General features: G+C 35.8%; 5 protein-coding genes across 7 annotated transcripts in view; all 5 read right to left on the bottom strand.

The window, feature by feature from the left end:
• The window catches only part of LOC143439027 (olfactory receptor 8G50-like), a 2,511-nt gene extending 1,851 nt beyond the window's left edge, over nt 1-660 (bottom strand). Inside the window, exon 1 of the mRNA XM_076924748.1 lies at nt 172-660. Coding sequence (XP_076780863.1) covers nt 172-183 — 12 coding nt within the window. The 5' untranslated portion in view covers nt 184-660. The remainder of the gene's footprint in view (nt 1-171) is intronic.
• Nucleotides 661-16,207: 15,547 nt separating this feature from the next.
• Nucleotides 16,208-24,239, bottom strand: LOC143439026 (olfactory receptor 8G50-like). The gene is made up of 4 exons (XM_076924747.1): nt 24,056-24,239; nt 20,496-20,583; nt 19,973-20,076; nt 16,208-17,617 (listed from the first exon to the last, which is right to left on the bottom strand). The coding sequence occupies exon 4, from the start codon at nt 17,600-17,602 to the stop codon at nt 16,667-16,669; it is 936 nt and encodes a 311-aa protein (XP_076780862.1). The 5' UTR covers nt 17,603-17,617; nt 19,973-20,076; nt 20,496-20,583; nt 24,056-24,239; the 3' UTR covers nt 16,208-16,666.
• Nucleotides 24,240-32,490: 8,251 nt separating this feature from the next.
• Nucleotides 32,491-38,361, bottom strand: LOC143438843 (olfactory receptor 8G50-like). The gene is made up of 2 exons (XM_076924523.1): nt 38,237-38,361; nt 32,491-34,483 (listed from the first exon to the last, which is right to left on the bottom strand). Exon 2 carries the CDS (start codon nt 34,465-34,467, stop codon nt 33,535-33,537), a length of 933 nt encoding a protein of 310 aa, XP_076780638.1. The 5' UTR covers nt 34,468-34,483; nt 38,237-38,361; the 3' UTR covers nt 32,491-33,534.
• Nucleotides 38,362-49,524: 11,163 nt separating this feature from the next.
• Nucleotides 49,525-55,250, bottom strand: LOC143439025 (olfactory receptor 8G50). 2 transcript variants are annotated; one of them, XM_076924745.1, is made up of 3 exons: nt 55,146-55,250; nt 53,804-53,900; nt 49,525-52,525 (listed from the first exon to the last, which is right to left on the bottom strand). In XM_076924745.1, exon 3 carries the CDS (start codon nt 52,508-52,510, stop codon nt 51,572-51,574), a length of 939 nt encoding a protein of 312 aa, XP_076780860.1. In that variant the 5' UTR covers nt 52,511-52,525; nt 53,804-53,900; nt 55,146-55,250; the 3' UTR covers nt 49,525-51,571. The 2 variants fall into 2 exon arrangements, with proteins under 2 accessions (XP_076780860.1, XP_076780859.1); XM_076924744.1 differs by having other exon boundaries at nt 54,924-55,208.
• A 6,209-nt stretch (nt 55,251-61,459) lies between these two features.
• LOC143438842 (olfactory receptor 8G50-like) lies at nt 61,460-70,216 on the bottom strand. Of its 2 annotated transcripts, XM_076924522.1 has the most exons (4): nt 70,026-70,216; nt 69,206-69,494; nt 68,864-68,969; nt 61,460-62,675 (listed from the first exon to the last, which is right to left on the bottom strand). In XM_076924522.1, exons 3-4 carry the CDS (start codon nt 68,864-68,866, stop codon nt 61,731-61,733), a joined length of 948 nt encoding a protein of 315 aa, XP_076780637.1. In that variant the 5' UTR covers nt 68,867-68,969; nt 69,206-69,494; nt 70,026-70,216; the 3' UTR covers nt 61,460-61,730. The 2 variants fall into 2 exon arrangements, with proteins under 2 accessions (XP_076780637.1, XP_076780636.1); XM_076924521.1 differs by lacking the exon at nt 69,206-69,494.
• Nucleotides 70,217-72,089: the final 1,873 nt, after the last annotated feature.

Here is a 72,089-nt window from a genome sequence, read left to right as displayed (position 1 = left end):
CATCCAAAACTGTTTCTATACTTAATTGTGACAATCTAAAACCTTTCTCCATAAGGTAATGAACAGTGTGAACTGTACTTTAATCAACATAACACAACCTTAAGTTAAGGCAATCAGATTAAGACTTGAAATCAAAGGGGATCTGGATTGGAAAGTAGATAATAAAAATACCTTCACATTCATGTGGATTAATTATTTATACATAAAATTCTAAGAAATCCTTAAGAAAATAGCATGGTGATTTACTTAAAAGGCCATCATAGACTGAGAGGAAAGCTCATTAAAAAACTCAGAAGTCATAAAACTTCACTTGAAGTTTCCTGAAAGAGGTTAAAAAATTAGGAATAAATTAAAGAAATATAAAACATTGCACTTGAAATTATCAACAGTGTTGGAAAAAATAAATCATCACATCCATGGTAAAACATCCCATCTTAATGAACCACGAGGATCAGCCTTGTGAAAGGCAATACTTTCCAAACTGCTGTCAAAGTTCAGTGTCATGCCAATGAACATCCCAGATACATCCATTGCCGATATTAATGCACCAATCATATAATATTCACAGAAATGTAATGTGGCTGGGAAGGATCAGAACCAACCTGATGGAGAAGAATAATATTGGAAGTTTCAAGTTTCCCCATTTGAAAACTTACTAACCATAAGAGTATTCTCATAGTACAGGTATGCCATGAAATATAAGCAAATTATCAATCTTTAAAAAAAAAAAAACCCTACATCTATATGTTGTTGAAGTTACGCATTTCATAAAAATTCAATAGAGGAAGAATATTTTTTCAATCAAAGGACAAATAAATAAAGTTACATCATAAAGTAAATTTCTACTTTTTAATGAGACATGGATGCTATCATTAAATATAATAGCTAAATATAACAACATTTGGAAAACTACAACAGTATATCTTAGTGCACGTGGAGTTTTGATAGTTTCCTGGATAAATTGCTACAATCAGAGGTTATGACCAAAAAGAGAATTAATTGGGCATAATTAAAATTAAAAATAATTGTGCCTTAAAGGACACCATAGATATATGAAAAATATCACACTCAAAGGGAAACACATCTCAGTATTGTATATTAGGTAGAACTATCAATAGAATTAAAAAAAACATTTATATCTTATTGTTTAAGAAAACAAAAAACCCAGTAAAAAAATAGCCAGATAATTTGAATAATGACCCTCTTATTTGAGCTAGATAAATCCCCAACAAACACCTGAAAATTTACAAACCATCATTAATTATTACCAACACTTAAAAGAAAGTGAAATAAAATTTCACATTGATTGGAGAGGTTACTATAAAATGGGAACTGCTGGGAAAGGTGCAAGCATATTACTCATATTACTGGTGAGGTTTTAAAATAGTACAAACTTTTTGAGAGAACAATTGGAGCTCACTTAAAAAGGTAAAGCATTCGGTTTTCACAAGTCCAAGGAATTTCAATACTTAAGACACATTTGTAAGAAGAGCAAATACACTGACACAAAAATCATACACAAGACTTTGGAGTAGCACCGCTGGCAACATGCATTGATGGATGGAAGGGTATTACTGTCCTGTAATTGTTTTCTTCTAACATTCCAGCTGGCTATCTCCTGTACCAAAAAAGCATTCCCACTGTGGAACAATTCTGTACATTTCTAGAAAAGCTTAAGCATATTTAGAGATTGGTATTGTTAACTTAAAGTCAAACTCAGAAATGGTAGTATAGTAATTTATATAAAATGTATTTTATGTATTTTAGCAAATCTCCTAGTTTTTTTTTGTATTAAAGATAAGGATGGCTACCCAAACAGGAGCTGAATAAGGAAAACAATAATAGACATGTTAAGTGGACAGAGGAAAGCTGTGAGACTTCAACTCCACACAAAGAACCATGGCAGGCAACTAAGAAATGCTGAAAGTGGGAGAAATAATTTTCCTCAGAGAAGAGCACACCAATCATTATAATGATATAATTATAAATTATATAATATAAAATTGTATTAGTATAACATAAATATGTAGTGAGCCGCTGTTTCAGTGGCTATACATGTGCATTTTCCAAGATGGCGCTGGCCTCATGTTTCTCCAGCAGTAAACAATTATTCTGCGCAGCTGCTAGGCAGAAAGAGCGCCAAGTCACTGGCCTATCCCGAGGCGTAATATTGGGTGGTGAGCGAACAGCCATTCAGAAGTGAATACGTCACTCTAGGGTGTATTTAAACGAGCCTCTTCCGGTTTCTTCTGTCTTTCCGCTTTATCGTGTAGAGTAATAAAAGGTCCTCGTCGCAGTACACCCGATTACCGCCTCCCTGTCTTTATTCGCGGGCGAAAAGGGATTTTGGGGGCGCTCGTTACAAAATATATTATTACTTATAAAATTATAAACATATAAATAGATATATTTTATTAAAATCATTATAAATAAAAGAATGTTTTAAACGGTAGTGAACTTCATGTTCATATAGTTCTCTATTTCCTGAAACACATGTGTTTGAAATGTATTCCTTACAGAAGGGCACACCCAACAACAAAGGGTCAACCCTGAAAGTATAGATACAAGTAACATTACAGAGAGTAGTCAGGTTGTATTTAGGAGTATATATGAAGATAATATAGCAATCAATGAGAAAAGAAGCCATGAATTTGAGAGAAAGCAGTGAGGAATTTATTGGAGGCCTTGGAGGGAGGAAAGGCAAGGGAAGGGGATACAATTATATTATAGTGTCAGGAAAGAAAAGAATTAAAAGAAAGGATAATGTTTATCCATATATACTTTGACTCCAAGAATTAATATATTAAAAATTTATCCATCAATAAAAATTTACTGAAATATGAGAACTTTAAAGGATAATACTAATAGGTCCATCGATTAGTATAGCCATGTAAGTGAGATCACTATCTGTTCTAGTTTGCTTTACTGGTTCAGCTCATGTTTTTTAGGTCATAGTCCACCACTGAGGAAAGTTGGAGCTGCAACTGAAGCAGGAAATGAAGAAAAACAATAGAAGGATGCAGTTTAATGGCTTGTGTACTGTAAATGTTTAACTAGCTTTCTTATAGAACCAGGGCTACTGCCCAGAGAAGGTCCTGTCCTAGGTGGGCTGGGTCTTCACCCACTTATCATCTAGCAAACAATCTCTCATAGACCTTGCTTTAGGTCACGTTTTTCAACGTCCATTTTCCAACTCAATTGAATTTCCTCCTTCACAGATGACTCTAGAATGTGTTAAATTGATAATATGCATTAACTAGACTCTTTATCCTGTATAAACTGAACACATAAATCCATCACTATTATCCCAGCTTTTCCATTCTTTGTCCTCAAAGTCTCAAGTTAATTATCAGAATACCAAATAATATATAAATTTTAAATTCTCCAAGTCCTTAAAAAATTTAACACCTTAAAATCCAAGGTCTCTTTAACAGTTCAAAGTATCTTAACTATAGGCTCCTGAAATTTCCAAAACTAAGCGATTTCTTATTTTAAAGGTGGAAAACTTAAGCAAACCGATACTTCATGAATATAAATCCTCTGGTTCAGTGTTCAGCATCTGGAACCCACTTATACTTTCAGGGCAACAAAAGCTTTGGTCATCTCAGCTCTCCAGCTGTGCATCCACAGAAAATAGAGCTTTAAAAGGAAAATCAGTCCAGGAATTCAAGAAGGAACTTAAAGGAGACCTCTAAATGAGCTATTACAGAATTATCCTTTTTAAAACTCAGTCTATATATTTTAAAATTATTTCTTTTTTGAGATCATATATAATATATATCATGACAATATCTCACAATATGTATATCTCATAATAATCATGAGATTATCCCAAAGGTCTTTACATTCTGATGTTAAGAGATTTCAGGAGAAATGAAAGTTAGGACCTCACCTTTGTTCTATATGGAGACTTCCATCCAAGTACACATAAATTCTAGTCAAGTACTCCTTAAACAAAATATATCTTTATGTTGTTGGAGTGAGTAATGTAAAATAAAATCTTCTGACTCATTTTTACTTTTGAAATCAGAACAGAAACTTTATGTTCTGAGCATTTTATATTACTATTATAAATCCAATATCATGACTCCCCTCAAGTCTTCCAAAGGCACTTACAAGACTAATATCATTTTTACCAAGACTTTTAAAATATAAGAGTCGTCATAACCATGTATAGAGGGAAACTCCTCTAGGATTTTTTCCACTGGGATGAGATGCTCACAGGAAAAAGTGATTAATATTTCTGGTATCGTGCTTTGGTTGATATTTCATTTTGCTTCCCCTGAGCATAATTCTTTGTGTTTGGAAATAATAACAATTATTGCATTTGAAGCCAGATATTGAATTCTCATGTCATGATTATAAGATGACTTCATGACAACTTCCCATCTGAAAATAATCCCTGAAATATGTGAGGCCGTTGTCACTGCTTGCCCTCTGCCCCTGTTTAATTAATTTCTGTGAAATATATAATTTGTAATCATTATAAAATTATATTATTTCAAGGGTATATTATTATACCCTTGTTATATTATTTCAAGGGTAATATGAATTTCATAGAAAAGAATTCCATAGAAAACAAAATATTGTTAACTTTAGTAAAGTTGACAATAAATATTGTTTGCAGAAATATAAACAAAATAAATAGTGCAGCTGCTTTGTTTAATATATTTTTGATGAAAATTTTCTATAAAGTATAGGGGGGGAATTCTGTGAGTACTGTAGCAAGAAGAAGAAATGAAACAGTTAATATGTAGGAAATGGATGATGGTGACTCCTTACTTTTTTATTTTCTTTTTTTTTTAAACATGGAAGTTATAGACCAGCAATGTAACATTGTAAAATAGCCCATCTGGTACTAATCCAGACTAGAAAGCATTATATTTATGGCTATTTTAAGATTTCAATAAACAAAATTTGTGAATTATAGTTAATTAATACATATAATTACACATGTATTTCTTTATTGAATGAATATAAACACATGACAACTATTTTAGTGTGTTCAGTGAATACTCAATGACACCAAAGTAGCAATGAGAAAATATAGCTTCTGTGGGTATACTGTGTTTTAAATACCATTGTTCAATAAAAATATCCATAGCTGATAGTAGAAATGGTTCATATTATTTCTGGAAGGAAACTTAGAAGATATTTAAAACATTTTTAGTGCCTGGAATCAGCAGAGGGTTAAATTTCTGTGAGTACATGAAAAAGACACAAACATGACTGAAGAGGATTTCCAATCCCCACATCTGAAACTAATTAAACAAAAAATAATTGCAGCAGGTTACAGTCAAATATATATGAAAATAGAAATCAATGTCTCTGAGTTTACAGTTATTTAAATATGTGATCAAACAAATTAATAGAGTTAATGCACAAATTTATAATACACAATTCTGAATTGAGTTCTTTCAGATAAAGGGAGTATAATCTCTTCTTCCTTAAATGTGGGTTGCATTCAATGACTTTTGATATGTTGTCATGACAACTGCACCTTCCTACTACATGCTTTGGTGGCCTTCCCATAAAAGAAATAAATCAAACATACGTCTTCACTCAAAACTCATGGGTAAATACAACCACCTGATCTACAGTGATATTCTACAAAATGACAGTTACTATTCTTAACTGTCCACATCCTCACAGCTAGAAAGGCAGTTTTAGAATTGTGAGGTCTAGAGGTGACTGAGATGTCATTAAAACTGTCATCAATTTGAGACCTTAAAAGGAATTCTTAAGAAGAGAAAGAAGACATCAAGTAAAATGTTAAGATAATGTAAAAAAGCATTGAGTTTAGATAACAGTGATGTGCCAATCTCACTATTTCATTATAAGTGAACTATTGTGGTGCTCACTGGAGAGAAGTCAGAACACAAAGGTTATAGGCATCTCTGTAATAATTGTGCAAAGACTTCTGTGTGTGTAAAAGTATTTTGAAATTAAAACAGTATCAAAAATTTTTATTTTGATCTCAACAAAGAAATCAACAAACAAACAAACAAACAAACAAACCATAGCAGCAGTGAAAAGGGGAAAGAAAGCAGGAGGGGGGACAAGGACATGCCTTTGCATTTCAGACTCTGGTGCTTTATATGAACTTTTGTTTCATGGCTTCTATCTCCTGTTTGTGACTGCATCAGAACAGCACTTGAAACTCTCCAGCACTTCTCAAGTATGACACATAATTAAATGCTGATTAATCAACAATGCCAGCTCAGTGGATGAGGGTGAGAGGAGCTTGTTATTCAAAGAATAGCTATCAGGCAATTTAACAAAACTTATTTTATTTAAATTGGTTAGAACCTGGACCAGTACAGCCCAAGTTCAGGCAATTACACTTATTAAGTCAAAGTATCCTTAATAAGTCAATTAAACAAACAAAGCATTGTGAATAAATACAAATAAACACCCAGTCTATGTGAGCATGTTGGGAAGGAGAATAAAGAGATCAAGTGAGTCCATCTTTGAGGTCCAAACATGAAGGTTAGGTTTCAATGTAAGGCAGGAGGTATGCCTGACTCAGTAGTCCTAATGTATGCTGGGTTACATTTTACTCCGAATGGAAAGGTTCATTTTGGAGGGAAGTTCACTGGGTTTCAGGAAATATGCAATAAGTCACAGGACACTACACATAATTATAATATTTCAAATGTCCCTCCACCCCCAAGGTTATGTAATTTAAACAGAACTGTCATAAAGTGAGATTCATTCTTATAATGCTATATGCTATGCAGGTACTCTAGGGAGCTCACAGAATGTAAGTTTTATGTTATTGCCAATTACTCTAGGCTTTGTAGAGATACAGCGCCATTTGAGTCATTCATGTTCCTATAAGTAACATTTCTTTCAGATTTCTGTAAGCAAATCCAAGAGAGTTTATTAAGCCAGATTTTGCTTGAATGTATTCTTTGGTCTCTATTTGGAGAGTCTGGTCACTTAGCACAAGGGAAATTCACACACACAGCACAGGAAGTGTCCAATCAGGGACCAATGGAATCAAAGATGATTTGTTACAGGGTCCCTTTAGAAATAGGTACAGAGATCTGTAGCGAGGCTCATTTGTGTGAAACAGGAATGTCTCAGAGGGCAATTGTATATTGCTCCCTTTTCCTCTATGCAGGAATTGTGTGGCTCCTCACTGTGTGAACATTGATATGCTCCCTGAGATGGGTGATAGTAGATGAAACCAAGGCCAAAAATTGTGAATGGTGTATATTAAGATAGAATCCTTGGATAGCCATTATTTGGTATTGGGTAGTCTCCCTCTTTGATGAATGGAATCTACTTACTGTATATATGGACTATTTTCCCCCAACTAGGTGACAAATTATAGAACATATTGCATCCACGAAAGTAACATGTTTGGGATGGGATCATAAGCAGACTGTATTGTTTGTCACATGATTTTTGTGGTAGGTGACTGTTGTGTCCTATACTGCTGGAACTTGTCCTGACTGGGAGTGATAAAGAAATTGTCATTGCTAGATTTGTGTCAATTTGACACAAGCTAGAATAAACTGAGAGGAGGAAACCATAATTGAGAAAATGCCTTCATAAAATCAGGCTCCAGAGAAGTTTGCAGGTCATTTTCTTAATAGACTTTGTGGGAAGACCCAGTCCATTGTGGAGGCTGCTTTTCATAGGCTGATGTAAGAGAGTCTGACACACACCAGAATTCGTAGGGTCAAAATCTCAAATAATAGAACATGCTGTTGAGGATGTGGAGAAATTTATAATAGCCAGAAACTGCAAACAACCCAGATGACTCTCAATAGAAAAACACATAAATAAAACATGGCTTAATTATACAATAAAATACTATTTCGCTATTAAAAACAAGGACATCATGAATTTTTTCAGGCAAATGGATTGAACTAGAAAATATCATCCTGATTTAAGTAATCTAGACCCCAAAGTACATGCATGGTATATACTTACATATAATGGATATTAGCTACAAATTACAGAAGACCTGTGCTACAGTCCACAGACCAGAAGAACGTAAACAGGAAGGAAGACCCTATGAGGATGTTTGAATCTCACTTAGAATGAGGAATAAGATTGTCATAGGAGGCAGATGAAGGCAGAGAACTGCTTGGGAGGGGAATGGGGATACTAGGATCAGGTGTGGGGAGAGACTGGAGAGAGCACCATTGAACCAGGAGGATGAATGGAAATCTGTAGGTATCAGCAGTAGGGTTGATGGGGATCTCTAGTATGTGCCCAAAACCAAGAAAGAGGGAGGTTCCTAGGAATCAATGGTGTTGACCTTAGTTGTAATGCAAATCAGTGGGTATATGGAACCTGGAAGTGGCCAACTCCTGTAGCCAGGCAGGAAACCAGCATTGTATTTCTTGAGAATTTTATGTTTAGTTTTAAGCCAACCCAAGTAGGGTAACTACATACAAGAAAACACAAGAAATAAGTAATTTCATATTAGCAAAATCAAATACACACACACACACACACACATACACACACACACACAGACACACATTTACGGGGGAGGAGAGAAAGAGAGAGAGAGAGAGAAAGAGAGACAGAGAGATTAATATGAACAACATAAAAAATAACAGGGATTAACAATCACAGTTCATTAATATCTCTCAACACCAATGCACTCAAATCCCTAATAATAAAAAGACACAGGCTCACAGAAAGGATGCAAAAACAATATCTTTCATTTTTACTACATATAATAAATACATGTCAGTCACAAAGTTAGACATTATCTCAGATTAAAGGGTTATAAAATTTTTTCCAAGAAAATGGGCTCAATAAATAAGCCGGAACCATTCCAATATCTAGTAAAATAGATTTTAAACCAAAAGTTGATTATGAAATATCCTTCCCCATCAATAGGATATAACCACAGTCTACAGAATGGGAAAAGGTCTTCATCAATCCTACATTTGATCAAGGATTAATATCCAAAATATATAATGAACTCAAGAAATTACACATCAAGAAAGCAAGTAACCCAATTAAAAAAATGTGGTACAGAGGTAAACAGAGCATTCTCAACAGAGGAATCTTGAATGGCCATGGAACACTTAATGAAATGTCTGCGTCCTTAGTCATCCAGAAAATGCAAATCAAAATGACTCTGCGATTCCATCTTACACCCATCAAAAGGACTAAGATAAAAATCACAAGGGACACTACATGTTGGTGAGGATGTGGATCTAGGGGAACACTCCTCCATTGCTGGGGGTGGGGAGTGCAAACTTATACCACTACTTTGGAAATAGTTTGGGGTATTTTCCAGAAAACTGGAAATAGTTCTGCCCCAGGACCCACTATACGACAGGGGCACTTGCTGAAGTATGTTCATTGCAGCTTTATGCTTTATAGGTAGAATCTGGAAACAACCTAGTTGTCTCTCAACTGAATAATGGATGAAGAAAATGTAGTATATCTACACAATGGGATACTATTCAGTTATTAAAAGTAAATGCATCATGGAATTTGTAGGCAAATGGATAGAACTTGAGAATATCATCCTTAGGGAGGTAACCCAGGCTCAGAAAGACACATATGGTGTACACTCTTTGTGGGATTTGATTTGTTCTTACATGGCAATTCTCATGTCTGCTACAGGTCCCTGCAAACAGTTGGATATTTGACTGGTCAAGAGTCAGCAGCCAGTGGCTGAGCAAAGATTAAACACAGGACTTTTAGGATTCCCAGGCAAGAAACACAGAGGCAAGAAGAGTGATTCTGCTATTAGGTAGGCATAGGGGATGGACTATGGGGGGAAAAGTGCAAGAGGGAGGGCCCACCCACATGTAAGAATCTGAGAAAGAAGCCCCAGGGGTCGCTCCCCTAATTGGCTCTGAGGTAGTAGAGACTAAATACAAATTTTGCAAGTATTAACTCAGGAATATCTGAGGGGAGTGGTTGGCTGCAAGGAAGTTTTAAAGTGCCCAGTCATTGAGCTAGTTAAGGCTATTAAATATAAAGGAGGCATGTGCGTGCCTTCTGTTCATGAATCCAGAGCTCTTGTGCAAATGTAGAGACTAGTGAGCATCTCCCACCCCAGGATCATAGAGTCAACTTTAAAATTTTCTTTGCTGCTACAATGCTCATTTATGAGTGGCATTATCCATAAAGTGCAGAATACTTAGGGTATGATCCACAGTTCAAAAGAAACTTAATAATGAGGGCACAAGGGATGATGAGTGAATTTCACATAGGAAGGAAAACAAATGCTCATAAGATGTCCATGGAGATAGGGAACTGAATGGGAGAGGGGATGAGGAGGGGCACTGTCATGGCAATGAGGTGTGGGCCCAGGGGGACAAGTAGAGAGCTCGAAGTTAGAATAGTAATTGCTGGAGGGCATCTCTCTAACTAGCTGGAGGGCTGGGATGGAGGAGGATATAGAGACTCTATGTGGGTGACCCTAGATGAGATTCCTATCAGTAGGGGATATAGAGACTAAAGCGGCCACCTCTGTAGTCAGGCGGGATTTCCAGTGGATGGAAGGGGACTTCACCCCACAAAATATTCAACCCAAAATTACTCCTGCTTACTTGATGCCCAGGAATAAATATGGGGCAGTGACTGATGGGATAGACAACCAGTGACTATCCCAACTTGAGACCCTCCCATTAGAGAGAGCCAACACATGACACTATTAATGATACTCTGCAATATTTGTCAACTGGAACCTAGCATCTCTGTCTCCTGAGAGTCTTCATCTAGCAGCTGACCAGAACAGTTGTAGAGACGATCCACAGATCTGTCAGAGCTTGGGAAATCTTGTGGAAGAATGGGAGAGAGAAATGAACAAGCCAGAGGGGTCAAGGACCCTTCTCCCCCAGGAAGACAAACAGAATCAGATAAACTGGGATCATGGGGACTCACACTTAACCACCAACAAATGAGCATGCAAGGTGGGACACATTTGTAGAAAACATGCATCTTGATCTTCTTTTGGGTTACTATTGTGGAGTGGGGACTGTCTTGAACACAGTTGCCTGCCATTTATTATATGTAGTCTTCCTCCTCTATCTAAACTGCATGATTGGGCCTCAGCAGGTGAGGATGTGTCTAGTCTTGCTGAAAGTAGATTTTCCAGGTTAGTACCTAAAGTGGATGGGGGATATCCCTTCTCTGAGAAAAATGTGGAAGGCAATAGGGGGGACATACGTAAGGGCTTGACTGGAAAGAGAGAAGGGAAGTAGAGCTGTGGCTGGGTTACAAAGTAAATAAAAATTAAATTATTATCAAAAGCACAGTATTTTGATGTAAAAAATAAAGTAAAATAAAATTATAAGATAACAAAGTAAGAAAATGATTGAGGGCTATATCCTGTGGAATTAGAAATCTTCTTTACAGCAAAGGCAACCGTAATTGCAGTAAGCAGCAGTTGAGAAAATGGAAAAATGTACTTCTGAAAGAGGATTATGGTTTAGACTATATGAAGAACTAAAAAAAAAAAAAAAAAAAAAAAAGCCACCCTCAAACCAAACAACCAAGTTAAAAATGGTCTATAGAACTGAACCAAGAGATTTCAAAATAGAAAATTAAAGTGGGGAAGAAATAGTTAACAAAACATTCTATGTCCAAAACCATCAGGAAATTTCTAATTAAAAATTACTTTTAGGTTTCATGTTACTCTAGTCACAATCACAAAATTTAGTAGAACAATTGACAGCAAGTGCCAACAAGAAAAAGTGAAAGAGGATTTTGTTACACCTGTGATGGTAGAGCAGAGTATTTCAACCACTATGTAAATCAGACTGGAGTGTCCTTAAGACGTTTGAATTTAACCACAATGTGACCCAGCTATTCCAATCCCAGGCACATGCACAATCTCTATCCTAGGAGAGACAGAACTAATTTGCTTTTGAGGAGTTGTCTCTGGTAGGTCTTCTATCATGCTCGCTTGTATAACTCTACATCGATCCATCTATAGACAGCACATAGTTAACTCAATGGGTAATGAGAACATTTTTCAAGCAGGCATAAAGTTTGGGAGAGATGATGGGGATAGACACGATGCTAGAGTATTTCAGAGGAGTAGGGGTTGAGTATGATCAAAATATATTGGAGATGCTTTAAGAGGAGACAAGAATGATTCTACAGATGCTCCTCCATCCAGGAGTACATCATTAGGGATCTGATGGGTTTTGGAGGGCTATTTAGAGGCTACAGGATAGCCTGATATGTGCAATTACCTACTGGGAGGATTAAGTAAGTTTTATGATTGCAGATTCAAAGACAAGCAATAGGATTTAATTAGGTAAGGAAAATAATAGGGATTAATTTTTTTCACAAGTTTTCATCTCTGTCTCTAATTCAGTCTTTTCTTTTGAGGATAAATAGTCTTTTTGGAAAAAATTATGAGAACGTTTAACAATTCTGACTAATACGAAACTAAACAGAAAACAATTTTTATGAGTTTTGCTTTGTACGTATGAATATTTCATGTGTATGCAATAGTAAAATAATGCACTTATAAATTTGCTGTGGTCAGTTCCATGCTGGACACATACCTACAAATATTAGAAAACACAGACACATGTAAGACATTTTGTTCTTACTTCCACCCTGCTTTAGAGAATTATGCATATGTGTGCATAGTTCCTTGCATTTGGAAATAGTATTAATTATTGCCCTTGAATCCAGATACTGAATTCTCATTGCATAATTGTAGGATGACTCCATGACAACTTCCCATCTAAAAGTAATCTCTGAAGTAAATGAATCTATTTTCACTGCTTAGGGAATTAACTGCTTAATTAACTTTTGTGAAATAATTAGTAATTTGTAATCATTATAAAAACTGTCACTTATATATTCCTATATTATTATATCAAGGTTATATGAGTTTCATGGAAAGGTCTGGAGATAAACATATTGACCTTAGTAAATTTGACAATGAGTATTGATTGCAGAAATATAGACAAAAATATTGCAGTTGCTTTATTTAATATATTTTTTGTTGAAGAATTTTCCATAGAAGTGTAGGGGGAAAATTCTGGGAATACTATAGCAAGGAGACAAAAAGAACTAATTAATATATATTGGCTGGAAAATGGTGACACCTTACTCTTTTTTCTTTCCTTTCTTTTTCTTTCTTTCTCCCTTTTTTTAAAATGTGGAAGTTACAGATCAGCAATAGAACATTTTAAGCTAACCTGTCTGGTACTAATCCAGACTAGAAAGCATTATATTTATGGTTATTTAAAGATTTCAATGAACAAAATTTGTGAATTATAGTTAATTAATACATATAATTATACATCTATCTCTTTAGGGAATTAATATAAACACATGACTACTTGTTTAGTGTGTTCATTGAATAGATTCAATGACACCAAAGTAGCAATGAGAAAAACAAGCTTCTGTGGGTATACTGTGCTTTTTAAATACTGTTATTCAATAAAAATATCCAGAGACAAAAACACAAGTGGTTAATATTATTTCTGGGGGGAAACCTAGAAGATATTTAAACATTTCTAGTGCCAGGAAACAACAGAGTGTTAAATTTCTAGGAGTATGTGAGAGGGACACAAACATCTCTGAGGAGGATTTCCAATCTCCACATCTAAAACTAATTAAACAAAAAGTAAATGCAGCAGGTTACAGTCGAATATATATGAAAATAGAAATTAATGTCTCTGAGTATACAATGATTTAAATAGGTGATTAAACAAATAAATGCCTTTAAGGCACAAATTTATAACATACAATTCTGAATTGAGGTCATTTTTTCAGATAAATGGACTATAATCTTAATGCTTCCTTTAGAGTGGGATTGCACTTGATGCCATTTGATAAGCTTTCATGGCAAATGTATCTTCCTGCTACATGCTTTGTTGGCCTTCCCATAAGAGAAAGAAATCAAACGTTCACACTCATTCAAAACATGTGGGTAAATACAACCCCCTAATCTACAGTGATATTCTACAAAATACCTAGTTACTATTCGTTTTTAAAAATTTTTATTTATGTCTTTAGTCTTTTTTTTTTCAGTTCAGACATTATCCGTCTTCTGGTCCACACTCCCAACAGTTCCCCATCTTATTCCTTCTCCCTTGTCTCAAGAGGGGAAGTATTTTTTATTGGATATTTTATTTATTTACATTTCAGTTGTAATCCCCTTTTCCCATTCCTCCTCCCACAGAAACACCCTATCCCATCCTCCCTCCTCCATTTTTCTTTTATACCATTTTAATTACATGCAAATTTTAAGGTCAGTTCTAGGTTGAGGAACTAGTAATACAATAGATACAAATAGTCAAGGAACAAGCAAGACAATAAATACAAATAGTCGAAGAACAAGCAGGTCAATACAAAGTTTTGTGATCAGTCCTATGATCTAGTGATTTCTAAGGGCTTATTGGGATGATCAAAATATCTGAGCCTACTTCCCCGTCCTAGACCAAAGTCATTTTCATGTCTGAAGCCTACTTCTTTGTTCTAGCCTAAAATTTAGATTCCTGCCTGAAATTACTTATTTGTTCTAGCCTAATGTCAGATTCCTGCCTGAAGCCCACTTCCTTGTCATATTCCTGCCAATTCTTGGCCAATGTCATATTCCTGCCAAGCAACCCCTAAGCTCTCCACCTCTCCCCCTTTTTATTTCATAAACAAGACTGAGCCTGTCTTAGTTCATTATGACTTAGTTTATTGCCTTGCTTGTTCTTTGGCTATTTGTGTTTATTATCTTGCTTATTACTTGACTTAGCATATCTATTGTATTGCAGGTTTCTTGACCTAGAACTGGCCTTAATACTTGCATGTAATTAAAATGGTTTGAAAGCAAAAAATATATAAAACTAAATTAAGAAAACAACAAACAAACAAACAAAATAACAATATCTTCCCACTAGTTCACCTCTACTGAGGATAACAAAAGGAAAACTCTAACACAAGGCAGGAAACTACACCCAGCTAAACCCACAAAAGTAATCTTCCTACAGCAAACCCAAAAGATGAGAACCACACAAACATAATTCCACCTCTTACAACAGAAATAACAGGAAGTAACAATTATTGGTCCTTAATATTTCTCAACATCAAATGATGCATCTCAATAAAAAGGCATAGACTAACAGACTGGATAGCCCTACCCAGCATTTAGCTGCATACAGGAAACACACCTCGGTGACAAAGATCTCAAAGTAAAATGCTAGAAAAATTTTCCAAGCAAATGGTTCTAAAAAAGAACTTGCAGTAGACATTCTAATATCTAATAAAGTCAACTTTTAACCAAAAGTTATCAAAAAAGATGGAGAAGGACACTCATACTTATCAAAAAAAATATTCACCAAGATGAATTCTCAGTTTTGAACATCTATGTTCCAAATGCAAGGTCACTGACATTTGCAAAAAGAAAACAAACAAACATCACAAACAAAAACATTACTGAAGGTTAACACACACATTGAACCTCACACAATAATAGAAGGCAACTTCAACACCCCTCTCTCTTGGGTGGACAGATCATAGAAACAAATAAAATGGACACCATGGAACTAACAGAAGTCATTAACCAAAAGAATTTAACAGATATTTACAGAACATTTTACCCTAAATCAAAAGAATATACCTTTTTTTTCGGCAGCACATGGTACCTTCTCCAAAATTGACCATAGTATTGACCAACAAACAAGCCTCAACAGTCACAAGAACATTGAGTTAATCTCATATATTCTATTGGATCATCATAAACTAAGGCTTGTCTTCAATAACAACAAAAACAACAGAAATCTCACATACACATGGAAGCTGAACAATGCTCTACTTAATAATAACTTGGTCAGGGGAGAAATTAAAGACTTTTTAAAATTTAATTAAAATGAAGCCACAATATACCCAAACCTATGGGACACAATGAGAGCAGTGCAAAAAGAAAAACTCATAGCTCTCAGTGCCTCCACAAAGAAATTAGAGTCACCTTAACAGTACATATGAAAGCTCTAGAACAAAAAGAAGCAAATATAGCTGAGAAGGGTAGATGGCAGGAAATAAACTCAGGACTGAAATTAACCAAGCAGAAACAAAAAGAACTATACAAAGAATCAACAAAACCAGAAGTGGGTTCTTCCAGAAGTGAAACAAGGTAGATAAGCTCTTAGCCAAACTAACTAGAGGGTACAGAGACAGTATTCATATTAACAAAATAAGAAATGAAAAGAGATACATAAATCCATAGTTATTCTGATACCTAATTCAGGATGTAAAGTGAATAAAAAAGAAAGGAAAAAAAAGAAAAAATATTTTGCATATTTCACTTTTTAATTTAATTATTATTTTTTAAGATCACAATTTCTTAAATCTGTGGAAATATATTTGTTTACAAAGGCTAATTACATAGAATATTGAGATAGCCAAGAATTCTGGCCAAGTATATATACTCTCCACTGTAGGATAAATATATTGCACATAAAAGGAACATTGTTCTACATACATAAAGCAGAATCATTCACACAAAGGCTTTTGAGAGTTTGACAATCTGACTAGTGTGATGTGTGCTATGATAAGCTGATGGGTTCTCTGAAACTCAGGCAGTTGCTGTCCTTCACATGTCCCATTGGCCAAAACTGGTCCTGCACTAATCTCACATCATGTAGTCATATTTAGCCATATAAACTGTTTGGTAGTCTGCTAAAAAAGAATTTTAGTAAAGACAAATCAATCTTGTTCACAAGAAAAACTTTCTTTCAAGGAACTTACTTAGAGCAACTTTGACATCCTTATTTCTCAGGCTGTAGATCAAGGGGTTCAGCATGGGCACCACAATGGTATAAAACACAGAGGACACTTTCCCTTGGTCCATGGAGCTGACTGATGACGGCTGCAGGTACATGAATGCTAAAGATCCAAAGAAGACAGCAACAGCTGATATGTGTGAGCTGCAGGTGCTGAAGGCTTTGGACCTGCCTGCAGTGGATTTAATCCGGAGGATGCTGGCAATGATGAAGATGTAAGAGCTTAGAATAGTCAGAGTTGGAATAAAGATGTTAAAAACACTGAAACATAAAACTACTACTTCATTAATAAAAGTATCAGAACAAGAGAGTTCCAGCAGTGGATAAAGATCACAGAAGTAATGATTTATTATATCGGCCTCACAGAAATGCACTTTCAACATGCAGACTGTGTGAGTTGTGGCACCAATCAAAGCTATACTATATACTCCAAATATCATCCAGGAACAGACTTGATAGGACATCACAGCATTGTAAAGTAAAGGATTACAGATGGCAACATAGCGGTCATATGCCATTACAGCTAACATGTGACACTCTGCAATAGCAAAAAGAAGGAAACTGTAAAGCTGAGTCATGCATTCAGGGTAAGAAATGCTGTTCTTCACTGTCACAAAGTTTGCCAGCATTTTGGGGGTAATGACAGTGGAATGGCAGAGGTCAATACATGACAAATTGCTGAGAAAAAAGTACATGGGTGTGTGAAGGTGAGAACTGAATAGTATCAGGGTGATCATGCCCAGATTCCCCACCACTGTGACCATGTAGATTCCAAGGAAGAGGAGGAAGAGGGGCAGCTGCAGCTCAGGTTTGTCTGTTAACCCAGCGAGGACAAACTCAGTCACTCCAGAAACATTTCTTTTCAACATTTTCTTCTCTGAGTTCTATGTACAAAGAGACAAAAATGAAATAACTATCTATTATTTTACCACCTAATGAAGTGTGAAACAGAATTCAAGCTTTCATTTTGGTAGGCATCGTCAATTTTTTTTTGACAGGGAATTTTGAATTTTAGACATGTAAGGCATTAGACTGCTCAACACACGGCAGCTATGGTTAGAGATAAGTTACATTTGTTCCTGAGTATGATTTTTGTTATGAGAATTTTAGTACTCAATTCATGGGCATGCAATGAGAGATAAGATATGTTCAGTGGAGTCTGCAAAGGAGTCCTCATGACTTATTTGTCCTCCCAATCACTCTACATAGAAAAATATTTTTCTATGTTACAACAAGAGCAATATTCACACTGAGACTAAAGACTTCCACAAAATTTATAGCACTTGCTATACATATAATGGTATCTTTTCCTCATAAGATAACAAACAGTGCAAGCCATATGATCAAGATTGTAGTAGAAATTTAAGTTAGGACAATCAGGTGAGAACACGAAATAAAAACGCATCTGAATTTGAAAGTAACCTATAAACGTACTTTTACATGTATATGATTTAATTTATATACATGAAATTCAAAGAAATCTTTAAGACAGTATCATTGTAATTTATTTAAAAGGCAATTATGGAAATGAGAACCAAGATCATCAAGAAAACTTATCAATCATAAAAATCCACTTGAAGTATCGTGAAAAATGTTAAAATATTTAGGATTAAATTAGGAAAACTTATGATATTGCCCTTGAAACTACCAACGTTGTTGAAAAATAAATTATTACTTACATGGAAAGATATCTTATCTTCATGAGCCCCAATATTTAACATTTGGAAAGCAGTACTTCCCCAACTGGTCTTAAAGTTCAGTATAATCCTAATGAAACCCTATGATATTTTCATTATCAATAATAATATGTTGATAATAAAATATCAATGGGAATATAGTAGGACTGGGAATAAGCAAAACCAACCTGAAGGAGAAGAATAAAATTGGAACTTTCAAGTTCCCCCATTTGAAAACTTACTTTAACATTACAATATTCTCCTAATTCAGGTATGCCATGAAATATCAGAAAATTGTCAGTCTGTAAGATTACATGAATACATTATTGTAGTTATGTGTTTCTTAACTCAGTGTAGGTAGAATGTTTTTCCATTAAATGGGAAATTGGATGAAGTTTAATGTTAAGTAGTTTATATCCAACTTTTCATATTATGAAAAAGTTAATGAAAACGTATGCTACCACTAAATATAATAGCTAAAATTAACAACATTTGAAAAAAATACAACAGTAGATTTTTAAGCCAATGAAATTGGTATAGTTTTTGGATAACATATCACAATCAGAGGTTATGGCAAAAAAAAGAGAATTAACTGAACATAAATAAATTTAAAAATAATTTGTGCCTCTAAGGAAACCATAGATAAATGAAAGTAATACATATTAAGTAATGAATTTCGGAAGATCCATTAATAGAATTAAAGAAGTTTTATATCCTAATTGCTAAGAAAACAAATAATTCAGTTACAAATAGCCAGACCACTGGATGATGATCTGTTTGACAGCCTACAGGATGAGCTACAGTGGGCAAGTGAGCTCTCTGGAGCCTGCCCACCATGCTGCTCAACTGAGATGGGTGAGCTCTGATACATCACCACCCCAGAGACTTCACTCCAATATTGCTTTCTGCTACTGATATGCTTTCCCATGCTTGCCATTGCCACACTTCTCATTTATTTGGCTTAGTTTGAGTGGACACCAAAGAGACTCTCACTGCCTATCACTTGATGTGATTACTTCCTGGATGATGGGCCATTTTTTTGGATAAGTTTCATGCACATGAGCATACGGATGAAAGTTCTTGAGATAATGCCGTCTATACTGAATTTCTGACTTAGTTTTAGGATTTTATTCTGATTTAAGTAATTTTGGGACATTAGGACAGTTGATAGAAAGTTTAAAGTTAGAATCAAGAATAGATGTGCTCCTTTCTTTTTTAAAATTTGTTTTTTAATTAAATATTTTATTTACATTTCAGACATAATGTCCTTTCCCCATACCCCCAGGAACCCCCTATTTCATCCCCCCTCTTCCTGCTTCTATATGGATTTGCCCTGACCCACCCTCCCACTCCCACCTCCCAACCCATGATTTTCCCCACAGTGGGGAGTCCAGCTTTCACTGAACCAAGGACTTTCTCACCCACCTATGCCTGACAATGTCATCCTCCCCTACATATACATCTGGGGTCATGGGTTCCTCCCTATGTGCTCCCAGGCTGGTGGTTTTGACTCTGGGAGCTCTGGTTGGTTGGTATTGTTTCTATCCCCATGAGGCCACAAACCTTTTCAGCTCCTTCAGTCTTCTGTCTCACTCCTCCATTGGGAACCCCATGATCAGCTCAATGGTTAGCTGTGAGATGTGCTCATTTCATATAGAATGACAAAACTGCTTGAGTTACAGAAAGAAGTACAGTGAGCATTCATTACAAGCATATGTGTACCATATGCTGAAAATATGTGTACCATCATTAGTCATTAGGGATATTTAAATAAAAATTAGAGTGAAAAAATTTTTTCATTGATTGGTAGGGTTATGATAAAATGATAATTACTTGTAAGGCTGCAAGAAATTTGCAGTCTCATATTATTGGTGAGGTTTTAAAATAGTAAAAATAATTTCTCGAAAACATCTGGAGAACACTACAAAATGCAAAACACACAGTAATTGAGGATCCAAGGAATTTCGTTCTTGAGACACATCTACAAGAATAGAAAACACACTGACACAAAAAGTCATACAAAAGACTCTGGAGTAGTACTGCTTACAACACACAATGATGGACGAAAGGGTCTTACTGCTCATACTTGTTTGTTTCTGACTCTCCAGCTGGCTCTCTCCTATACGGAAAAGTGCATTCCCATTCTGGACCAATTCTGTACTTTTCTGGAAAAACTTGAGAATGTTTAGAGATTGGTATTGTTAATTTAAAGTCAAACTCAGAAGTGGTAGTACTAGTTTCTATGAAATATGTTTTATTTCTTTTAGCAAATCTCCCAGTTTGGTCCCTATTAAAAGTAAGTATGGCTGTCTAAAGGTGGGTTGAATAAGGAAAACAACAGTGGACATGGTAAAGTGGACGAGGAAGGCCTGTGAGGCTTCAGGTCTACACAAAGAACCATGAGGAACAATTTAGGAATGCTGAGAGTGGGAGGAATAGCTTTCTCTAGGGAAGAACACAGCAATTGACATATAATTGTATCATAAAATGATATAAGTTTTATAATATAAAATAATAAGTATAATACATAAAAGTATTACAAGGATAAAATATAAGTATAAAATTTTAAACTTATAAATTGGTCTATTATAGTATAATCTCTAAAAATAAAATAAAAAATAATGAGATTGATGTTCATTTAGTTATTCTATGTGTCCTGAAATTCATGTGGTAAAATTTATTCTCCACTATAGAACACATCCAACACTAAACAGTCAGCCCTGAAAACATGCAAGTAACATTATACAGCCTGGTCAGGTTGTGTTTAGGAATATATCTTTACATAGATACACATAATATAGCAATCAGTGAAAAAGGAAGTCATGAATTTGGGATAGAGCAAGGAGGTGTGTATTGGAGGACTTGGGAGGAGAAAGAGAAGGAGAAAACAATATAACTAGAATATAATTTCAGAAAATAAAAGAAGCAAGAGAAAAATAACGCATGTGTATGTCGATATGTTGTTCTTTGTCTCAGAGAATTCATACATCGCAGATTTATGCATCCATGAAAATTTGTTGAGATGTGGGAACTCTAAAGGACAGTAGTAATAGGTTTATGTAAGTGAGTTCTCTAACTGTTCTAGTCTCCTTTTCGATTTCTGTAGTAAAATACTCTGATTGATAGCACCTTTGGGACAAAAAGGTGTCTTCCAGCCTATGTTTATTATTATTTTTTTTAAGGTCATAGTCCCCCATCGAGGGAAGTTAGGGCAGCAATAGAAGAAAACTATGGGGGGGGGGATACTGTTTATTGGCTTGTGTACTGTAAATGTTTAGCTAGCTTTCTTATAAAACTCAGTGCTACTGCCCAGAGAGGGTCCTCTCCTAGGTGGGCTGGGCCTTCACACTTACCATCCAGCAAACAATCTCTCATAGACCTTGCTACAGGTCAGGTTTTTCAAGGTCCATTTTACAACTCAATTGCGTTTCTTTTTCCCAGGTGACTCTAGCTAATTTCAAGTTAATAATAAAAACGAACTAGACCCTTCACCCTATATAAACTGAATACACAAATATATCAGTGTTAAACCATCATATTTTTTGCCCTCATAGTCTCAGGTAACATCTTAATACAAAATATCGTATAAATTTTTAAATTCTGCAAGTCTTCAAAAAGTGTAACATCTTAAAAGTCCAAGGTCACTTTAAAAGTTCATAGTTTCCTAACTATAGGCTCCTGAAATATTCAAAACTAGTAAGTGTTTTCTTATTTTAAAGGTGAAGAACTGGGGCCCTAGAACAATTACACTTCAGCAAACCTACACTCTGGTGAATATAAACCTTCTGGCTCAGTGGTCAACATCTGGAACCCATCATGCTTTTCAGGGCAACAAAAGCTTCAGTCATCTCATCTCTCCAGCTCTGCATCCACAGAACACACAGCTTTGAGGGAAATCAGTCCAGGAACTCAAGAAGGAACTAAAGGAGACCTATTAAATCAATTGTTTCAAAATCCTCCTTTTTTTGAACTCAGTCTGTTTATTTATTTCAAAATTATTTCATATATTTTTTGAGGTTATAATGTAATTACATTATTTCCTCATTCCCATTCCTCCCTCAAGTCATTTAGTATGACCCTCCTTGCTCTCTTTCAAATTCAAGACCTCTCTTTAGATTAATTTTTGTCACATATACATATGCATACATATCTATATATTTTAGCCTCCATTTTTATTAACCTTAGAGATGAATGTGTTGTAACTAATATTCCAAAACCTAATGGAATTTTTCCCTAAAGTTTTGAGTACATAATAACATGTGTTAAATTTAGATACTATACTGCATATAGCATTTTATAGCTTAATGCTTCTTTCATTATGAAGAATTCCAAGCCACTGAACAGGTCCACCTTTTCTTTCTCAGCCTGTAGTCTCTAGAAATAATTATCATTTTCTCTATTTATTTTATATTGGTTTGCCAATTATATTAATTTTATTAAAATAGAACTAATTAGTAATATTTTCTTTTTTGACTGACTTGTCTCACATAATTTACCGTCTTTCAGGGTTACCCAAAGTTTGTAAAACTGGAAAGAATGTAGATTAAGTAGAATTCTTGTGAAACTGGTAAAGTGCCAGTAGAACTTTGATTTCAGTATTGTAACTTGATAGAGTATAAAATTAATTTTGATGTTAGCATACGAAACTGTATGTAAAAATATGTCCTTACACTCCCTTTATGTGAGTAATCCCTAGGTAATCCTGATGGTTTTTTCTAAACCTGCATGCTTTGTATAGTTATGTAAACTTAAGGAATATGCAAGACTATTCAACTATTGGGTAATCTTGACTAATTATTTCCCAAAATTTTATATTTTAAATGTTATAATATATATATTACAAATATATATACCATACATAATTATGAAATTTGCAGAATATCATAATAAAACCCTCTGTGGTTATAATTATCCAAGCAATATTGTTTGGCTGTGAATGTGGCCTGATGAAAATTTATTATCAATAAGCCTATGTTAAGGTCATGAAGCATAGAGAGATTTATTATAGAAAGTCCATGCTCATTAAAATGTTATAGTCTATAAGAAGAAAGGTAAACTATGAAATGCATATTGTGACTGAATATGTCTATAGGAACACAGATGTTATGGTGTTTGGTCTAGAATGGGGTTAATATAAAGTTTTCAAGAGAAATATGAGTATGGAAGGTTAAAAAATAAGCTATGTTTGCACAATATTAATAATTGTGGCTTTGCTAAACTCTAAAACATACTAAAAATTTTAAAGCTATTTGTTAAAAGAAATAATAAATGAGGAAAGTGATAGATACTCCCATGCTTTTATATTATAGTTTTATAATAGAAGTATTACAGCTTATAACAGGATTTATACACTGAAGTTATTTGAATGTAACTTATACCTAGTATTTCTATGGCTTGTAATAAACGTTACTGGCTTTTTTGTATTTCTCCTTAGATGAAACAGCTATAGCCACTGAAATACATTGTATAAGAACAAAATTCCACAAGCACGAAAAAATGCCTGGGAGAAAATTTGGTCCTCAGACATTAGTGATACTTTCAGCTATCACTAAAAATTTCTATAATATCTGAGAAGTGGAGGTCATGAAAGCCATCTGACATTCTGAGACTGAGAGACATCAGGACAAATGGATGCTAGGTCCTCACCTTTGCTCTACATCGAGACTCCAATCCCTGTAACAAGTGAGTTGTAGATCAAATGCTCTGTAAATGAAATACTTTATGTCATTGGTGCAAGTAATCCAAAATGAAGTCATCTTGCTCATTTTTATTCGTGGGATCCATTTACATTTCTATCATAAATGCAATGTTATGACTTTCTTCAAACCTTTAATGGCACTTACAAGACTGATATTATTTTCACAGAGAGACTGTTGGAATATAAGAGGCATCCTGTATAGAAGGAAACTCCCCGAGGATTTCTTTCCACTAGAGATGAGATGCTCACAGGAAAAAGTAATTAAGATTTTTGGTATTATGGTTTAGTTGATACTTTTCTTTTGCTTCCCCAGAGCATATTTTTGTGTGTGTGTATTTTGGAACAGTATCAATTACTTTATTTGGGACCAGAAACTGAAGCCTAATAGAATAATTGTAGGATGACTCCATGACAACTTCTCATCTGAAAATAATCCCTGAAATATATGAAGTCATTTTCACTGCCCTTCACCATCATTTAATTAATTCTTTGGGAAAAAAAGTTTTGTAATCATTATCAAAAGTTGTCTCTGGTATGTTTCTTTATTATTTCTCACATAATACTAGTTTCATGGAAGGGGCTGGAAATGAACATGTTTTTACCTTACTAAATTTGACAGTAAGTAGAGATTGCAGAAATATAAACAAAATAAACATTGTAAGAGCTTTATTCAATATATTTGTTGATAGAACAATTTTTCATAAGAGTGCAGGGGAAATTCTGGGACCACTATAGCATAGAGAAGAAATGGACCAGCAGATATGTTAAGAATAGATGATGGTGGCTCTTTTCCTTTTTTTCTTTTACTTTTTAATGTGGAAGTTACATATCAGCAATGAAAACTTCTAAATTAACCCATCTGGTACCGATCCAGAGTAGAAAATATTATATTAATGCTTTCGGGTTTTTTTTAGATTCTAATGAACACAAATTTGAGAATTAAAGTTAAGTACTTACATGTATCTCTGTACCTAATTATTATAAACACATGATTATTTGTTTAGTGTGTTCAGTGAGTAGAATCAATAACACCAAAGTAGCAATGAGCAAACTCAGCTTACATGAGTGTAACATGTTTTTAATGCTGTAATTCAATAAATATATCCAGAGCTTATAGGAGAAATATTATTTAATATGGGTAATATTATTTCAGGGAGGAAAATTAGAGATACTTAGAACATTTTCAGTGCTAAGAAATGTACATGAAAGGGACACAGGAATGACTGAAGAGAATTTCCAGTCCCTGTATCTGAAACTAATTAATGAAAAATTAATGCAACAGTTTACAGTAAATATATATATATATATATATATATATATATATATATATATATGGAAAACAGGAATTAATGTATGTAAGTCTATAGTTATATAAATATTTGATTAAACAAAAATAGTTTTAAGACACAAATTTATAGTACACAATTCTGAACTGAGTTCCCCTTTCAAATAAATACGGTACAATTTCTCCTTCCTTAAGAGTGGGTTGTACTTGATGCCTTTTGATATGCTATTATAACATCTGTACCTTGCTTTAACATGCTTCTGGGCCCTTCCCATAACAGAAAGAAATCAAACATATATCCTCACTCAAAACTCGTGCTTAAGTACAACCACTTGATCTACAGTGATATTCTACAAAACACCCAGTTGTGTCCTCAACTGTCCACATCCTCACAACTAGAAAGGCAGTTCTAGATTTGTGAGGTCTAGGGGTGACTGAGATGTCATTAAAACTATCACCAAGTTAGGACCTTAAAAGGAATTCTTGAGAAGAGAAAGGAGACATCAGGTAAAATGCTTAGAAAAATGTAAACAAAGCATGGAGTTTAGATAACAGTGACGTGCTAATTTCAGCTATTTCACTATAAGTGAGCTATTGTGGTGATAACTGGGGAGAAATCAGAACACAAAGGATATAGGCATCTCTGCAGTAATCTTGCAAAGACTTCCCTGTGTGTAAAAGTATTCTGAAATTAAAATCCAGTATCAAAAATTTCTATTTTGATCTCAACAAAGAAAGAAAGAAACAAACAAACCATAGCAGCAGTGAAAAAAATAAAATAAATCAAGAAGGTGACAGGCACATTTGCAGGGAAGCAGTCCTGATTCCCTAATTGGTTCTTTTTTTTTTTTTTTTTTTTTTGAGTCATATCATTTTTTTATTGGATATTTTATTTACACTTCAGATGCCATCCCCTTTCCCCATTCCCCCCCTTAGAAAACCCCTATCCTATGCCCCCTTTCCTTTTTGCACTTATACACTTTTTAAAAATGTTAATCAAAGGCTTTATAAGTTTGGTAATGCTCAATCAGAGGTGTAACCCACTACCCAACCTAGATATATCAACTATCTTTGACTGGTGGCGACACCTGAACATCTGCCTCCCTGTCTCCCCCCTCTTTCTCTCTCTCATCACCTAGCTTCTCCTCTCCTTCTTCTCCTCCTCTTTTTACTCCTTCTCTTCCTCTCAGTACTCCTCCCACCTTAGCTTAGCTCCTATAAACCTAAGGCAGAGGCATACATCATTATGCTATGTATGTTTTCCTCAATGACAGGTAATTATAGGAGTAATTTTTAGCTCCTATATACCTAAGGCAGAGGCATACATCAATATGCTATGTATGGTTTCCTCAATGATGGGTAATATAGGAATAATATAAACGCCAACCTAAGCCAGGCACGGTCGCAGCCACTCTAGACCCTAGACGGGATGAAATATTGTGCCCCGTCCAGATATTGGCACTGCCATTTTAAAAAATTAAGGGGGAAACTGTACCCTTCCCCCAGGCCTGAGAAGTCCTGCAAGTCTTTTTATCACAATAGACCAAGCAACAGTAGGACCTGAGATGCATTGCATTGCCAGCCTTTGCCCTTGGAGCCTGCTACCTGAGCTAAGAAGAATGGACTGCCTGCTGAGCTAGCCTTGACACCTTCCCAACTGCTATCTCCTTACCCAGCCCCTGGGCTGAACCGAGAAGAGACTCTGGGTGGTGGGGCTTCCCCTTTATATGTGAAAGCAAATTATTAAACTTTGGGCCTTGATCAGAATACTTTGTTGTGGCCCCACATTTCTCTCGCCCTCCATTCCCCTTAATTCCCAGGCTTCGTCTCGGGAGAACCCATTATTATCAAGATGAAGATATAATTTCTTAAATGGCACCAATTTACTTTGATTACAAATTTTAAGGTTTTCATTGGTACGAGCTTCTTGTTGATACAAAAGTGAGATGAATATTGATACTCTCATAGGCATTGTACCAGTATAACACATTTAGAAATACAAGGCTTAGACCCAGTCCTTCTTTAACTTTTTTAACAGATTTGAGATGGTTAGCCTGTGAGTTAAGGGACTATAGCAAATTTCATGGCCTGGAGTTTATTGTTAGGGTATTTTCTATGTTTTATTTAGAAATAGCTGAGTGGAGTTAACAGACAACAGTCCAGATTACCTTACATGGATAGTTGGTTTTCAAAACGTCAGAAGTCCACAGAATTGACATTACAAACATTTCTGTATTAATGTTCATTTTGATTAGAGACCTGTCTGCTCCTGACAGCTTCCTGTATTGAATTCTAAGAAGAAATTGAGCATCTTTGGAGTTACTTCAGTTGTGGTGAGACAGCCACTAGACAAGTACTGCCTCTTTCCATCTACAGACAAATTACTGTCCAGAAAAGGACACACTTGCAGAATAGTCGACTGATTATATCTGCCTAGACAGAGTAATCAGCCCTTAACAATTCTGCAGCACTAAGGTCTGTCAGATGATCCTGGGCCAGAAGGCAGAAGAACAGATGCTCCAATGTTTTGTAGAATAGGGAGTGTCCAGGTGTTCAGATGTCTCTATAAATTGGCTATGTTTTAGAAGCTATGCTTTGTGCTTCCCATAATTTTAGTTAACTCAGTCATTCTAGATTTCTGACGGGGTTGAAAACTTATAGTCTCATAGCCAATCCTGGCTATTTACCTTGAGAGAAAAGATTTGAGTGGATGGTTTTAAGCTGACATTCATTCTAAAGCCAAGGAAAAAGCCAGGTTCAGAACTAAGTGTTTTAGGTAGGAGAGATGACAGGGGTTCTGATTAGTCAACAAAATGATGGACTGGGTATTAGGACTATCTTGTACCTCTCTGGTACAAATTGGCATAATTATGCCCTAATTGGTTCTTAATTGTATCAATAAAGAAGGCGGGAGTCAATTGTTGGGGTGAAGGGTAAATGTAGGAATTATGGGTCCCAGGAGAAAAAGGGAGCCAGACATTTTAGCTAGGCTTTGGAATAAGAAGAAAGCAGCAGTTATGTAAAATCTTGGGGTTGCTAGAATCTGAGGCGTCTGCCACCAGTGGAGGCTGGCTGATATGGACTGGCTGATAAGGTTAGGGCAAGAGATTCTTTGCCTGGCAACCGTGCTATCTGACAAATTCTAAATTAATAAAGCTGTCTAAACGTTTTCTTCCACAGAGAAAAGATGGGCTGAAATAGAAGCCAGGTCTGGTGATGGCAGCTTGTCGAAACTAGCCAGAAGGAACAAAAGAGCTGCTGAAAGGGAGCCAGTGGAGCTTGGACAGCAGCTCCCAGCTTTTCTGGGCCAGGGGGTGGTTGCAATTGATTTTGAGCTAAGCCAGTAGGGGCTAGAAGTGCGATTGCAGCTCTCAGGACCAGTGGCAGCCAATCTTGGAGCTAGGCTGGGAGCGAGGGCCATGGTCCATGGAAAGGTGGTAGCATGTTCATAAAATTACATGCAACACATTTGCATTTCAGACTCTGATGCTTCATCTGAACTTTTTATTTCACGATTCCTATCTCCTGTTTGTAACGTCATCAAAATAGCACTTGTAAATCTCCAGCACTTCTCAGGTATCACATATAATTAAATGCTGATTAATCCATTACCCCAGATCAGTGGATGAGGGTGAGAGGAGTTTATTATTCACAGAATGGCTATCAGGCATTTTAGCAAACCTTGTTTCATTAAAATTGGTTAGATTTTGGACCATGACAGTCCGAATAAGCCAAGTTCAGGCATTTAATCTTAATAAGCTAATAAAAATAAACCCCAGGAAAACATGAATAAATAGAAAAGAATACCTAGGCAGTGCGAGCAGGTTAGAAAGAGGCATAAAGAGATCCAGATAGTGCATCTTTGGGGTCCTAACATGAAGATTAGGTAGGAGGTATGCCTAACTCAGCAGTCCTACCAAGTGCTGTGTTACATCTTACTCCAAACTGAAACATTCAGTTCTGGAGGGAGATTTACTGGGATTCAGAAAATATGCATTCGCAAGTCACGGGAAGTTACACAAATTTATAATATTTCAAACGCCCCTTTATCTCCAAGGTTATGTAATGTAAACAGTAAGAACTGTCAGGGGAAGGAGATTCAGTCCTATCAAGATATTTGCAAGTCCTCCAGGGAGCTCCCGGAATGCGACTTTCACCTAATGATTACCAATCATGGTAGGCTTTGTAGTGATACAGCTGCCCTTGAGTCATTCATTATCCTATAAGTACATTTCACCCATATTCCTGTAAGCAAACCCAAGAGAGTTGCTCGTTTATTAAGTCAGTCTTGAGTCAAATTTATTTTTCAGTCTCTACTTGGAGAGTCTGGTCTCAGAGCCCAAGGGAAATTCACAGACACAACATAATAGGTGTCCAATGGAATCAAAGATGACTTGTTGCAGGGCCTCTGCAGAAATAGATACTGAGATCTGCAGTGATGCTTGTCTGTGTGAAACAGGGATACTTGAGAGGGCAATCATAATATTGCTACCTTTTTCTAGGGTGAGGTAGGATTGTGTGCGTCCTGACTGTGTGCAGTTATATGATCCCTGCAATGAGTGATAACAGATGAAACCAAGGCCAAGAATTTGTGAATGGAGTGTAGAATCCTTGGACAGCCAATTTTTTTCTACTTGTCATTGGGTGGCGCCCTCCACTCCTTTCCCGGTGAATGGGATCTACTGTGTGAGTGGAGTGTATTTCCCACCCAGATAGCAAATTAAAGAACATATTACTATTCGTAAAAATAATATGTTTGGGATGGGATCATAAGCAGGCTGTCATGTCTGGTGCATATAATGTGTGTGTGTGTGTGTGTTGTAGTAGGTGACTGTGGTGTTCTATGCTGCTGGAACTTTTCATGACAAGGGGCACAGAAATTGTCTTGGCTAGTTTTATGTCAGTCTGACACAAGCTAGTATAATCTGAGAGTAGGGAAACTTAATTAAGAAATGCTTCCATAACATCAGGCTGCAGGCAAGCCTCTACATCATTTTCTTAGTAAGCGACGTTATTGGAAGGACCAGTCAATTGTGGATGGTGCTATCTCTAGGTGTGTGGTCCTGGGTTCTATAAGAAGGTAAATGGAGCAAGCCATGCAAACAAGTCAGTAAGCAGCACTCATTTCTTCATAGCCTTGCATCAGCTTCTGCCTCCAGGTCCTTCCCTGTTTGAGTTCCTGCCTTGACTGCTTTCAGTAATGAACTGTGATGTGGATATATAAGTGAAATAAACCTTTTTCTCCTCAAATTACTTTTGACCATGGTGTTTTATTTCAGTGGTAGAAACCCTAATCTAAGAGAGGAATGACAAAATGACAGACACACAAAAACACACATACAGAAAAGCTAAGGAAGGTGGTTCCTCAGGATTCTGATGATGTGGCATCAAACACATAACTCAGCCCCCACTTGATTATCAGATATAATTCAGAAGCATTTTCTAATCTCTGCAGAAGGTTTCTATAGGCAGAGGACTATTTAGGAGCAATTGTTCTATTTATTATGACCACGTGTGGTTTTCTGTAACCGTCTCTGTTACAAAGAGAATGGTCTTTGGTAAGAATTGGGGGCTACATTTATCTGTGGCTGTAAGAATACATTTTAGATCCAGCTAGAAATTCTGTTTTGCTGTGGATGAAACTGCATTGTGCTTTTAAACACACACTGGACAGGTTAGAAATTAAGTTTATTAATTTACTCTGTTCTGTTTTCCAGTAGTGACTCTTGATATACCATTTATCTGATTCCTATGGCCATGAGCCAGAAATAAATCAAAACAGAAATAGTCCATGAGTTCAGAAACATTGTCTGGTAATGATAGACCATACTTCTGCCTGTATTCTTTATGCATTCTTTGTCATCCTTGGCAGTAGCTCCCCTTTGGGATCTTTAGTATCTTTTGTTTGTGGTAGAGTTCTTTTTTTTTTTTTTTATTTTGAAACTATCTTATAGATGTGCTAATATTTATTTTATTGTTTGTTGGTCCTCAAAATTATCAAGAATATTTAAAACATGTATTTCCTTATAACATTTATATATTCAATGAATTTGAGGGTGGGGAGGTGGGAGTGGGTGGGTGTGGGGAGCATCCTCATAGATGTAGGAGGTGGGGGATGAAAAAGAGGGTTTCTGGGTGTGGGGTAAATGGGGAAAGGGGATAACATCTGAAATGTAAATAAAATATCCAATAAAAATTAATTTCAAAAAAAACCACTGAATAGATAGATAAAAAAGAAAAAAATATACTTGGTAATAAAATGCACAGTTTTCCCCTATCTAGTACTGTTGTGCCATGGAACTGTTTGTGAACCCTCAAAGACCACCAAGGAGCCGAATCTGATGCAATTGCATTGGGTTCTCTTTATTCAAGCTCGAGCTTGGGCCAAACCACTGTCTCTGATGCAGGAGAATAGGAGGGGGCCCTGAGCCCAGTTTCAGACAAGCATTTATAGAGGCAAGAAGGGGTTATCTAGCCTGGTACACATCTGATTGGAGTGGGACCTTTTAACATAATTTCCCGGCGCTGGGAGCCAAACCATAATCTTAACCTCTGCTTTTCTCCTGATTGGTAGTTGTTAGGAAGTGAAGTGTCATGGGCAGGCTTGTCACCTGGAGGTACAGATTTGTTGGGGAATAACCTGAAAACTGGTGCTAGATGCAGGTCTTATTAGAGGGTGGTTTGGAAACTGGTGCTAGGTATTGGCCTGATAGTTAACTTGAGTTCAACATTAGGTCAGGTTCTCTAAGATGGAGTCTGAACCCAGAAGATTTGGTGTCTCAGTACCCATGAATATAAAAAATTGTTGGATGCTATTTTGTTCCTATAGCAGGAAAATACAATTTACATATATATAAACCTTGCAAAGCAGATTCAAACAATAAAGATCAGCATTCATATTTATACATGTTTTACGTTAACATACATATTATATATATGTGCATATGAGGGTGGATAAACATATATGTGGAACTTGGTATTATTAGAAAATCAATTGTGAAGATAAGACTTTATTAGCACGGGAAAAACTCTCTGACCTCCAAAGATTTGAGATATGAGATAAGCTGATATTATATGCATTGCATCACCAAGGTTTGCAATGTTTTGCCCCTGTGACAAAACATCATAATAAAACAAAACAAAATAATCATGATGGGTAAATCCATCCCTGTGACTCTGTGCACAGTATAACATATGGGGCAGATGAAACATGTTAGTCAGAGATGTCTGTCTGTTTCTTTCTATTTTAAATTTTTATTACTTATTTGATAATTTCATACAATGTATTTCGATCGCCTTCATCCTCTTACCCCTTCTCCTCCCAGATCTTCCTTCACCATTTCATACTCATCCAAGTTTGTGTTCTCATTAAAAAAAACAAAACATGGAGTCTCATTTGTACCACATACATAGTTTTAGGTATGCAGCCATGCACCGAAAGGTGTTAGAGATACCGGGGATCACAGCCTTAAATAATGCTAACTCTCCGTCTCTTAACAGCTATTAATTACCAATAACCCCTCAGACAGTGCCAGGACATTTGAACATCCCTCCTCTTCATGTTGTGATTTTGCCTGGCTTGAGATTGTGCAAGTCTTGTGCATGATGTCCTAAGTTTTGTGAGTTTATATGTCCAACTGCCCTATTGTTTCTGGCAAACACTATAGTTACCCACCACTGCAGGCTCTTATGGTCTTCCTACCTGCTATACTGCAAAGATTCCCTGGAAAAGGCTTGGATGATAGGAAGAAGAACCATTTAAGATAGCGAAGACATAACTTGATGACATAAAGGAAGAAAGCAGAATAATGGAATAGAACAGCCTAAACGGGTTGGGAGATAGGAGGGTATGGTAAACAAGGGACTATGGGGAGAGGCAATTCATATCAAATACTTTCTGGAAAAAATCATTTGAAAAACTTACAACACAGAATTTCCTAAAATATAAACAAATGCCCATTGTTTTCTTAACACAGCTGTATTCCAAGCTTTACAGCTTAGAAAAATCAGAAATTACAATAACCCATCATCTGAAATATGACACAAAATAAAAAAAGAAATAACTTGGCCTATGAGAATTTTCAAAGCGACACTAGAAGGAAACAAAAACACCCATAAAATTTTGGGATAGAAGAAATATTTTCATGAGAAACTTTTTTCATAAACTTTTGTTAGTGCGATCTTGACATCCTTATTTCTCAGGCTGTAGATCAAGGGGTTCAGCATGGGCACCACAATGGTATAAAACACAGAAGATACTTTTCCTTGGTCCATGGAGCTGACTGATGATGGCTGCAAGTACATGAATGCAGCAGACCCAAAGAAGACAGCAACAGCTGATATATGTGAGCTGCAGGTACTGAAGGCTTTGGACCTGCCTTCAGTGGATTTAATCCGGAGGATGCTGGCAATGATGAAGATGTAAGAGCTCAGGATACTCAGTGTTGGGAAAAGGATATTGAAAGCACTAAAACATAGAACAACTACTTCATTGATAAAAGTAGGGGAGCAAGAAAGCTCCAATAATGGGAAAAGATCACAGAAGTAATGATTTATTACATCAACCTTACAGAAATGGACTCTTAGCATGCACAATGTGTGAGCCGTGGCACCTATAAAACCCATACTATACACCCCAAATATCATCCAGGAACAGACTTGATAGGACATCATAGCATTATATAGCAAGGGGTTACAAATGGCAACGTATCGGTCATATGCCATCGCTGCCAGCATGTGACACTCTGATATAACAAAAACCAGAAAGAAGTAGAGCTGAGTCATGCATTCAGGGTAGGAGATGATATTCTTCACTGTCACAAAATTCACCAGCATTTTGGGGGTGATGACAGTGGAATGGCAGAGGTCAATGAAGGACAGACTGCTGAGGAAGAAGTACATGGGGGTGTGCAGGTGGGAGCTGAGCAGGATCAGAGTGATCATGCCCAGGTTCCCTACCATTGTTATTACATAGATTCCAAGAAAGAGGAAGAAGAGAGGCAGCTGAAGTTCTGGTGTGCTTGTTAAGCCAGCAAGGATAAACTCAGTCACCACAGAGTGGTTTCCTGCTAACATTTTCTCCTGGGATTCCCTGTAGGAAAGGAAGAAAAAGTTAAGACACGTATCTCCTGTCTTATCACATATTAAAATATAAAACCAAGTTTAAGCATTTCCAGTCACGTATATTTAACTTGATGGCTACCCTGTATCTTATTAGTCAAGACCATAGAGGTACAAAAATATAATACTAGGAAATATATGAATATAAGATATATCTATTCCTATCATGATCTACACTATGAGAATACATTAGTATCCATTTCATGAACAACCAAAGACAGATTTGACGTTTTAATGAAAGTTTCTAAGAACTTTTTTTTTTTTTTTCCGAGACAGTGTTTCTCTGTGTAGCTCTGGCTGTCCTGGAACTCACTCTGTAGACCAGGCTGGCCTCGAACTCAGAAATCTGCCTGCCTCTGCCTCCCAAGTGCTGGGATTAAAGGCGCGCGCCACCACAGCCCAGCAGAACTTTTCAATCCTGATTTGTAATTATCTCAGTCTATGTACAGAGATACTGCTTTCCTGTGTCACAATCATAGTAACACACACACACACACACACACACACACAGAGAGAGAGAGAGAGAGAGAGAGAGAGAGAGAGAGAGAGAGAGAGAGAGAGAAATGCAAACATAACACAAACACAGAAATACAGACATAACCAATTATACACTTAATGTCAGTGGCTGAAAGACTTTCCACAAGTAGTAACAACATAACTTATATATTGTGCACACTCATTTTACATTATAGCAGAAATAAAAGTCATCTTAATTGGATGGTAAGGAATAAAACTATCTTTACATATAAATGAGTTGATCTTCTTAGATGCAAAGTTTTAAGAGATCTGTAAGAAAGAATTATCAGAACTTATTCAGGGTTATCAAAACTGTGGAAACTAAGCTCAGTAAGAAAACTAAGCAACCATCAAATCCATCTGCAATATCATGAAAATCATAAAAAAGAGGAATAAATTAAATGAAGGAAATAAAAATTATTTCACTTGCAAACATAAGCACAGCTTAACAAATAAAGCTTTGCATAAATGGAAGGATATGCAAAGACATCCTATGTTTATGAATCAAAAGATTCAATGTTGCGGGAAAAGTTTTGCTTCCTAAACTAATAATACAATTTTAGCTTCATCCTTATAAAAATCTCAGTTCTTCCCCTGGCATGTAGTGATCATAAAATCAGACATACATATAAGAGACATGGAATAATCAGAAGAAATGTGAACAGGATGAAGGATTATTTTATTTTATTTATTAATTTATTTTGTTGGAGACAGGGTATAGTTATGTAAGCCTTGCTGGCCTGTAAATCACTATGTAGAACAGGCTGGCATTCCCAATTTAAGAGATCCATCTGGCTGTGCCTCTTGGATTAAGGGTCATAGCACCACAGCTGCACAAAGTAGAATTTTTGAGCTTTCTCATTTGAAAACTTACTGTTTCATAACTATCATAATATAGATGCACGGATAAATTGAAGGGAATTGGCAATTCGGAAAAATTACATGTATTAATAATTAAATAATTTTAAATATTTGAAAATAATTCAATATAGAAGGAATTTTCAACAAGTGGACAATTAGGTTAATCATATGAAAATATTAATATGCAATTATTTCTCTCTCACACCATATTTAAAACAAATGGGCCCTATCACTAACAATATTGGATAAAAATAAAAGACTGGATCGTTATTACCATGGAATTGATCACTATTTCTTTGATAAAGACACCAGAACCCAAAACCATGATAGAAAATCATAAATTAGACTAGGTGAAAATTGAAAAACACATTATGTTTTAAGAGCTCCATTTATAATTTGAGAAGACAAAACTCTGAAAAATATATTTTAAAATATTATCTCTTAAAAATTGTTAGTAGACACAACTAAGTCTCACACCTTAATAATAAATAATCCAACCGAATTAGCCAGAGAAATGAGTAGTGATTCTTTTATTAGAGAGAAACAAATTACCAATATGCATCTGAAATATGTTGATTATTGTACATTATTAACAAACTACTTGCCGGGCGGTGGTGGGGCACGCCTTTAATCCTAGCACTTGGGAGGCATAGGCAGGCGGATTTCTGAGTTCGAGGCCAGCCTGGTCTACAGAGTGAGTTCCAGGACAGCCAGGGCTACACAGATAAACCCTGTCTCGAAAAACCAAATAAATAAATAAAATAAAATAAAAAAATTAAAAGAAACTACTCAATTAAAAGCTAGGGAATGAAGGTAAAGAAAAAATTCTCAAAAAGAAATACAATTGGTTGAGAAATATTTATTTACTTTTAATCCTCCTTCACTATCAGGTAAATATACATTAAAACTACTTTGAGAAGCCGGGCGGTGGTGGCGCACGCCTTTAATCCCAGCACTTGGGAGGCAGAGGCAGGCGAATTTCTGAGTTCGAGGCCAGCCTGGTCTACAGAGTGAGTTTCAGGACAGCCAGGGCTACACAGAGAAACCCTGTCTCGAAAAAAAAAAAAAACAAAAAACAAAAACAAAAACAAACAAACAAACAAAAACTACTTTGAGATTTCATTTCACCCTAGTGACAAAAGCTAATCTCAAAAGAAACAAACAAACCAAAACAAATCAAAACCAAAGAGTCAAACAAATGCTACGCCATAAACTTTACCATAAATGCTTTTAAATGCTTTACCATAAAAATGTGGTAAAGGGCAAACACTTATTTCTTGATTCTTGGAATGAAGCCATTATGGAAATCACAGTAAATATTACTTAAAATGCCACACAGTGGCCTGGTGGTGGTGGCCAACTTCTTTAATCCCAGCACTTGGGAGGCAGATGCAGGCAGATCTCTGAGTTTGAGGCCAGCTTGATCTAGAGTAAGTTCTAGGATATCCACGGCTACACAAAGCAATCTTATCAATCAATCAATCAATCCATCAATCAATCAACTAATCTATCAATAAAAGCTATACAATAATCCAGGTTTGTATATATAAAGCCTAATGTGTTTTTTTTCTAATTCTATCATGGATCTTTAGTTTTGGGTGGAGAATAAATGCCATAATTGAATGTGAAGCTTCTCAGCTTCCATTTGGAGTGCTGGTTTTAACTGTATATAAGTTCATTGAGTTTTACAGCCTTTGAATCTGGTTAATTTGTGTGTTTGACGGTTTTATTTCCAAATAAAAATATTTGGACATAGTATATCAATATTTTATTTTGCTATAATAAAGAAAACAAAAAGCTCCCACATAATCCAAGCATATATAATTTTGAGGCATAGTCCCAAAGGATTGTAAATTCTACTACAGACATATTTGATCATCTCTCTTCATTGCTCTTCTATTCCCAAATGCCAGTAAAAAAATGAGGAGATGGAGAATAACGGAGGAAGACGGATTATGCAGGGTGAGAATAGGAGGGCAGGAGAGAAGAGGGACTATGAGGAGGAATGACTAACAATAAATGACTAACAATAAAGACAGTCATACGGAAAGCTACTACTGCAGAAGCCTCCGAAAATGTGTTCACACACATAGGTAAGAGTAAGTTAAGTGGAGTCTCCACAAAATGGATGGACACCACAGACTATCAGATAAAAAGGCCAGTGGTAGGAATAGTTACATGCTTTGGAGTTATTGATTTCTAAATTTCTAGATATTCTAGACCCCTAAACTTTATAGAACATTGCCCTTGCTCTTGGTTACCCTCCAGAACATGATGGTAAGATCCTATTCCTGGAAACACTAGATCCTTGAGTCATGGAATATGAAAAAACCTAATAAGTACTGACCTGGGAGATTTGTCCCTAGTGGTTAGCCTTCATAGTGCTGGAAAGTTCTATGGACATTTCTGGAGGAAAGGGTAACCATGAGTCTTACCCAGCTGTAAATCCTGCCAGCGTCACCAATGGCAGACCTGTCAAGATATGTTCACTGAGTCAATAGTGCCACAAATGTTATGAGAACAATCTGCAAGACAGGAATGATGACCAGGACCAATATAGGGGCCAGAAATCTGTAACAAGACAAGTCATAGTTTTCCAGAGATAAGCTACTATTATTATTCTGTTCCTACCATTATTATTCTGTTAAGTAGATTTAGTATTAAACTGACTTCTAATTACTTATACTTTTACCCATCTCTTTGTTCATCTTTTAACCCTTATTAGACCAGCTTCATTTCATAGATGGCAATTTACACTGAATAATACACGGAGAATAAGAGACTGTAACATGCCCACGTCTAAATGAGACATCTACATTACATTCTTCTCCTTCAAAGCTCAAGGATCTTTGTGGAAGTGGAAGCAAAACGACTGTATTTGTCAGAGGTAGTGAATGAGTACAGAGGAGCTGCTTTTTATATACAGCAGGCTAGTGTACATGTGAACTCACAGTATCAGCATGTACAGGGCTAATACATGATTAGGCTAGACCAAATCCAGGTATAAAGGAGGGAGGTTGTCAGGAACTCCTAGCCCTAGAGGGGCTACAGATATGTGTCCAGACTGTCCTGCATTCAGGAACATACTGGTAGCACTATGTGAACTTGGAAGTTTTTTTAAAAGAACACATGGCCATCTATGACAACAGACATATGAGCAACAACATTGTGACTGAATAGGTTATATTTAAGAGTCTATATGCCTATACTTACATGTATATAACAACAATTAAAAATAGAAACTTTCTATTTCAAGGAGAGTAGGAAGAATGTCTGGGAGGCTTAGGAGGAAGGAAAGAGAGAAATGCTATGATTATAGTATAATTTAAAAAACAAAAGGAATAAAACAAAGACAAGACCAGGGATGTACCTCAGTGCTAGAGTACTGACATACCATGTAAAAGGCCCTATGCTTAATTACAACACTACAAATAAGCAAAATAATATAAAAAATTAAAAGACATAAAATAAACAAAGAAATGAAAAAACAAAGTGTGTAGAACTGAACATAGGACATAGAGAGTTTCCACATTCAGTGTTCCTTTCTTTCTCCCCTCACTTCCCAGTCTTATCTCTGAAAAGACTTGAACAAGTTACTATTTCTTGTGTTTCATGCTCTCCACTGCAAATGTAAGATATTGTATCCAAAGTGGTCAGACTCATACACTATCTGTGAAGCTTTGGCAGAATATCCCTATGGGTAGCCCTGGAAGCCAGTGTTTTCGATTCTGGGTGTTGAATGGTTTAAGTTCTCTAGGTTACCCTGGGAAGCCAGGGCATCCTAGGAATTTAGTCCTATGTCTGCAACAGTAACCTTGTCCAGTTAATTTTTAATCTCATATTCTCACTTGGAAATTTTTTAGTTAATAAATCAAAATATGAGTCACCTAAATAAGGAACAAAGTGTGATCACCACACATCACTGGTGGGATTATAACAGAAAATATTTCAGAAAACAATTAGGTAAGTGTCTTTAGTTAGCCATCTCCTATGGAAGGCAATTGTCTTGTTTTGGGCCAGTTCTATATGTTACTAAAAAAGGTTAAGAACATTGAATAGTTGATATGGCTAACTCAAAATAAAACCAGACTTGCTAGAGATTATGTTTGGATTATTTTAATTCATCTCATCATTTTACTCAAAGACTCTGAACTTCCTGTTGATGTGGATATTATAAGTTCTGCACAGTTCATGTGTTGTGAATTTTACCTCTTATGAAAGGTTGTTAAGATATAAGACTCTTAAATGACAACATTACTTTCATACAGTAATGGTATTAGGAAAATAAATTCGTTATCATACGTGGGTACCTAAAATAAGTTCAGAATGCTGTATATTATCTATCATATTTGTTATCTTTTATTTTTCAATATTCCATAATACAATGAGTTGACCCTCATATGGTGTAGCCCTTGGACCTTGGATATCCCAGCCTTTAGGTACTTCAGTAAATTTCTTATCATTATTGAGTACCTGATCTGTAGCATCTACTTATGGATGTATAACTCAAACTGGCAAATTGTTTTATCCAACTCTTGCCTCTCACAAGGCTAAAAGGTTACATCAGGAGTCTGGTCCCATCACAGTTGCTCTGTTATCACTTGCCTCGTCATTGTGATTTTGGCAGTAGTTACTGGGTTCTGACTCACTCTGAATGACAACATCCCCTGCAATCTGGGTGTTACACATTCTTTAACATTCTGCTGATTTTCCATTCTTTGCTATCACCACTGCTGGTGTGGCCCAATTTCCTTGGTAGAGAATTCAAATAACATTCGCTGTATAACAGTTGTCTTAACATCTCTTAGATTTATCTTGGAGATGAATAGAGCATAAGAAAAATACAAAAATGGTTTAAGGGGAGAATGTCAGTTTGTTAAAAGTATTGTTAAAGTGTAATCAATACGCTATGATCTACATGTAGTTAACTAAATAAAATTTGATCAGTTTGGACACAAACAAACAACCATGATGCTGCAAACATAATCAGTACATCTTTCAATAACCAAATTTTCTTTTATCACACTGTGATTCTTGATTGTTTCATCCAGATTATTAATATGAGAAACACCCTGTTCTGAGTGTATAATTCCATATTGTTGACTGTAAGTATTGTACAGTGTTGAACATTTTGCAACTTAACACATTTAAAATTAGTAAAGACATATCCTGAATATATCTACCCTGTCTGTTGCAACTCCATGCTCTGAAAACCATTACTGCATTCCTTGCTTCAGAGGGTTAGAGTTACCTTATAAAGTAGAATCATTAAGCATTTTTCCTTTAGTAACTGGCTTATTTCACTTAGCATACTATCTTCCAGACTTATTCATATTTTGGAAGTTGAAATGGTGATATGCATGAATGTAATAGTTTTCATGTATAAACATGTAGATCCTAAAATATAGTAATAATTTAAAATAATTTATTAGAAGAAATGGTGTAGCCAAAATGAGGGAAATGATAGGTGCATATGAACAACACCTAGTGGATTGTGTCTGGTTTCAGAGTATATTTAATGATAGGATTTTAGATTATAATTATCCACTGAAATTGAAGGATATTTGAAATTAGTTTACATGAAGTATGCATGTAATTAGTAAAAGAAACTAAGACTGTGTTTCTCATGTTTAAGAAAAATGCTGTAGTCCTTGAGATACATTTTGTGTTAACATTAAAATATCTCGGCACTAAACACACCTGTAAGAAGTTACAAGCTCCAAAACATGACTCTGCTTATGTAATGAAACACACATCATGTCTTGAGAACAGAATTCAGGAAGATCCTCCAACATTCTGGGCTTGAGAACATTGAATTCACATACTCACTTTCTCTCTACTTGGAAACGAGGTGAACTTTAGAGCAAAGGATCCTTTTAGTGAAATAGCGTTTCAGGTTGTTGCACTGAAATTCTAAATAAAATCCTCTGGCTTTTCTTATACTTATGGGACAAAAATGAAAAGCTTATATTCTGAGTAGCTCAAATGACTATTGCAAACCCATTGTTGGGGTTCCCCCTAACAGCTTCCTAAAACACTTACAAGGGTAACCTTACTTTTACAAAGATTTTTAAAATATAAGTGCTGTAGAAATACGTAGAGGGGTGCTCCTTTGAGATTTTCTGCCCTTAGGGGTGAGTCACTAGATAAAAGCAATTAATATTTCCTCTCTTGTGCTTTGTATGTTACTGCGATCCCTTGGGTACAATTTCTGTTTCTTAAAACAGCAATAATTATCTTAAGGGATAGAAATTGAGTCCCAGAAGATAAGATATCATTATAAGAATATTCTCTCTCTCTCTCTCTCTTTCTCTCTCTCTCTCTGTCTCTCTCTCATGTGTGTATGCATATGTGCATGATATAAAAGTCACAACACAATTAATTTGAGGCTGTCAATTTTATTCTGCCACTATGCAGTTCCTGGAGTCAAATTCTGGCTACTGGCCTCAGCATCAGGCGTTTTTAACCACTAAGCTATTTCTCTGGTGTGAAAAAGGTCTTTATGACATTGCTTCCCATTGGAAAACTAGCTAAAATGTTTGAGGCCACAGTGTCAATAATGTTCATTTAATGTTTGAATAAATAAATAATAATTTCTGATTGTTATTGTCATTTGCTCTTTTCATATTCCATTTTCATTTTAAGGACAATTTGATATGTAATATCAAATTAATAGTAAAAAGATGAAGATAAATATGTTTTAAGTAACTTTCAAACTGAGTAAAGATTGAAGAATTAAAAAGTAAATGAAGATTGCAATCACTTTAGTCAATAAAATTATTCGTAAATTGGCTTCTGCTGAGGCTGTTGGTGGGGTATTCTGAAACATTGATGCCAAAGGCATGGATTGAATAAATAAAAGGCAGTGGGTAGTGGAAACCATGTTTCTTGAAATGAAAAGTTACAACATTAATAAATTAGCAATGAGAATTTCTAAAGTGATTCAATATGGTATTAAATAGAGTAAGAAACTATTGTATGAACAATATTTAGTTGACAATATACAGAAATATTCATGCAAATAAGATAATGTAAATGTGTTTCCATTTGAAGGTTCATATATATACACACAATATCCTATTTTAGACAATTAGAAACAATGGTACAAGAGTAGCAAGGGGCATATTCAACTCCTATGCGTGTACTGAGTGTATATAATACTGTTCTCCAACAAGCATCCATAAGGACTTTGAGAAAAATGTAACAGTAGATTATAGTAATTCTGATCAAGAAAATTAGGATTTTTCAAAAGAATATTATTAATGTCAGGAAGCAACTTAATGCTAAAATAAATAGGTAGGAGAATTTCTAAGAGTCCAGGCATGATGAAAAGGTGTTTCTCATAGCCAAGGAGAAACATGATCAGAAAAAAAATAGTAATGGAATATAAATTAAAATATAAATAATATCCATGCATCTATATTGATTTAAATAGGTGACAAAAATAAATTAAGAATATTCACTGACAAACAGCACAAAACAATTACACAAAATTCATTTAAGCTGGGCCCTCTCAAACAAGTGACATATAATAGTCTATTCCATACAGTTGTTTGTATATAATCATCGAATCTTACAGAAAACTAGGCCTTCCAGATAACTAAACATTAGCAGAGAGGGCTAACAAAGAAAAATCTAGTTTACTGTGATCATTGTTGGTCACCCTGACTACTGTCACATTGCGGGTATTAAGTATCTACTCATCATATTTACTTAGGTGCTACTCATCACTCAGCCACCACTGTCAACTAAGTTTCACAGCTGTCTACCCCAACTGCTCCTTTTCCCAGTCACTCAATCTCATCTCTTTCATAAATCACCCATATTTTTAAGTTTCACCACCACCACCTCCACCCTATCATAACAACTTATTATGTATAGAGGCTCTAGTTCCATCAAAAAATAACCCTAACAGCACAACACCTAAAATAATTCAATGAGAACATCAAGTCTCAGGATATGCCTCCATAGCCATAGCAGTCATAACCAAACACAACTAGCATTCTACCCAAATAAATTAAAAATACGATTAAACCTAAAAACTAACCTCTAAAACCTATGGCAACTAAACAACCTATTGACCTACTTGTTGTGGTAAATACCCAGCCCAAATGTGACCAGTCAAAGAAAACACAACTCAATAATTATGAATATAAGCTACATGCCTAGATTGGGCAGATTCACCACTACACTACTCTATTTCCCAGCTATGAGACTTGTGGGTAGGTATTCCAAGCCACGGGCTTGTCCTTCCACCTCCTGCTCCTCCATTGCCTTCCTCCTCCATCATCCTCTCTCTCTCTCTCTCTCTCTCTCTCTCTCTCTCTCTCTCTCTCTCTCTCTCTCTCTCCCTCTCCCTCCCTCTCCCTCCCCCCCTCTTCCCACAAACCTTTATTTCTCCACCTCCCCTTCTACTGCACAATAACTGGCTCTAGTCTTTATTTTACAAATTAAGGTGGACAGAAGGTTCACTAGAATTCTTCTGTGTACTGATGCACTCCTCCTGTGCAGCCCCTCCCAGGAAAGTGGAATTAGCATCAAAATACAAGGCCAGGGTAACCACAACACCTACTAATAATTAAACCTAGTTTTCCCATGAATAAGAGAAATCGTTAATGCAAATGCTATGTGCTCCATTCAAATAATAAACCTAAAATAAATATTATCAGTCATTACTTCCCCATACTGTTTAACTATGACTAAGGACATAAAAAATCATTACTGTAACTATGAACACCAATGATATGTATTTGAAGAAAACACTCATTACTCAAATTATTAACCACACTTTTATTGATTTTCTATTTCCATCTAATACTTTAACATGATGAAAACTTTGGTTCCTGCTTAGGTGTCTGCCTAACCCTACAAATTATCACTGGTCTACTCCTGGCTATCTATTATAATCTGACACAGTAAACAGCACTTGAAAGATAGAAAAATCATAAGTTGATCCCCTAAACCCTACTCTTAAAAGCAAAGACATAAAAACCTGTAAGTCAAACACTGTGTTGCCTCAGTCCCAGAAAATTAGCTGACCATTTGAACAGATGGCCCTAACTAAACAAACCTTAAGATTCATGGTGTCAGGATGCTATGGGCCCGAGATTAGCTTGGCCAGGCTTTGAACTAACAGCCCTGAGACAGTTGGTGCCAGGATGCTAAAAGTTTGAGATAAGCCTGACCCCCCTTGAACTGGAGCTCATGATATATAGTGTGAAATTAGTTCGAAATAACCAATTATAAAGTGACACACCATCCATCTTAGGAATTTGAGATCAAATGTATCGATGACCTAGTGACCTGTTCCCCCTCCTTCCCCCTTCCCTAACTCCACTCTCAGCCTTCCCCCTTCCCTAACTCCACCCCCACCTGGTTTGTAGATGCCCCCTTAAAAGCTGTAAACTTCTTTTGTGCTTTTGCTGAATTCCGCTGCCCCTGCGCGGGCTTGAAGGAAAGACAGCCCTGGCTAGCCAGTAAACCTCTTGCGATTTGCATCAAGTTGTGTTTCTCGTGAGTGATTTGGAGTGCGTCTGCAGTTCTCCACGGATCGCTGAGGTCCTTTTCATTTGGGTTTTACACACTTTCATCATATTTGCCAATGTTTTACTGACCCTAATTTAAATACTCAGGGGAAGAGTGGAAACTTTTCTGTTACACAAGCCATACATTAAGTGTACCTACATTTTGTGATATGGAATCTTCTCTTCCCTTGAAAACAAAAACAAAAACAAAAACAAACAAACAAACAAAAACTCCCAAAAAAGCACATTACTTTTTTAAATAGGGCTTAATTTTTGGATCACAAGCCCATCATGCTGATGGAAGTATTAACATAGTCTGCCTAAAAGCTAACAGTAATGACTCTGGATATAATGCAATGAAAATGAACTGTTTTCCGTGGTCTTTCTAGAAACACACACACACACACACACACACACACACACACGCACAATTACTCTCCATCTAAAGAGAAATACTCCTGCTTGTTCCTATGCAAGTTTACAAAATACCTTACTAGTGCTCTCACAGCTATCAAAACCATCAAAAACAACCCAAAAAGGTTCTCATAGAGCCTGAGATGTCAAAAAACAAAACAAATCAAAACAAAACAACAATAAAAATCAATTGCTATATGAGATCTAAGAAGAAAGATATAAGCTAAAATCTAAGAATAAGTTGTTTTATTTCCCCAGGAAAAGTTCATGCAATGTCCCTATAAACACATGATTTGAGATATTGATTCCAGTCTGGTATCTTTATGTGGAAAGTTTTAGAAAAGTTTTAAGGTCAAGCCTAGCTGGAAAAGTGCTTGTGTATAAGGTGCGAGGACCTCAGTTTAGATCTCCAGAACTCAACAAACAAACAAACAAACAAACAAACAGCAGCAGCAGCAAAAACAACAACCACAGTCAGAGAAAACAAAAGGTCAAACATGTTGGGTACACTGTAACCTCAGCTACAGCAAGAAGGGTGTCAGAGATAGGTGGATTTCCCGTAGCTCGGTGGCCGGCTAGTCTAGCATAATAGGCAAAGTTCTAGGTCAATGAGATGTCCTGTTTCAAACAAAAAATAAAAGGTTTATAGGGAATGCAACCTAATAACCTAAGAAATTCTTTTGCCCTCCCCTTTCCACACATTGTTATAGGTGTGCTATGTCAGAAAAAGTAATGAACATATGTCAGATTCTACTAAATAATATTAAATTCACTGGGTACAGATGTTTCAATGGCAGCAACTTGCTAAGAAATTGAGTTTTCATTGATAATCTGATGAACTGCTAATTTAGATGTGTCTCTCTCTGTCTTTCTGTCTCTCTATCTCTCTCTCTCTTTGTGTGTATGTGTGTATGTGTGTGTGTGTGTGTGTGTGTGTGTGTGTGTAGGGACACATACCTGTAGAGGCCAGAAGAAGTCATTGAATCCCCTGAATTTGAATTACAGGCAATTATGGGTGCTGGGAATATGTCCTCTGGAAAAATAGAAAGTATTTTAAAGCACCGAGCTGCCTCTCCACCTTTATTTTAGTCTAATCTTAATTACTCTACAATATTAAGTCTTAGATCACATATTACAGAGTAAATATACTGTCAGATAATGACTGCAAAGGGTTTAAGAGGACACTGCTCAATTCAAGAGATTTCAGAAGGCAAGCTTAGAGAAAAGCTAATTCGTCTGTATTGATAAGAAAAGAAAAGGACTGGGCAGCAGTGCAGAACTAGAAAAGCCTGCTTATGTGTGTCACAGGCTTGAGAATAAAGCTACAGAGTTGAGGAGTCCAGCTTCAAAAAAGTAGGGTAGAACTGCATCCAGGTGAGAGAATGGATGGATGATGGATGCATGGCAGGTCCAGATGGGTGAACAGGAGGCTGGGGTGTTGAATAGGCTGGACCAAGAATGGGAAATATGTTCAGCTAATGTCCTGAAGACAGTTGTGGGTTCTCTGTCTGTTGATCCTTGATGCTCACAGCATACAATCAGTTGACCATTCAATGGTAGCTGTTATAATTGTCCACCTTCTAATAAGGTCCAGGTGAAAAAGATACACCCATTCCTTGATATGTCATGTCCAGTAATTCTGGTGCTTGATTTCCTTGATACATATTGTTATACATATCACTGTAGCTTCAATTCACCCAAATAAATTTGTACAGAATAAGTAATTTATCAGTTTGCATTGCATGGATGATGTCCGATACATGGCGCATTCATATATCTACCCAGGTGGACAGTCATCTCCCATCATTAAAGGGATGACAAAAGTGCTTGAAAAATTATCTCTCAGAGCAAGACAAAATCAGGAAGTGTGTTACCTAACCAAGTTACTGAACCAAGTTACCTAACATGGAGTAACCTGGATCAGGGCACAGACTGATGTCATTAAACATGCACTCATATACTGGGGTTGTGAACAGATACAAGTTTAAAACTATATAAAGCTTACTTGGCTAAATGCTTTGCTCCAGTGAGTCCTGATTACCTTTTGCAATATTTCTGGAAGTTTCATCTGAATGCTATCTATAGAAAACACACAGACTGTGGAGCTGAGGGGAGAGTGCAGTGGGATCCCAGTAACAGAATCCAGAACCCCACACATTAAGAAAACTTTCTCCTACTAAAGGGCAGTCCATAAATTCAAGCTCATTTGCAATTTCCAGCGTTTGCTACAGTAAAATTGTACCCCTCATAATGATGATGGATTCCCAATTAAATTTATTTTTCTCCTTTCTTCTCAACCAAGCAAGTTATAAAGGCATCAATTTAGCATCAAGCGGGACAACTCAGAAATAGATGCAGTCTACCTTTTTTCTCTAGTCATACAGGACCATCATCTGCCATCATGGAACAGTGATTATCTTGCTCCTGTAGTCATAGCGACAGAATAAGATGCATAGAATAGCCATTGCTATGGTGATGGGAAAGGGATTGTTAGCACAGCCTAGTAGTAGGAAAGGGAGGGTCTCCAGATTCTTGCCTGAGATTTCATATGCCATTCTGTCCTGACACCCAGCTCTACAGTTTGTCTAAAGGATACAAGAAAGGAAAGATTAAATAAAGACAGGGCCCCATGATGAAGTTTTCATGAGGTCATCTTCTATGATAATACTTTTTAATGAAGATGTTTTGAATGACATATGCCTCTGTAAATAGACTCTTATCCTGTTGTGCCAGGAAACACTTATAAACCCCAAACAACCACTAAGAAATCATTTCCAAGGTAATTACATTAAAGTTTCTTTATTACAAGCTTGAGTTTGGGCTTACTCACTGCTGGCCCACAGGACAGATTTTGGTGAGGCAGCCCTGGACTCTCATCAGGATAAGGTTTTATAGTATAGGAAGAAAGTGAGGGAAGGCCCAGCCTGGTAATCATCTAACTGTCTATTGTAAGCTGACAGGTGGGTGCTCTGAAGCAAGTCCATATACAACCATGAACAGTCTGATAGTACATCTGAAGCAATCAGGCTAATCTTTGATTAACTGTTGTTAGGAAGTAGCCAAAGAATAAGTCCCTCCAAGAACAAGCTTGAGGAGTCCTTCCTGGTAATTGGGTGTAGCCTGTGTTCAACTTCAGGCCAAGCTCTCAGAATTCTTTTATTTTATTTTTCTTTTTCTTTACTTTTAAGATGGAGGCTAGTTCAAGATTGAGTAGGTTTTGCCTCTCAATCTATGTTCTTGTGCTCTTGTAAGTAAATAAATCCAAAAACCACACTGGCAAAAAAAAAAAAAAAAAAAAAAAAAGAAAGAAAGAAAAAAGAAAAGAAGAGAAAAGAAAAAACAAAAAAAGAAAAAAGAAAAAAAAAAGAAAAACCAGAAAATCAAATTATAAAATTCTCATGTAAAATTCTGAGATAACCCAGATCTAGAAAACCAAATGTCTTATTTTTTTACTTATTTGTGGATGTTAGCTTTGCATCTTCAGATATGCGCATTTCATTTAGAATAAGCAGAGAGATCAGGAAATTCCTAATGGAGGCATGGAGAAGATGCAAAACATGGTTGTTTAAAGTTAGAAGGGGAATAAGGAAACTGTAAGCATTAAATTAGGTGGGAGAAGAGAGGTCAGGTTAGAGGAGAAAATATTGGGAGAGATAAATACTACTAAAGATCTCTTGGAAAAGTCACTTAGAAATATATTTACTTTGGGGTTGGAGAGATGGCTCAGTGGGTAAGAACACTTGTTACTTTTGTAGAGAAACCAGAATTGATTCCTAGAACACATATCATCATAGTCACATTTATCCATAACTCCAATTCTATAGAATCTGACTTCCATGTATACCAAACATATTTGTGGTGCACATATGTACATGTAAGCCACACACTTACATAAAAAATAAAATGACTAAATATAATTTTTAAACATTAACAAAGAAACATATCTAGTACTGTGAACACTTTCTTATATGTATATATTAAGATGAAGTTACGCTATAATGGGGCACAATGATTCTGTTATACATAAAAAAAATCAAATGTCTAGAATAGGTTATTTCTTTTGGAATTGTTACCCTGGCATTTTCCAAAGACCTTCAAACATTAAATAATTGCCAATTCTCTTGGTTTCCCTCCAGAACTTGAAAGAGCATTCTTATTGCCAAATCATTCACATACTTGAATCATAGAAAACAGAGATACCAAACTTGCACCCAACTAAAATCTTCACTTCTACAGGGTAGTGGACAATGCGCTAATAGAATATTGGAGCAGCATAATTTGGTTTTGATGCATTCTTAAAACACACAAAAGGACACTGAGTTTGGTATGTAGGAAAGGAGAATGGATCTGGGAGAAAAAGGGCTATATGATAAATAATATGTACAAAATTCTCAAACATGTATGTTTGTGTGTGTATAAAAGGATTTATTAGGAAAAATTTTGTTTGCTTTTTAGATTTGGAATATAAACTCTGCTCGCCATTTATTAGAAAGCACTGTTCCAACTCTAACTTTTTAAATGAATTAATAACCCCTAGTTTAATACTTGTAAAAATGTTCCTTATGAATATGAGATTTTATAATGTGAGTTGAAAAATAATATTATCTCTTTGTCATGGAGAAAATTTGTATAGAATTATCAGGAAAAAACAGAGTTTTCTACTGTAAAGATTTTTTTCATATCATATATTATGAGTAGTGTTTGTTCTTTCTCATCTCCTCCACCAGATCCTTCCCACCTCTGCACCCTTCCTGTTCCACACTTTTTATCTGTCTTTAGAAAGCCAACAAGAAAATAAAACTGCAACAAGACTAATTAAAAGATTTACAACAGAAGAAAGAAAGAAAGAAAAAAGAAAAACAGAAAGAAAAGAGAAATAAAGGAAAAAAGAAAGAAAGAAGAAAGAAAGAAAGAAAAAAGAAGAAAGAAAGAGAATGTATAATAGGAGAGACATGTTCATGCAAACACACACATACACACAAACAAATTGCATGAAAACAGAAAACCGTAACATACAAGAAAAGACCAGCAAGGTTTTAAAAAGCCCCCCCAAACTAATATGAGTCAAGAAGATCTCTAACAATGCCACTGAGTTTGTATTGTGTTGGTCATGTATTTGTCATAGCACCAAACTTGGATTGAGAAATCTGCACAATTATGTGTCAACTTAATTAGTCATGTTTATATTTTGAGTCTGTCACACTATCATGTTATTTAATTCTCAATAAAAAATTTCTAGCTTTTATTTCCCAATGTTTTCTAATATAGAGCTACACAGTTAATAAGACTTGCATATCTCTTTTGTTTTTTTTTTTTTTTTTGGGGGGGGGAAATTATTTATTTCAGAGATCAAACTTTTAGGATGTTGGGTAGTACACTTCTTTGAAAAATGCCAGATAGTCAAGATACCGAGGACATAAAAAGATATGATCATACATACTTATTCCCCAAATAGAATAAAGAACCTTCGCTGAAACACGTATTTTCTATGCATATAAAGCAAAGTGAAGCATAAGATGCTTTGATGAATTTAAATATTAACTTATAGGTTTTTCAGGTTGCCCTCCAGGGTAAACTCTGGGACATTCAAGAATTGTTTCTTTTTTCTTGTGTAAATCCATTCTGCCACCAAAATAATCACATACTAACAATAATTTCATCGCTGGACACACATTTTTGTCTCTGTACACTTTCCTAAACAAAACTCCTAGATATGGTGTATTTTTGCTATGGTAAATATTTCTTTAAACATGAAACTTCTTTTTTTGAAATATCTTATTTAGAGCAAGTTTAACATCCCTATTCCTTAGGCTGTAGATTATGGGATTCAGCATGGGCACAACAGTAGTGTAAAACACAGAGGACACTTTGCCTTTGTCTTTGGAGCTGACAGAGAAGGGCTGTAGGTACATGAATGCCAAGGAACCAAAGAAGACAGAAACGGCAGAGAAGTGGGAGCTACATGTACTGAAGGCTTTGAGTCTGCCATCAGTGGATTTGATTCGGAGGATGCTAGCAATGATGAAGATGTAAGAGCCCAGGATGGTCAACGTTGGAATAAAGATATTGAAAGCACTGAGACACAGGAGTACTACCTCATTGACATAAGTACTGGAGCAGGCAAGCTCCATCAATGGGAAAAGATCACAGAAGTAATGGTTTATTATATTAGCCTTACAGAAAACCACTCTGAGCATGCAGAGAGTATGAACTGCTGCACCAATGAAGCCCATGCCATACACTCCACCTACCATCCAGGAACAGACTCGGCAAGACATGGTGACATTGTAGAGCAAAGGATTGCAAATGGCAACATAGCGGTCATATGCCATTGCAGCCAACATATGACACTCAGATATAACAAAAGCAATGAAGAAATAGAGCTGAGTCATACATTCCTGATAGGAGATGACATTTTTTGTGGCCACAAAGTTCACAAGCATTTTGGGGGTGATTATTGTGGAGTAACAGAGGTCAATGAAGGACAGACTGCTGAGGAAGAAGTACATGGGGGTGTGCAGGTGGGAGCTGAGCAGGATCAGGATGATCATGCCCAGGTTTCCCAGCACTGTAAACAGGTAGATGCCAAGGAAGAGGAGGAACAGGGGCAGCTGCAGTTCTGGTTTGTCTGTTAACCCAGCGATGATGAACTCAGTCACTCTGGACTGATTGCTGTATGCCATTTCTTTCTGAGAGTTCTATTTAAGAAGTAAATAAAAATTAGGTGTTATATATTTATTGTTCTCCCATATACTGAAGTATAATATAGAATTTAAGTATTTGAGGACAGATACTATCATTTTCTGACAATAACTTGTACATATATATACACAGGTATGGGTTGAATGTGTCCCCAAGGTTGTGTTAGGAATTTATGTCTCCAATGTAAGAGTATGGAGAAAGAAGTAGAAGCTTAAAAAGGAGACCACTTTATAAGATCACCTGTTTAATAAGAGGAAACTAAGTCAGTTGTCACATGAGTATATATATCGCATATAAATTTGCTTGGTGTCATTTGCATACTCTAGTGCTCTACTTTGTGTACCCTTTGTCCTTCCTTGTCCAACACAGTACTTATGCTCCATCTGTCATTGGAATTTCAAGCATTCAGGGACTAGAGACAAATGAATTTCTGACAACTATATACTGCCTACTTTAGAATATGCTCCTGTACTAAATTCGCATATAACAGACAAAGACACAGATCATACAATTCTAAGAGTTTCACTGGCAAGACAGCTGGTTTACCCGTTCTCTTTGCTTCTCACAAGCTATCCCAGGAAACACTAGTCCTCATCACAAGACCTGCATTATTTCTTGTAATGTCTTTGTGGCTTTGAGAGCAGTCACAAGCCCTGAGCCATGACAGTTAAGTAAACTAACCTGAATCTGTTTCAGATAAAATTTCTTAGTCCTGAAGCTTCATACTCAGATCTGTTAATACCACATGTCTAATTGAATGTTTTCTAAACTTAGCAGATAATTGTAAGCAATCTTTTCTTCATTAGTTGATAAGTCCCACCACGTGTGATGAATAGGTCATCATCAAGATACCTAAATAGTTTAAGGAAATGAAGTTTTATTTGGATGTATCTAAATAGTGCTATTGAGGAAAAATGACATACACTGAACAATAACTATTTAAAGTACATTGTTTGATCAGTTTATGTGTACCAAAATCTCATAACATCATTACCACAATCTAGGTAATCATTATAAGCATCCTCTACTAAAAGTTTTTAGGTCATTTTTTGCTAGCTTTCTTTAAATGTGTTCAGAATGCTTTTAAAGCACAAATCTACCTTAAGTTCTAAGTATAACAGTTTATCATAAACCACATGCAGTATGCTATACAGGGCATCATACTTTATTCATGTAAAATTAGTAGGAACTAGTACTCCTCCCTATCTGGCCACCTCTCATATTCTAGGAATCAATTTTGTGTTCTCTTACTTGGATTTGACCTTCATACTTACCCTATGTGTATAAAGTAACTAAACATTTCTTCTTTTTTGCAGTATTATTTCACTTGCCATGTCCTTTGCATGTCCATGTTATTTCAAATAAGATTTCCTTTTGGAAATAAACACTGGGTTATTTTCTGAGAATAGGATAATGACTCATCACAAATATTCAATTGCTGAGGCATTTTCAGAGGGTTTTTCTCACAGTGATCTTGCTAGATCAATACAACTGAAGTTTAAATAGTTTTGTATTATCGGGTATCATTCACAAAATTATTTTGAAATTTATAGACTATGATAATGATTGTAAATGTTTCAGGAAGATAGTACATGGAAGTAAATGTGAGTTAATAATAAAACAATTTAATGATGATAAGCAAAAAGGCTGTCATGAGAATTCAAGATAAAAATTCATGGGTGACAGGGTCTCAACTTCTCAAATGTTTCTAATACTGAGTGAAACTGGGAGGTAGAACAGTTGTACTTCAAGATGGGAGGTCCACAGAGGCATGGTTGCTGTATGCCTGGCCAAGAATGTGGCCAATGGATGTTTTTAAAATGAAAATCAAGTCTAGACGGACTAACAGAAATAACATATACACATAAATCTGTTCAGTTTTCAGTGATAGCAAGTATTGCAATAACAAATTTTTGTAGTGAATTTTGGATTTATTAAAATAGCAAAGTAAATTAATGATTTCAAAAGGTTCATTATAAGAAACAGGGACTCTAATATATTGAAAGTGATAAACACATGAGCTAAAAACCACCAGATAAAGTGTATATATATATTATTTAATAAATCTTGTGTAAATTTAAATTATCCACTACAATTTACTGTTCATATAAAAGTTTTTGTACAGATACCTAGTATTTGTACAACCAGCAACAGATCAGTTTTACACTTTTTGTATGTTCTTTTAAACATATTTTTGGTAACATCAAAACTCATTAAGCTTAATAATCAAATAAGTATAGGTAGAAATATGAACATAGAATTTTGATGTGCTATTGGGAATATGAATGATCATTGTCAGCCACTGTGGAGAAATTCTGACATCTGTGGTCTAGAATTCAAGATGGGCTTCTAAAATTCTGAGCTTGGAGTGGTGTGAGGAGAAATGAAACTCACATGCTTATGTTCCTTTTCCTTGGAAACCTGTCTCACTGTGAGATGTGAACCAGTACTCTTCTGTAAAATCTCTCTCCATTCGTTGATGCTGATATTGAACAGTAAGACCTCAGACTTTCTTGTATTCCAGGGACCAGTATGCAAATCTCTCCTTCTGAGTAGTGTCCACACACATACAATTGCATTGTCCAGATTGCCCTGAACGCTTCCCAAGGCACTTACCTGAATCATATTATTGTCACATAGCATTTCATACTCAGTTTTCATTAACATTATATGTAAAAAGAAATTCTCTCAAGGTTTCTTTCCACAAGGGATGGGTTGTTGTGATACAAGAACAATTAAAGTTTCATTTATTATTCTTTTTATAAAACTCATTAATTCCCACAAGTACAATTCTTTCTTCCTCTCAAAATTATATCTACAATTAAGTTAAAGTCTAGAATGCAAGGCTTAGAGATACAGTTGTAGGTGGTTTTTCACAACAATTTGAAAACAGTTTCTGAAATATGGGAGAATATAGCTTAGTCTTTTTCAATTTTTAAGGGTTGGACAAATAGAAAATGTTTTGTAATTGCTATTGAATGTTGTTAAGTAGGGAGTGGAACAATGGCTCAGCAATTCAGACCACATAACTGCTCTTGTGGTGGACCTGAGTTCACTCCACGGGACTCATGTGTTCACAAATGCATGTAACTGCAGCTCCAGAAAAATGAGTCCCTTTTCTGGCCTTCATGGGCACCCATACATTAGTACACATACACCCAGAGACATAGATACATAAGTTGAAGGAAAATAAAATCTTAAGAAAACATTTTAAAAATCATTACATTATATTTTCTTATTGTTTTGTGACATTTTAAAATATGACTTCAGTAGATGAACACGCTGACGTAAGTTTGGAAATGGGTAACAATTGTAGAATTACATGCAACTAAATAAAATAAGGTGTTTTGTATTTTTTTAGTGCCAGGAAGAAAAACAAACAAACAAAAAAACTAAACAAAAATAAAAACAAACAAAAACACTGAAGTAATATAATGTGAGGTGCCAAACAGAGTTAAGTACAGTAAGAAAAAAATGGTTTCAAATGTCCAAACTTCAATAACTTCAAGGACAATATGAATTGACTGGTAGTAGAAAATTAATCAGAATAAAAACTGATATCTGTATTTTGGCTGAGATAGACACCTACCTGGTCTGCTCCCATGAAGACACCATATCCTGAGACATCCTAGGGGAATCACTGTACTCAAAGCAGTGGGTAAAAACCCTCTCCTACTACACTATGCCCTAGTGCTACAGCTGGAAGCCTGAGGCACTCAGGACAAATCAGCTACCCTAAGCCTGACACTCCGAATACCACTCCCCTTATGCCCCTTGTTTGGTCGTATTGTCTGGGGCAGACACCTAGCTGGTCTGCTCCTGTGAAGACACTATATCCTGAGCCATCCTAGAGGAACCAATGCACTCAGAGCAGCAGGATTTCAGAATCTCAGAGGCAGTCTGAGTCCCAGCAGTTCTTTTACCCAGGAGCTCAGGATCACAGGATCACAGAGTCATCTGGACTCTGAAGAGTTCTGACATAAGCAAGATAACTGAAAAGGCAGGCTCCAGTCAGAGACAGTGAGTGCAGGTAGCACTAGAGTTAACCAGATGGTAAAAGGCAAGCACAAGAACAAAAGCAACAGAAACCAAAGTTTCTTGGCATCAGCAGAACCCTGTTCTCCCACCATAAGAAGCCCTGGACACCCTATCACACCAGAAAAGCAGGATTCAGAATTGAAATCACTTCTTATGATGATGATAGAGGACTTTAAGAAGGACATAAATAACTCCCTTAAAAAAGTACAGAAAAACACAGGTAAACAGGTAGAAGCCCTTAAAGAAGAAACACAAAAAAATCCCTTAAAGAACTGTAAGAAAACACAACCAAAGAGGTGAAGGAATTGAACAAAACCATTCAGGATTTTAAAATGGAAGTAGAAACAGTAAAGAAAATGAAAAGTGAGACTACCCTGGAGATAGAAATCCTAGGGAAAAAAACAGGAGTCATAGATGCAAGCATCACCAACAGAATACAAGAGATAGAAGAGAGAATCTTATGTGCAGAAGATACCATGGAAAACATTGACATAACTGTCAAAGAAAATGCAAAATGCAAAAAGCTCCTAATCCAAAACATCCAGGAAATCCAGGACACAATGAGAAGACCAAACCTAAGGATAATAGGTATAGATGAGGGTGAAGACTCCCAACTTAAAGAGCCAGTAAATAACTTCAACAAAATTATAAAAAAAAAATTTTCCCTAACCTAAAGAAAGAATTGCACATAAACATACAAGAAACCTACATTACTCCAAATAGAGTAGACCAGAAAAGAAATTACTCCCATAACATAATAATCAAAACATGAAACACACAAAACAAAGAAATAATACTAAAAGCAGTAAGGGAAAAAGGTAAAGTAACATACAAAGGCAGACCTATAAACTACACCAGACCTCTCACCAGAGACTCTAAAAGCCAGAACATCCTAGACTGATATCATACAGATCCAAGGAGAACACAAATGCCAGACTTTTATACCCAGAAAAACTCTCAATCACTATTGATGAACAAACCAAGATATTCCATGACAAAACCAAGTTTACACACTATCTTCCCACAAATCCAGCACTTCAAAGGATAATAGATGGGAAACTCCAATACAAGAAGAGAAACTACAACCTAGAAAAAGCAAGAAAGTAATCTTCCAACAATCCCAAAAGAAGATAGTTACACAAACATAATTCCACCTTTAATAACAAAAATAACAGGAAGCAACAATCATTTTCCTTAATATCTCTTAACATCAATGAACTCAATTCCCCAATAAAAAGATGTAGACTAACAGACTGGATATGTAAACAGGACCCAGAATTTTACTGCATACAGGAAATGCACCTCAGTGACAAAGACAGACACTACCTCAGAATAAAAGGATGGAAAACAATCTTCCAAGCAAATGGTCCCAAGAAACAAGCTGTAGTAGCAATTCTAATATCAAATAAAATTGACTTTCAACCAAAAGTAATCAAAAAAGATAAGGAAGGACACTTCATACTCATCAAAGGAAAAATCTACCAAGATGAACTCTCAATTCTGAACATCAATGCTCCAAATGTAAGGGCACCCACATATATAAAAGAAACTTTACTAAAGATCAAAGCACATATTGCACCTCACACAATAATAGCAAGGGCACTTAGAGCTATGAGTTATCCTCTTAGTACTGCTTTCATTGAGTCCCACAAGTTTTGGTATGATGTATCCTCATTTTCATTAAATTCTAAGAAGTCGTTAATTTCTTTCTTTATTTCTTCCTTGACCAAGTCAACATTGAGTAGAGCGTTATTCAGTTTCCATGTGTATGTGGGTTTTCCATTGTTTTTGTCATTATTAAAGACCAGCCATAGACCATGTTGGTCTGATAGGGTGCAAAGGATTATTTCAATCTTTTTGTATCTGTTGAGGTCTGTTTTTTGACCAATTATTTGGTCTATTTTGGAGAAGGTACCATGAGATGCTGAGAAAAAGGTATATTCTTTTGTTTTAGGATGAAATGTTCTATAGATACCAGTAAAATCCATTTGGTTTGTAACTTCTGTTAGTTTCTTTGTGTCTCTGTTTAGTTTCTGTTTCCATGATTTGTCCATTGCTGAGCATGGGGTGTTGAAATCCCCCACTATTATTGTGTGAGGTGCAATGTATGCTTTGAATTTTAGTAAAGTTTCTTTTTATGTATGTAGGTGACTTGTATAGATGTTCAGAATTGAGAGTTCAACTTGGTACATTTTTCCTTTGATGAGTATGAAGTGTCCTTCCTTATCTTTTTTGATTACTTTTGGTTGAAAGTCAATTTTATTTGATATTAGAATTGCTACTACAGCTTGTTTCTTGGGACCATTTGCTTGAAAGATTGTTTTCCATCCTTTTATTCTGAGGTAGTGTCTGTCTTTTTCACAGAGATGAGTTTCCTGTATGCAGCAAAATGCTGAGTCCTGTTTATATATCCAGTCTGATAGTCTATGATTTTTTTATTGGAGAATTGAGTCCATTGATATTAAGAGATATTAAGGAAAAATGATTGTTGCTTCCTGTTATTTTTGTTATTAGAGGTGGAATTATGTTTGTGTAACTATCTTCTTTTGGGATTGTTGGAAGATTTCTTCCTTGCTTTTTCTAGGCTGTAGTTTCTCTTCTTGTATTGGAGTTTTCCATCAATTATCCTTTGAAGTGGTGGATTTGTGGGAAATATTGTGTAAATTTGATTTTGTCATGGAATATCTTGGTTTGTCCATCAATAGTGATTGAGAGTTTTGCTGGGTACAGTAGTCTAAGCTGGCATTTGTGTTCTCTTAGGGTCTGTATGATATCAGTCCAGGATATTCTGGACTGATTTCTCTGGTGAGAAATCTGGTATAATTATTATAGGTCTGCTTTTATTGTTTTATTGTTACTTGACTTTTTAAAACTACTTTTAGTATTTTTTTTTGTACATTTGATGCTTTGATTATGATGTGACAGGAGGTATTTCTTTTCTGGTCTAGTCTATTTGGAGTTCTGTAGGCTTCTTGTATATTCATGGACATCTTTCTTTAGGTTAGGGAAGTTTTCCTCTATAATTTTGTTGAAGATATTTACTGGCCCTTTAAGTTGGGAATCTTCACCCTCATCTATACCTATTATCCTTAGGTTTGGTCTTCTCATTGTGTCCTGGATTTCCTGGATGTTCTGGGTTAGGAGCTTTTTGCATTTTGCACTTTCCTTGACAGTTGTGTCAATGTTTTCTATGGTATCTAAGATTATCTCTTCTATCTCTTGTATTCTGTTGGTGATGTTTGTGTCTATGACTCCTGATTTCTTTCCTAGGATTTCTATCTCCAGGGTAGTCTCCCTTTTTGTTTTCTTTATTGTTTCTACTTCCATTCTTAGATCCTGAATGGTTTTGTTCAATTCCTTCACCTCTTTGGTTGTGTTTTCTTACAGTTCTTTAAGGGATTTTTTTTGTGTTTCTTCTTTAAGGGCTTCTACCTGTTTCCCTGTGTTCTCCTGTACTTTTTTAAGGGAGTTATTTATGTCCTTCTTAAAGTCCTCTATTATCCTCATGAGAAGTGATTTCAATTCTGAATCCTGCTTTTCCAGTGTGATGGGGTGTCCAGGGCTTCTTATGGTGGGAGAACTGAGTTCTGATGATGCCAAGTAGCTTTAATTTCTGTTGCTTATGTTCTTGTGCTTGCCTTTTACCATCTGGTTAACTCTAGTGCTACCTGCACTCACTGTCTCTGACTAGAGCCTGTCTTTCCAATTATCTTGTTTGTGCCAGAACTCCTCAGGGTCCAGATGTTTCTGTGATCCTGTGATCCTGAGCTCCAGCTATCTGAGTGCAGTGTCTCCTCTAGGATGTCTCAGGATATGGTGTCTTCACAGGAGCAGACCAGCTAGGTATCCACTGCTCTGAGTGCAGTGCCTCCTATAGGATGTCTCAGGATATAGTGTCTGCTGCTATGAGTACAGTGGCTCCTCTAGGATATCTCAGGATATGGTGTCTTCATGGGGGCATACTAGCTAGGTGTCTGCCCCAACCACAAGGACCTACAGTCGAGTTCTTAATGAATCTTGTTTAAAGGCATTGAAGCTTGCAGGAATGATGAAGTCTAGAAGTATCTAAAGCAATGTAGGCATACCAACTTATCCTAGAGATGGACCAGAAAAGCCAGAGTGATGCTGTTGAAGTCTACAGAAGATGTGAAAGGTGTATTTTTACTAAGAGATGCTGCCCTTTCTGATATGGATCATACTATCTGACAGAACTGAAGTTTCTGGTTTGGAACTTAATTGGATGAAGGTTATAATATAAAGTTTATTGTCTTTAAGACTCCTCCATGCATGTCAGGTTTTCAGAAAAGATACTTAAGGGGTACGAATACTACATGTAATTAGAGAGATAACTACTTTCCAGTTTTAAATTTTCTATATAAAAATAGCACAATAGGGCACTTGTTTATCACTTCTGAAACTGAAATTCTATAATGTTATCTTAGGAAGTTCAGTAGTTATTTTAAGTAGTGAAAAGTAGTATAGAACATTCAGAAAACAGGAAACTTTCAGGAACAAAGATGATGGCAAAGCCACCAAACTGTGCCAGTAACTATAGCACTAGTATATGAACATGGGCAATGTGCAAAGTCTTGTTCAATAATTTCAGTGTTATTTCCCTGAAAGTAGAAAAATATTATTTCTAATGTGTTTTATATTCTTTAATACTTGTCTACAGGTTTAGGAGATGTAGAAGTGATATTTGGGCTTATTCATTTTTGCTAAATCCAGTTAATTTAGAGATAACTTTTTCACATATAGATGACAATACAATTAATTGAGAGGGTAGGATACACACAAAAAATAAATAATAGATAACTTTCTACCATGTGTATTTATTTTCTTAAACAAGAAAAGAATATATTTCTAGAAAAGATCAATATCATACACACAAAAATTATAATGGAGTATAGGAAGACTTTGGTAGTGTTTTGAAAAGTATTTAGAGCTATGGTAGTTAGCTTAAGGATGATAGACCCTGGGAAATCACAGATTTGCTTACATCACGTATCTAAAATTTTTGATCCAATTTTTCTTGACAATTTTTTGATAGCAAATAACTGTGTAATAATGCAAATTTCAAGTTTAACACATATTGTTATCTCAAGGTATATTTCTTTTCAAAATTGTAGATATAAGAACTTTATACTAAGGCAAAATATAATTTTATGTATGAAATGTCTTCTTTCGAAGCAATTTATGTAGAGCAAGTTTGACATCTTTATTCCTCAGGCTGTAGATTAAGGGATTCAGCATGGGCACAACAGTAGTGTAAAACACAGAGGACACTTTCCCTTGATCTTTGGAGCTAACTGATGATGGCTGAAAGTACATAAAACCCAAAGAACCAAAGAAGACAGCCACAGAAGAGAAGTGGGAGCTGCAGGTGCTGAAGGCTTTTAATCTACCATCAGTGGATTTAATGCGGATGATTCTGGTAATGATAAAGCCATAGGAGCTCAAGATTGTTAGAGTTGGGACACAGAAATTAAAAGTACTGAGGCACAGAAGTACTACCTCATTGACAAATGTACTGGAGCAGGCAAGTTGCAGCAATGGAAGAAGATCACAGAAGAAATGATTTACTACATTAGCCTTGCAGAAAAGTACTCGTAGCATGCAAACAGTATGAACTGTAGCTTCAGCGAAGCCTATGCAATACACCCCACCTATCATCCAGAAACAGACTTGGTAAGACATGGTGACATTGTACCTCAGGGGGTTACAGATGGCGACATAGCGGTCATATGCCATTGCAGACAACATGTGACACTCAGATATAACTAAAGCTATGAAGCAGTAGAGCTGGGTCATGCATTCAGGGTAGGAGATGATATTCTTCTCTGTCACAAAGTTCACCAGCATTTTGGGGATAATGACAGTAGAGTAACAGAAGTCAATGAAGGACAGACTGCTGAGGAAGAAGTACATGGGGGTGTGCAGGTGGGAGCTGAGAAAGATCAGGATAATCATGCCCAGATTCCCCAGTACTGTAAACAGGTAGATTCCAAGGAAGAGGAGGAACAGGGGCAGCTGCAGTTCTGGTTTGTCTGTTAACCCAGCGATGATGAACTCAGTCACTCTGGACTGATTGCCTTCAGCCATTGTCTCCTGAACAATTTTTGTAGGAAGTGAGAGAAAGATGGTTTATTACTCTACACTTGATTGTGACATTGAATTAAAATATTTTTATTGAGTTGTCTGTTGCTTTTAACAGTTCTTCATTTGTGTTACCATTAAAAGACATTAACATGAGGCTTACAAATAGATATCTAGTACATATATATTTATCTGTGTTCCATAAACCCACAAATAACAGCTATAACAAATTCTATGGAGTTATCTAGAAATCTCTTGAAATCTCTCAGGTCTATCTTGTAAATATTGTTTTATATTAAAACATCAGGGGCGGTGGTGGCGCATGCCTTTAATCCCAGCACTTGGGAGGCAGAGGCAGGCAGATTTCTGAGTTCGAGGCCAGCCTGGTCTATAGAGTGAGTTCCAGGACAGCCAGGGCTACACAGAGAAACCCTGTCTCAAAAAAACAAACAAACAAACAAAAAAAAAACACATCAGCATCATTCAGGAAAACAAACAAAATTTATGAAAAGCTTTCACCATTAGTTAATGAATGACATAACCTTAAAATATTTATTTAATATCATATGAATGATTTTAATTTGAATAAGTTAAACAAGGCAATAAATATAAGGCACCTCTAGTTATAAATGAAGAGATGAGACTATCTCTATTTGTTAATAATAATGTTCTGCATAGAATGTCTACTTGAGATGTAGAGGAATTTGAAGAAACATTGAAATGGTTTTCAAATGGCAGAAGATTGAAAGGAGATAACCATTAAACCTATTAGTAATTTAACACAAATTATAATTTATTTATATATATTAAATGAAAGAAATATGACATTGCACTTAGAAGAGAAGACATACAGAAAAAGAAAGGCATCCGCATTCCTAAGGCAAGGGAAATAACTTTATGACACTAGATATGCTTTCCAGATCCTTTTAAAACTCAATAATGTACTAGTAAGCTTGATGTTTTTAAATTTGATTTACTTCTATATAAATTATTATATCTCCATTCAGATTATGTGATTCACAAAAATCAGAACCAACTTGAAAAAGGATAAAGGATCTCTAACCTCTTCCCTCTTGAATTTCACTATGATATTGTAATAATCTGCATAGCATGCTACAGTCACAAGTATAGATGGAGTAATCAATGCAGCACAATTGACATGCCAGAAACAAGTTTTATATGTGTGTATGTATATAGATATATATAAAGTTTTATATATAATTATATATATAAATAAAGTTTTATATAAGTTTTATATAAAGCTTTATATATGTGTTTATTATATACATATATATAAAGTTTTATATATAGTTTTATATATATATAAAGTTTTATATAAGTTTTATATAAAGCTTTATATATGTCTATATGTATATACATATACATATATATGCATGTTTTGGGCATAAGGGTTTTTTATTATAAATCAATATGAAAATATTTTTACCATATGGTGCCAGAGTAGATTGGTGAATGTTATTAACATGAAACTTGTTCAGACACCATTAAATCAAAATAATTTAAAAGTGACCTATTGCATCTAAATATAGCAGATAAAGCTATATTCATATTGAGGAAAAATACTGCCACACATTTTATAATTTAAAATTAGTAATCATTCTTATATAAGATCCCAAATCAGAGGCTGTGCTACAAAATTAATAAATTGAGCATTAAAAAAATTAGTAGATTAAGTCTGAAAAAATTACACACAGGACAGAAAATAATTTATATAACATATTCAAGAAATAGAGTTTTAGACAGAATACATGAAAACAAAAAGAGTAAGAAAAGATTTAAGAAAATTTAAAATTTAAGAAAAGAACACCAATGGCTCAGGCTCTAAGACCGACAATTAGTAAATAGGACCTCATGAAATGAAAAAGCTGCTGTAAGGCAAAGAACACAGTAATTAAGACAAAACTGCAGCCTACAGAATGAAAAAAGAATTTTACCATCTCCACATCTGACACAAGGCTAATAATATACAAAATATAAAGAACTTAACAACTAGACGTCAACAAACCAAATAATCCAGTTAAAAATGGGCTACTGCTGTAAACAGAATTATCAACAGAGGAATCTCGAATGGCCAAGAAACACTTAAATAAATTCTCAGTGTCCTTAGCCATCAAAGAAATGCAAATCAGACTACTCTGTCTAATCTGTCTGAATGGCTAAGATCAAAAACACAAGTGACAGCTCATGCTCATGAGGATGTGAAGCATGGAGAACATTCCTGCATTATATGTGGGAGAGTAAACATGTACAGTTACTTTGGAAATCAATGTAGCTGTTTCTCAGAAAATTGGGAATCGATATACCTCAAGACCCAGATATACCACTCCTCGGCATATACCGAAAAGATTTTCCATCCTACCACAACGTTACTTGCCCAACCATATTCATATCAGCTTTATTCATAATATCCAGAAACTGAAAACCATCTAGATGTCCCCCAACTGAAAAATTGATACATTTAGACAATGGAGTAGTATTCATCTGTTAAAAAAAAAAAATGACATCATGTAACTTGCAAACAAATAGATGGAACTACAAGAAGTCATCCTGAGTAAGATAACCCAGACCCAGTCAGACAAACATGATATGTGCTCACTTATAAATAGATATTAGCTGTAAAGATTAATCGTGCTGTAGTCCACAAACCCAGAGAGGCTAAGTAACAAGGAGGTCTCAAGGAAGGACACATGGGTTTCCCTGGGAAGGGGAAATAGAATAAATGTTACAGGCGAACTAAGAGCAGCTGGGGATGGGAACAGGAGGGATTAAGTGAGTGAGCAGGAGACTGCACTGGGAGAGACAACTAGAATTAGAGGACATTTTGGTGGCAAGTTAAAACCCTAGTGCAACAGTAACTGGGTGGAGTCTATGAGGTAACCCTAGTATAGGTTACTACAACCTGGTAGTAAAGGTTGACGCGGAGCTTGAACTGGCCAGCTTCTGTAACCTGGTAAGGCTCCTGGCGGAGGACTTGGGAGACTAACACAGCCCCAAATCTTCGAACTATAATTTGTCCTGCCTGTAAGATGTGCTAGAGGTAAAGATGGCTCAGAACTTCTGGGAGTGGCCAACCAATGACTGGTTAAACTTGAAGCCCTCGCCATTAGAGGGAGCCCGCACCCGTCAAGTTCTAAAATAGAGCCACACATGACTTCCTCAAAAACCCACATCCAAAGATTAGACAGAGCTTGGGAATCCCGCGAATGGGGGGTGGGGGGTGGCGGGGGGGGGAGAGAAGGAATTTAGAAGCCAGAGGGTCAACAACATCACAAGAACAAGGCTCACAGAATCAACTAAGCAGGGCTCATAGAGGTTCAGAGAAAAAACAAAGCAAAAATCAAGGCGCCTATGTGGCTCTGACCTAGCTCCTCTGTGTATATGTTACCGTTTTGTAGCTTGTTCTTGTGGGACTTTTAACAGAGTGAATGGGGCCTGTCCCTGACTCTTTTGACTGCTCTTGGGATTCCTTTGCTCCTATTTGGTTGCCTAGTCTAGCCTTGATATGAGGATGTGTGTCGGGTCTTATTGTAAGTTGTTATGTTTGGTTGATATCCTTGGGAGTCCTCCCCTTTTCTGAAGAAAATGGAGGAGGAGTGGATGTGAGGGAGAGTGGAAGTGGGTAAGAGAAACTGGGAAGAGAGGAGGAGGGGCAACGGTAGTTGGGATGTAGTATAAACCAGAAGAATAAACAAATAAATCAAACTTTAAAACAAATAAATAAAAATTTAAAAATATATGTTTACTCATGTACGTGTCTACATAGTGTACTGCACATGTGTGCAGGTGCTCATGGAGGCCAGAAGAGAGTTACTGACTTTTGAGAGGAGCAAGTGCATTAGTACATGTATTCACTGGGCCATGTCTCCAGTTCAACAAATAAGACTTTCTTATAAACACTACTGTACTCTTGGTAACATTTGTTAAACTTGTATGTCTTATGCTAACTTTGTAAGGCTTTCGATTACTTTGGAAACGTAAGTCTTTCAAAGCAACAGTATTTTAGACGATTTTATTGAATTAAAATTGAAGAAGGGTGTGGATGTGTTCATGATTTAAAAAAAAAAAGAGTTATTCAGGGATGGAGAGATGGCTCAGTTGTTAAGAGCACTGGCTGCTTTTCCAAATAGTAAATGAATAAATAAATAAATGGTCAAATTTGCAATTAAAATGGACAGAAGATGGGGACAGCCATTTTTTTTTTTATTGTAGATGCACATGTGTCCAATAAGCATTGGGAACAGTGCTTTACTGCCCAGTATTAAGAAAATTCAAATCCTAAGTACAATGAAACAACATTTCACACTGGTCAGGATGATGGCAACGAAAGCTGTATTACAGGGATGTCAAGAAATTGAAATCCTCTTATATTTTGGATGGATTTTAAAATAGTACAGAAGTCTTGGAAAACACTTTAAATCACTTCAAAATAAAAAGTATAGATGTATGTTGCACAGAAACCTCAGTCTGGAGATATATCCATGAGAATTAAAAACATTCTCACCGAAGTATATATAGGACTGGTTAAACAGATGTGCTTATGACATCATTAGGCTGAAAATCCCCCAAATATTGATCTACTGATGAACAGACAAGGTCTATTTTATCCATAAATAAAGAGGTTTAAAATCCCTGAATAGACGTCTTCAAAGAACATGAAACTCTGTAAGTGAAATAACCAAGCATAGAAGGCACTGGATTATTGGAAGCCATTTATAAAAATATCATGAACAGGTCGGTCCCACATTTAGAAAGCAGTTTGGTGTCTATGGGGTAATGTAGCATGAGAAGGAAAGCACTGACATCTCACAATTACAAGATTTTATTTGGGATGCAGATGAAAATGTTCTACAATAGAACATGATATGGATGTGCAATTCAGTGAGTGTATTAAAAGCACTGAATTGCACTGAAGAATGCAAATTTTATAATATGCTATACTTTAATACATGTGTCATAAAAGTTAAAACTAAATTAAAGCATTGAAATAGCCTGACAAGGAGACAGATTCAACCACAGCCTGGTTCATTTCTACCTGCCAGGAAGCACTTTCCATCTACTGTCTCCCTGGTCTGTACCTTGCATTTTATATCATATATTCAGGTTTTTCTCAACATTGGGGCATTTCTGTGAAATAGAGCCAACTGTTGTCTTCACTCACTAGTTACACTATCACAGAATCTGTTTATCCCTCCAACTCAAAAATAAAGAAAACCAAATACTTTCTAGCTATCAACACAATACAAGTTAAAGGCAGAAGGTAGATACATAATCTAGGGCCTTCTTTCTATGTCTTATAGCTGAGAAAGCTCAGATAGCACATTCAGCAATTAAGCACCACGATAGAGGAGACTCAACACACTTGAGCCAAATCAACTTCTGTTCACTATATACTAGCTATTATATAATGTGATACTCTGTCATTCCAGCACGAAGCACATACTAACACATAGTAAAACATATACTTCCATACTTTCCACTGATCCCACTGGCCATCTGACTAATTTCCTTTTCTCTGCCTCTTGAAAGCATGTGCTGGAAAACAAAGGTTCTTTACACAAAAGCTCCATTATGTCTTGCTGTGTCACTGTACATTTGACACTAGCCATTGGTGTCTGGCCCAACTGACTAATTGCCCTGACGTCTGACATGTTCTCATACATTCTTCTGCTTTCTGTTCCTTTAACAACACCTTCACATTTGAATGTCTTTGACTTTGTCGGACAGTTCCAAATACCCTCATCCTCTATCAGTTGTCTTAGTCTCCCCTTAGCTGATACAGAGTAATCAGTTTTGCTTGTCTCTTAGTGTTACTGAAGCAGAAATGACATACAACAACTTTTAATAGTTAATATTTATAATTTGCTTAGATTGTGCATATCCAAAAAGTCATGACACCACAATAATCAAGGTAATGAATTGTGTCACCCCCAAAGTCTCCTCACGTACTGTTACAGTTTATGTGTGTTCAGAATGCTTAATTTGATACCTACATTTTCAGGGTAGCTGTACAAATGGCAAATTATTAACTACGTACACTCCTTTGTGCAGAATGTATTTATAATTTATCTTTCCAACTTTAGTCTGATTTTTGTATTGATCAATTCTAATTGACTCTCTGCCTTCCATCCTGTGGTAAGAATTTTTGTATTGTTTCCTGTAGATTTTACTGTAATACTTACCATATTTAAGTACAATAATTCAGTGTCTTCTCTTTTGTCCCTGGCTTCATTCAGTTTGTATAATATCTTCTACATTTGGCCATGTTGATTCTGACTGTAAGATTTCCTTTGTTAGAATAAAACAAAATTGTGTTATTTAAAAAATGATTTTTTAAAAATAAAGTTATACAACAATGATTGAATTACAAAACTACATGTAGACTTTATAATTTTATAATATTTTAACAGATTTATCTACAAAGTATTTAAATAATTATCTTGACAGAATCTTTGCTAAATCTCCATAAATATCTTGTCTGCACTGTACAGTTATGCTTTGTGTATGAAAACTCAGGAAAGTACCTCATAGTTGTATGAACCCAGGAAACATAAAAAACCATGGCTTAGAAGATTGTCTTGAAAAAAGGCATTTTATGAAGAGGTTAGATGACAATCATATGCAAAACTATTCTAAAATCTATAGAGAATTGTAACAAATCCTTGCAGGATGACAGCGCTTCTAGAAGATATTGTTTGCATGTGAATGTGAACTCAGAGTGACAGCCATTCAATAGCGATGAACTGAAATGACAATTTGGGGGTTGAATGTTACAGAGATGCATCACCCAGAGCTGTCTCAGACAACTACATTCTAGAAGGAGAGAGGGAGAGAGACTGATCAAATTCTGTCAAAATCAAATCTTAAAGTAACAGTTTTTTATGTTCAATAGTAGGGATGCACAACAATTATCAAAATATTTAAGAATTTAAATGTTTGATTAAAATGAAGAAGTTGTCTAAATGATGGAAGAAATAGAAACATAAGATAGTTGCCTGGTGACTTGCAGTAAATTCGAGGTGTGGTTTAGATAAACCATTATAAGTTAAATACATCCAGACAAATTGAGTGACTACATTATAGTTAGTTTTATTCAGTTTCTGTCTGACCATAGGATAGCTATAATTAGATAAGCTTTGTGTTAATGTCAAACTAATTTAACCATTAAACAAACCTGGGATAATGTTAGGCTTATACATTTTTTTCTGCATTCTGAAATGTCTCTTCAAAATATGAGTCACCATTTTCAGCTACTTTCCTACAGTATCTAGAGCCTAGATTTCAGACTGTCTGTCTCATTCCTTTGTGCAATGGTGCTAGGAGAAACTGAATTTAGTTGCTTACCTTTTCTCTATTTGGAAACCTTTGTCTCAGTTATGTGTAATCATTAGAGGCAGAGATCTTCACATAAGATCATTCTATAATAGTAGTTCAAAAATAACTCCCCTAGTCTCTTTACTCAGAGGGTCAGGATACAGATTTCAAGTTTTAAGTAGTTCATATATTATAAATCAAGTGCCTTGATTCATAGCTAACTCTCCAAACCCCTTACTGGAATGAAATTAGTGAATTTTTAAATATATAATTGCTGATACACACACACACACACACACACACACACACACACACACACACACACACTGAAAGTCTCCTAGGAGTTCCTATCATTAGTGTGAGCTGCATAGAGTGACAGGGATGGGAGAGCTAAGACCAATTAAATTTTCCCCTGTGACACTCTTTATCTCCCTGTTGTATCTTTCTGTTTTGAAATAGTGATCTTTAGGTTAAGGGTAGAAACTAAGCCCTAGTGGGCTTGGCTGGGTGAAGCATATATGATAATGGTTTTCAAACTAAACATAATTTCTGAAGTACTTGAAGTCATACCAGTGTGTTTCTGTTTATTTGAGGCTCATGGAAACAATGATTTGTAATTTTTATTATTACATAAATACTGTCTTATTATTTATGCATTCCTTTTATGTCTACTTAGTGTTCTCAAGGTATCTTAAGGGATCTTGGTGAAAGGTCAAGAGAACATGTTAACCTAAGTAAATCTGGAACTACATGGAGATTCAGGAGCAAAAACACAGCAAACCTTTGTAATGATTATAGATTACATAATCGATTACTAGTGGAGGTGCTTTTCACAGTTGTCCTAAATGGAAATTCTGAATGCAGTATAACTACGAACCCACAGTGGAGTATGGTAACTAGTTGTCACCAATTGGAGAGTTAAAAATAATCTATGTTGTTTGTGGAGTAAACTATGTGGAAATTAAATAGATTATAAAATATCTGTATGACTGATGTTTAACTCACTATAAGCATACACATAAATTATTGATACATGTTTGAAATGTATCTATATAGAAGGTAAGTGTATATTCATGCCTCCTACGTCACTCTGCTCAGAGAAGTAGAAGCCATGGCATCAAAACAGTAGCGAAGACACCTCTTCCTTTCTTCAATAAAAATAACCAGAGCAACCTAAAGACGTAAATAATACTGAATCCGGGTAAAAGTCTAACACACTTGAATCATGTTTTACTGTGGCAGGAAATAAAGAAATGGTGAAATAAAGGTTGAGTATGTAAGAGGGACATAGATGTGGTAGAAAGGGGTTTCATCATTCAAAATGGATGGAGCGTGGCCATAAAATAAATGTTTTGGTAGTAGAAAATAATAAAAGAAAATAATTAATACTCATGAATCCAGTAGGTCCATATACATAAGTAGAGGTAGTGTACAGACCTATAACAAAGAGACCAGATCATTTATCTAAATCTTTTTTCTTAAAACAAATAGAGGACTTAGGATAATGTACTCATACATCTCCTACATGATCTTCTATCACTGTAATTGGTTTTGTGTTTGTTTGTCTGGTTTCTCACTCATTTATAATGAGGAAACTAGTTACCCATAGCACACTGTATTTTTAACCATAGACAATATATCACTGTCATACAACTGACACCTAAACAGTATTCATTGTCTTGTTATAACCGTGTATTCATAAAATCTCTCCATACTTCCCACTACCTTTCTGGCTTGAAGCCACTGCTTTCTTTTTCTCCAAAAGATTTTTTTTTTTTTTTGGTTTTTCAAGACAGGGTTTCTCTGTGTAGCCCTGGCTGTCTTGGAACTAACTTTGTAGACCAGGCTGGCCTCGAACTCAGAAATCCGCCTGCCTCTGCCTCCCAAGTGCTGAGATTAAAGGCATGCGCCACCACCACCCGGCTCTCCAAAAGATTTGCTAGGTTAGAAATCACATATGAATGGTATAATGAAGTCTTTCTTCTTTAGAAGTGTATTTATTTGAGAGTGATGCCTGTCATATCTACTAGGATCTCTATGTATTATTGAAAATGGCAAGAAATGGTACCAAGGATGAACTTAATCCAAGATGAG

Source organism: Arvicanthis niloticus, chromosome 26, assembly GCF_011762505.2.
Source record: "Arvicanthis niloticus isolate mArvNil1 chromosome 26, mArvNil1.pat.X, whole genome shotgun sequence".
Lineage (NCBI taxonomy): Eukaryota > Metazoa > Chordata > Mammalia > Rodentia > Muridae > Arvicanthis > Arvicanthis niloticus.
Note: the sequence above shows the minus strand (reverse complement) of the source record. Positions and strands in the feature narration are given on the sequence as shown.

Coding starts and splice junctions, on each gene's coding strand:
- LOC143439025 (XM_076924745.1), bottom strand. CDS start 52,510: ATGGCATACAGCAATCAGTCCAGAGTGACTGAGTTCATCATCGCTGGG.
- LOC143439026 (XM_076924747.1), bottom strand. CDS start 17,602: ATGTTGAAAAGAAATGTTTCTGGAGTGACTGAGTTTGTCCTCGCTGGG.
- LOC143438843 (XM_076924523.1), bottom strand. CDS start 34,467: ATGTTAGCAGGAAACCACTCTGTGGTGACTGAGTTTATCCTTGCTGGC.